Source organism: Ursus arctos, unplaced genomic scaffold, assembly GCF_023065955.2.
Source record: "Ursus arctos isolate Adak ecotype North America unplaced genomic scaffold, UrsArc2.0 scaffold_2, whole genome shotgun sequence".
NCBI classification, from domain to species: domain Eukaryota; kingdom Metazoa; phylum Chordata; class Mammalia; order Carnivora; family Ursidae; genus Ursus; species Ursus arctos.
In genome coordinates this window covers 82,535,365-82,596,312 of record NW_026622874.1, presented here as the reverse complement: position 1 = coordinate 82,596,312, position 60,948 = coordinate 82,535,365, and the positions used below count along the sequence as shown (strand labels likewise).

At 45.2% G+C, this 60,948-nt stretch overlaps 1 protein-coding gene across 1 annotated transcript; it reads right to left on the bottom strand.

The window, feature by feature from the left end:
- Positions 1–1,850: 1,850 nt before the first annotated feature.
- On the bottom strand, positions 1,851–59,626 carry OTOA (otoancorin). Its single transcript, XM_026515597.4, has 28 exons — positions 59,536–59,626; positions 58,914–58,942; positions 58,791–58,821; positions 58,647–58,674; positions 56,990–57,077; positions 54,265–54,396; positions 51,352–51,587; positions 49,029–49,132; positions 45,175–45,275; positions 43,359–43,498; positions 41,318–41,441; positions 38,515–38,730; positions 36,309–36,476; positions 35,132–35,272; positions 33,158–33,216; positions 32,863–32,980; positions 29,797–29,870; positions 27,048–27,183; positions 25,858–26,048; positions 24,971–25,064; positions 21,702–21,831; positions 18,700–18,887; positions 16,458–16,613; positions 9,439–9,581; positions 9,082–9,218; positions 8,444–8,541; positions 5,134–5,329; positions 1,851–2,515 (listed from the first exon to the last, which is right to left on the bottom strand). Exons 1-28 carry the CDS (start codon positions 59,624–59,626, stop codon positions 2,445–2,447), a joined length of 3,420 nt encoding a protein of 1,139 aa, XP_026371382.2. The 3' UTR covers positions 1,851–2,444.
- Between the last annotated feature and the right edge of the window lie 1,322 nt (positions 59,627–60,948).

Sequence of the window (60,948 nt, the reverse complement as noted above, 5' to 3'; positions counted from 1 at the left end):
CTGGGTGGGGGGGTTGTAAAGATGGAGGCTGGGAATTCAAGGGCAGGGTTGACATTGAAAGGTGAACAGGAGCAGCACCTGGCAGCATGACCTGCTGCTTCCCTGCATGCAAAGGACTGCGCATCTCAACCTGAGACCCCAGGGGTCCTGCAGGGCATAAGCTGGATTTGTCTTCCTGCCTGAGGCAATCACCAATTATATGTGCTGTGAGGCAAGCTGGCCTCCCGCCAGAGAAGGAGGTGAAGGGATTTACAGAATCTCTCTCTGATCTAACTTATTGGAGAAGTTAAAAGATACTCATCCAGGAGGCAGCACAGTGCGAGGTAAAAAGTCAAGATCCAAATCTTTACTATCTGAGGGGCCTTAGACTAGAGTCCCTTAACCTCTCGGGCTCAGGCCCCTCACTTGGAAAATGGGAATCATAACTGCATCCACCTGGAAGAGTTGTGATGAGAACGAAGAGAGCTAATGATACAGGCAGAGCCCTTAGAGCAGTGCCTGATGCAAAGCGGGCCCTCTGGGAGCCACTGCTGTCATCTAGCATGGGACAAGGGTCCAGGAATTTAATCAAAACCAAATGATCAGAAGGGAAGGGGAGATGGGGCGCCTGGGTGGCTCAATCAGTTAAGCAGCCGATTCTTGATTTTGGTTTAGGTCATGATCTCACAATCCTGGGATGAAGCCCCATGTCGGGCTCCATGCTCAGCAGGGAGTCTGCTTGAGGACTCTCTCTCTCTCCCTCTGACCATCTCCCTGCTCCCATGCACACTCGTGGTCTCTTCCCCCCCGCAAAAAATAAATAAATAAATCTTAAAAAAAAAAAAAAAAGGAAGAAGAAGAAGGGAAGGTGAGGCACAAAAGCTCCATGTCATTGGCAGCGTCAAGTCTGACTCAAAGGGAAGTTGTCTTTATTGATGTTCCCCAGGAAAAGCCAAGGCCAAAGGAAAAAGTGGGAATACTGAGCTGGATCCAAGGCTGCTTGGACCCGATCGGAACCTGCACAGACCCATTCTCACGCGACCCCCGTCTCTGATCAGCCAGTCTGGCCCAGCTAAACTGGGGGGCTGGTGCTGCCGGTAACAAGATCAATGATCTGTGATTGAGAAGCCACGTGAGCTACCACTTCCCTGCCGGGATGAACGACGAACCAAATCAGACCCCACAAAGCACCTGTGGGGCCACACCTTCCATATGCCAGTCTTTCAATGTTCTAGAATAACTGCATGTGACATCTGAAAATACACCAGTCTCTACAACACCTACCCATGCTGCTTTTTAAAATCCACCCACCTCTTATGGAACGCCAGAGATGTTTGGGAACTTGGGCAGCCTTTTCATCTTATCTAGATGAGACGTCTACTGTGGACACGTGACCAGGAAGAGAATGCAGGGCATGCTGGTGGCAGAACACAAGTGCCCAGGACACCTAACTGGCTACCTAAGGGAAGTCATGAGAAATAACTCCGATTTTTGTTTTTGAGATGGTGTAACGCCTGGCAGGGGGCAAAGGACACTGCCATCCCCCTTTCCTGAGCCGAAGGCCAACAGCATCCTGCAGATTTCCAGAAGGAACTCCATCCCTCCCAGCCTCCAAAAGGATTGGGCCAGTGGGCTGACTTTGCTCTGCTGGGCAGTAATCACATGGGTGACTGACTTACACTGTGTATTTTCTTCTATTTCAACCCATCTCCAAAGCCCAGAGCAACTTAAAACCAGGAGAGGCACCACTTTTGTCAAAAAAGGAATTTTTTGAAAGCTTAACTGGTAAGTCCACGGCCATTCATTCAGCTGACTCCCAAGGAAACGGAAGGAATCTGGAAAATGTATTTAAAAATTGATTTAACGTTGAGCCGTGTTAAATGTTTTAATTTCCAAGCAATGCAAGGCCCACCAAAACATCAATTAGTCCCAGCAATCAGGCAGGAATATTGGCTTCTGTTGAGGGATTCATTTATTTCAGCCCTGCTAAATATCTAAGAAGGAGAAATCCAATGCAGCCTACAGCTCCGAGGGAGGCACATTAAGCCAGAGAAGAAGCCAGATCAGGCCCTGGCTAAAGTGGTGCCTTTGACAGTGCCCGCCACTCCCTGGCATCTCTCTCTGGAGGGAGGGCAGTAACTTAATAGGTAAGGTCCTCTATGCTATTGACAGAAAACACCCTTCCCTCCCCACAGTTTCTCTGTCTCCAAGCTGGAAAGCAAGAGTGGCTGACAGGGGGCAGAGAATGGCTCCCTGCTGAGGACACAGGCCAGCTTAAGAACTTTCTAAGATAGTTTTTAACAATTACCCTTCCTTTCAGTGCCTTTTAAATTGCAAAGCCCTGGGGTCTCCCTGCCCCAGTGGAGGCTGTGGGTTGGGGTAGGGCTCTCACAGTCTGAAGTGCCTCTGTTTCCATTCAGCGGGGCCAGCTGCTCAGGCACTGAAGGGCCATGTGCACGTGCTGCTCACCACACGGTCTTGGGCAGGAGAAGCAGTAGAGGACAGGCAAGCCAAGGACCCCAGGTGACAGGGACTCCTAGAAGGAGACAGGAGTGCACACAAGGTCTCAGCAGCCCGAGGAGGGTAGACACAGCATGCCGCCAGCTCCCTGGGTCTCCCTCTGCACCACTCGATCTCCCAGAATGCTGCTTGCTCTTCTCAGACACAGGAATAATGACTCCAAAGCAGGGGGCGTTCAGGTGGGAGGGGGGGACGGACGCTGAGGAGTACAAATTAAATGACATTGTGTGAATCAGCTTGTAGCAGAGCTGCCTTAATCCTAAGAGTCACCTGAGGAGATTGTTAAAAATGCAAATTCCTCAGGGGGTTCAGGTCACAATCTCAGGGTCCTAGCATTGAGACCACTTTGGGTTCCCTACTCAGTGGGAGCCGCTTCTCCCTTTCCCTCTGCCCCAGCCCCCACTCGCGCTCTCTCTCACTTACACACACAATCTCTTTCTCTCTCTCAAATAAATAAATAAAATCTTAGGGAAAAAATGCAGATTCCAGGATCCTCCCCTGGAGACTGTGATTGAGCAAGCCCAGGATGAGGCCCAGGGATCTGTATTTTAAGGATTCCTCCCAGGTGATCCTGATAATGAAGCTTAGGAAACAAGAGATTAAGGGCCTCACCCCAGGAAGGGCCTGTGGAGTGAAGGGAAGGAGAAGGGCATCTAGGGTCCTGCGGGGACACCACTTTCCGACCCTACTGGTTCAAGGGAAATTTGGTCCTGCTTCTCTACAGGGGATTTGGCAATATCCATCAAAATTACAAATGCATGCACCCTCCGACCCAGCAATCCCACTTTGAAGATTTTATCTTGCAGACAGACTCAAACAGATGCAAATGATAAGAGGTTATTCCCTGAAGCCTTGTTCATAATAGTTAAAAAAAGAAAAAGAAAAAAACGGAAATATCCATCTGTAGACAGCTGGTTAAATACAGTTACAGTGTAGCCAGAAAATCAACAATTGTACGGCTCCTATGTACAGATACAGAACTGTCGCCAAGATATATTGTTAGGTGAGATATGCAAGGGGCAGAACAAAGGGTATAACAACCTTTTTTAAAAGTGCAGAGATAATCTATGGATGTGTATAGACCATCTCCAGACGAATACACAAGAAGCTGCTAACATTACTTGCCTCTGGGGAAGGAAACTAGGTGACGAGGGGACAGGGGACAGAGGGAGACACCTCACTGCATTCCTTTTCAGCCCTTACACATTTTGAATCCTGTGCATTATCTCTTGTGTATGTTATATAATACACACAAAACACAATATTTAAAGATAATTTTTAAATGGGGGCGCCTGGGTGGCTCAGTTGGTTAGGTGTATAACTCTTGATTTCAGTTAGGTCGTGATCTCAGGGTCCTGGGATCGAGCCCTGCATTAGGCTCCACACTCAGTGGGGAGTCTGCTTGGGATTCTCTCTCCCTCTTCCTCTGCCCCTCTCCCCTCTCCCACTCAAATAAATAAATAAATAAATAAATAAACAAATAAACAAATCTTCAAAGAAAAAATAACAATAGTAGTAAATCAAAGGTCACAGCTCCTGCTTGCAAGTGCCACCTCTGGCCACCTGTGGCTGCAGAATTTGGGAACCCCCAGTTCTCTATCCACAAGGGAAGGCTGGGGCAGACAGAGGGAGAGATTCACATCAGAAAAAGATAGAATGGAGGTTTTGAGCACCAAGTTCTTTTTGCTCACTGAGTATTTGCTCGTGCTGCTCTCTCTACCTGGGACGCTCAGCCCCATGGGGCTGAGTCCATATTCTCCCCCAGCCTGGGCTGCAATTTAGACATTACTGTCTTTGGTAAGTTTCTATGGCCACCCCCCAATCCCCCCAAGCCTAGGTCAGCTGTCTCGCCCGTGTGTTCCCTGTCACAGCACCGGTCATACTACCTCATGGTCACCAGGCTATGTATACCTTCCCTCACCCCCATGCTCGACTGAGAGCTCAGTGAGCACCAAGGACACATCTGGCTTGGTCACTGCCATCTCCCCAGAGCCCAACAGCATGCTTTGTCCAAAGACGGTGCTCACTAAAGATAGAAGGGGTCACAAAGAACTGACAGAGGGGGAAGGAAGAGAGGAATAAGAAAGGCAAGGAAAGCCACACATCCCCAACCCCCTTATTCTAGATCAGCCCTAGTTACCACCACCTCCCTCTGCCTCCTTCCTTCCCCAGTTTTCCCAGATGTGAAATCATCTTGTTCATTTACAAGACAGCCTTACCTGACTTGCTCATCTCTGTATTCCCAGCTCCTGCTTGACGCATAGTAGGTGCCCAATATATACTGGTTGAATTTATTAATTAATACTGGTCAATGAAAGGAGGTAGGATGCAATGGAACCACTGAAATGCATTCAGTCCTGAGGGATTCTGATTCAACGAGTTCTGGGTGGGGTCCATGAAACAGGCTGTTTTACAAGTTCCCCCAGGTGATTAGAAAGCACAACCAGAGTGAGCGTCATTTACACATGCTTGGTAGGGACTTTGGATTTTTCTTTGAATGCAGAGTCTCTGAAGATTGTGAGAGACCCCACTTTGAATCTTAGGAACCTCCCCGCCCCAGGCCGGGCAGGGGGGTACTAAGGGACAGGGAAGGGGGCTAGGGTGGGGGCCCGGGCAGAGGGTTGTCCCGCTCACCAGGAGGAGAACTGGAAGAAGGGGTCCGGGTGGGACTGGCGCTCGGGGGCGTGTCCAGCCACGAGCGAGTGTTGTCGCCATCTAGTGCCCGCTGGAGGCTCTGCAGTTGCAACGTGCTGAGCTGCCGGCGCTGGGCTGGGGTCACCACCGCGGCGTTCTCGGGGCCCAAGGAGGCGATCTGCTCCGCGGACAGCTCCTGCAGCGGAGAAAGGAGACATAACAAAAGGGGGGGGGCAGCGCCCTCAGAGGGGCCCCTCCGCGGCCTTGCCAAACCTCGGTCATCCGCCCAGGCCTTGCCAAACCTCGGTCATCCGCCCAGGGCCCGCACAACTTTGCCATACCCGTGTGTGCTCCTCTTGAGATTTTCCCTTAAAATCACATCGCTCTTTTCACTACTAGAATACATTTATTTTTTAAAAGGAAAATTTTAGGTGGAAATTTCCAAAAATGGAAGATCAGAGTAACCTGCCATCAGTAATCATTAACAATAAGCCAAGAGAAATGAACATTATTGAATTCTAGCTGGCCAATTTGTTGGCCAACAATGTCTGAACCCAAGGCCTCTTAAGAAATAATCATGAAGAGAAGGAGACTTTAAGTGTTATAGAGGTGGCATTTTAGCTCCAAACTGAGACTTCCTCCTTGAAGTAATCAGCATTAAAGGAGAGTTGAAAAGAAAGTCGTGATTTTTCTCACCGTGTGATTTAATGTTGTTTAATTCAGTGCGAGATGCTTCCCCCCACCCCCCACCCAAGGAAGTCTCAAGTCCCCCAGGGACATCTCAAGTCCCCCACCTGAGAAACACTGGCATAGAGGAGAAAACACAAGCCTAGAGGCCAAAGATCTGAATCTGCATCCCTATACTAGCTGTGTGATCTTGAGCAAATTTCACAGCCTCTCTGGGCTTTTGGACTAGATGCAGAGAACTCCTCTCCTGTGTGGATTCTGATCCTCTGGAGTGACTGCCTGCACACCTTGGTGGGGGGGGGGGGTAAGGGGGGTGATCCTGCGAGGGCTCAGTGGAGGAAAGGTGTGATAATCTATTAGTGACGTCTGCCACAGCCATTGGAAGTGGGAACTTCTGCCAAGTACACTATGTCTTTGAGGACCCTGAAACAAGAGGTCTACTGAAGTTGCTTCTAGCTCAGAGGACTTGTGGCTAGTTACAGTAGGTCTGGAACGAGATGGGATGGCAGGATTCTGAATTTGTAGAGAGGTGTCTAAAGTCATGCTGCTTATTTTCTAAGGACCCCCAAGATTCTGGGAAAGGGTTATGCCCCCTCATCCACTCCTCTTTCCTTTTTTATCCTCTCCTTATTCTCTGTCTAGGGAGATGTTTCTCTGGAATTGTGTCATTCCCTTGCTTAGAACCCTTTCCTGCCCCCCACTTCCAAGACACGGTTCCAGCTCCTGAAGGTGGCAATGGGGCCCTCATGCTTTGGGCCAAGCCCACCTGTCCAGCTGCTTCCCCCCAGTCACTCTTCACTGCAGGAGAATGAGCACCCATATCTGTAGGCCTCAGGAGGCATCACCTTTCCATCCACTTCCTTCTGCCTGGAACGTTATCTCCGACCTAGCTAACCCGTCATGCAAGGTTGGCATCACCTCTTCCCTCACACACACACACACACACACACACGCATACACACCACAGGTACTCTTCTGGCTTACGCCTTCCATCTACCATTAACACAGAGTCTGTATTCTACAAATTACCTATTTTTCCAATATGGCGAACTTGCAACCCACAGGCCAGGTTGAATCTCTAGGCCTACTGGACTGTGCTTTAAAAAAATAAATTCGAAGTGATTGCCAACATTTAATTATCAGCAGGTTTCACATGAAAATGGAGACCTCTGGAATCTTAAATAAAATAATTTTAAAAAATTAGAAGGAAGATCCAGCAATATTGGGCCCACATTGTCACACTTCCTTGACGTGCCACAGATGAGAAGCAGCTTCCTCATTTAGACAGGGCTAAGCTTACACAGTTCACCTCGGACTCTACCCGGGCCACAGGCCACAGCACTGTCTTACATTACTCCTAAAGCCCTGAAGGCGCTAGGTTATACTCCTTCACCAGTGTGACCCCAGGTGCACCTAGGAGTTTCAGAAAAAGACAAATCCCTGAACAAGGAAACAACTACAAAGTGCCCTCCAAACAAGACCAAGGGAAAGTGCTCAGCAACATGCCAGCATCCAGAGCCAAGCTGCCTATGCCCTGCAGAAAACCCCAGAGGGGAGGCTCCGTAGCCTTCAGGACTACTATTTATTTCCGGCCAAACAGCTATTTCACCTGCTCTGTGCTGGAAACTGTCCTGTGTTGTGAAGTCGTTCAAGGTCGGCTATCTGTCTTGAAATGAACCAGTGATGGGGCATCACGGGAGTTTGCCCAACCTCGTTTGTGTGTCTTCCACAGTTGTGGTGGCTAGAATTTATTTCCACGTTACCCAGCAAGCAAGAAACACCAGGGCCACTCCTCATCAGAGCAGACTGTCCCCACCAAACACTCCCCTAAGCTTGTTTGGGGACACAGAGCAAGGACCCCGCACAGACTACCCTGTTTCCCTAACCTCAGTTGATCCAACGCCACCTCCTCAATTCCTTCTATAGCAGTTTCTCACCTGTCCTGTTGAGGTTTTCTCAATACTTTTCTTTAAATCAACTAAAATATTTTTACTTCGATTTATTTAAAAAGGAAATGTTATACAGGTCCATAATCCCTCACCGGCAATTCTGAAGTCCAAAAAAAAAAATCTCAAAACTGAAAGTTTTTCCCAAAGTTTAAGACAAACTTATTTGCCTGCAAAACCTGTATTGACGTAAGGCCATTTATAGTCTCTATTTATTCCAATTAGTGTGGCATCACTGACTTCTTCGCAGAAATATTCATGTGTAAGGTGCTTCCCCAGACACTGCTGGGGGTGTTAAATTACATACTGGAGATTCACAGATTGATCTTTTTAAAATCTGGAAAATTCTGAATTCTGAAATGTATCTGTCCCCAAGGGTTTTAGACAAAGAAATATGAGCCTGTCATACCATCATAAATAGAAAATCAATACCACTTGCTATGAAGAGAGGACAATCATAAAAATAAATACAAATTAAAACATAAAATTTTAAGGAAAAAATGTGTTTAAACCTAAAATTATCTTGTGACCCATTCACTGTTGGCAAAAGCTCTTCTCTGGCCCTATCAGCAGAAATCTGGTCGCAAGCCCCTAGAATCCAAGGCCTGCCATCTGTTCCCCAATGTGATTTGAAATGGGGTCAAGCTCCTATTCTCCTTGAAGAACTGAGTACCTACTTTGAATATCTCATCAGGAAGGCATTTGATTGCTGATGGCTGGAAATATGGCATCAAATCCTTGTCCAGCATTTGGAGCTCTTCCTTAGTTAATCCAGCTGGGGAGAAAAAGGAATCACGAGGGTTTAGTTCAAGCCATCGGAACTCCACTGGTTTATTAATGGTGCTGCATAATGTACAGATCTGTGTGTTCTAGGCAAGCGTCATTCCTTACAAAAAGCCTTGAAAATCACACTGGAGAATCAAGTTCCTTAATCAACTCTGATAAAAAAAAAAAAGTGGGTCACATTAGCCCTGATTGGTCTCCTACAACGAAAAGTAGGCCCAGAAGGAGCTTCACTTTATGTAATTTCAGATTGTGTATAAAACTATTTAGAAGTCAATTAAATCACATCCTAAACCACTTTAGTGTGCACAGAACCATCAAGAGAGCTTGTTGAAAGAGCAGATTTGTAGACCCCTCCTCTGCAACCTCAAGTCATGAATCTAGGTTCTACTGGAACTTTAGAGATGTTCACTACATACAGCCAAGGATTCTTTTATTGTTATTATTATTATTTTATTACTATTTTTTTTTGCTTTTGTCCCCAGATGTCAGGTTGGAAAGGGAGAGAAGGCATGTTCGAGGTGCCTCTTACCTGCAATAGTCCCGAGCTCCTGTAGGACAGAGCCGGACCACTCGGTGGGATCACCAAATACAACTTCTGCCTTCCTCTTAAACTCGGCCAAGACATGGGTGCTGCAGAGCAGGGTCCCGATTCTGGCCACCACCACCCTGGTTAAGAGGGAAGGATATAGTGTGAGCCTGGGAGACTCCAGACACGACGGGTGTGCAGAAGGTAGGTAGGCCCAGCTTCCAGAAAGGATCCAGCTGATTCCACTCCTTATTTTAACCCAGAAAAGTGGCAAAGCATCAGAAAGCAGAAAACATCTCACTGAATGAATGAACTGGTTGATCAATCATTTGCCATTTTGAACACTACTGGTTTGGTTACCTGAATTCTGAGATCCTTATGAGGGAGATTTCGGTGACATTCATAGCACACAGGGTTACACCAAGTCCTACTAAGTGGAAGCTCTTCAGATCTCGGATAGTGTAGCCTGAATCCTCCAGGAACCCTTGCAGAATGGATTTAGCCTAGAAAAATAAGGAAGAATAAAAGATGAATTATCCAGGGATGATGAGAACCCCAAGGCCTGAGGGGATAACTGAGTTATAGCTGTAACCTCCTGACCAATCCCCCACTGTACTCCCCTGGACGTAACCCCCCCCCCCATCCAAACCATCCTAGCCATTGCCTCCGGGTTCATGTCCCTAAGGTGCTGCTTCTAGTGAGTACGTCCCCTCATCCGGAGAGGTGTGTTTTGGCAATGAAACTCTTGTACCCTTCACCAGCACTAAAGGAACTTTACCCTGTGTCTGTGTTTGCTAGCTTATTTTCTTCAGTCACTCATGAAATGAGTGCTCATTTAAGTTCTCCTGCATCAGGATCCAAACTTTTCCAGCATGTTTCCAGAACTTTTTTTTTTTTTTTTAAGATTTATTTATTTGACAGAGAGAGAGAGTGAGAGAGCACGAGTTGGTGGGGCGGGGGTGGGGTGTGAGGGGTGGGGTGCCCTCGGTGATTACAAGAAAGACAGCCTTCTTTCTCTGGAAGGAGAACATTCTTCACTTTGAACTGAACCTTGAAAGGATAAAGGGGGAGACAGCAGAGGGAGCAAGAGAAGAAGGCTCCCCTGCTGAGTAGGGAGCCTGATGCGGGACTCGATCCCAGGACCCTGGGATCATGACCTGAGCCCAAGTCAGACACTTAACCGACTGAGCCACCCAGGCGCTCTGAGTTTCCAGAACTTTCTGACAAAACCTTTTAATAGTCTGCTTTTTTGCCTTAGCTCAAATCAGTCCCTCCATCTGAAATGTGCTTCCTGCCTTCCCAACTGTTAAAATCCAACCATCTTTTTATCTGGAGGGTTCAAGTCAAATGTTACCTTCTTCCTGAAGTCTTCCCTGACGATCTCAGCCATGGTGAATTTTTCTTTCTCTAAAGCCCTACGTTAATAGGTTTGTCCCTCTCTCTTCAATTCCAGAGAGAAGTGTAACAAATGCTTTGGTATTGAAAACCACAAAGGGATCTCTTCAGTGAGCTTTGATTTAAGGGGACTGCTGTGTAGGGTCGCTGAAATTCTTGCACAGTAGCCATTCATTGTTCATGACTTTCCCTGGAGAGCTACCCCTCCCACACTCTTACTTCACATTGTTCAGGTGGAGCTGACTTCTGAGTTCCAGTGGTGATGCTATGACCCAGTCCTGACTGGTAAAGTCATCTCTTAGCCTGGCTGCCATGATTTGTTATAGACTGGGCCTGTGATCCAGTCAAAACCAACCAGGACTTTGACTGGAATAACTAGGGATATCCTAATTGAAATAGCAGAATAAGACAGCCTTCTTTCTCTGGAAGGAGAACATTCTTCACTTTGAACTGAACCTTGAAAGGATAAACACCTGGATTTGCTAGAATTCACCACATGCAAAGAGCCTGCCTCTGACTGAAGCCAACACAAAGGAAAACAGGGTCAAAAATGGTGAGAGACAGATTCCTGACCATAGTGTTGAAGACTCTGGATCCAGCCATACCTGAACTCTACACTTGAACTTTTCGGTTATGGGAGCCAATAAATTTCTTTGCGTGGTCAAACCACTTTGAGTTGGTTTTTCTGCCACTTGTAATGAAACGACCCTGATTCATTTGATCTACCTATGTTGGACCTGAGGAAGGATTCAAGTCATTCCTTTGGAGATGAGCTGTATAATAAAGTCTGGATGCTTGGTGCTCATAGGGGCAGGTGCAAAAGGTAACAAGAGGACAAGAGTTCACAAGGCAAAGATGGGAAGGAGACATCCAAGAACAAACATCTGAATGGAGGGAGGGTCACAGGGATCCAGTGAGCCTTCCCATATCCTTTTACCATCAGTTCATCCCATCACACAGTCAGAATCATTACAGTGTTAAGAGAAAGTGTTAGCAAAGATTGGGAAATGTGGCGTTGGGTTTCCACTTTTCATGTCTCTTGCCTCCCCATCCCCCAAGTCTGTTTAAATGCTACCTTTCCAGAGAAGACTGCCCGATTCCCCAACCTCAAATAGCCTCCCTCCTTGACTATTTCCATGAACACTTTGCCCATTTTCTGTTATCAATTATCACAATTTTAAAACATTTTTCACTGTGCTCACCTTTTTTGTCTTGTACCACCAAGTAGAATCCCCAGAGACACAAAACATATCCAGCTAGTTCACCATCGTAACCCTACCACTTGGCACGATGCCTGGCACATGGTTCAGTCCGATAAGGACGTTTTTAAATGAATGAATGAATATCTGAGTGAGTGATCTATAGAAGTTGTAGGCAATATGTACTCCTTTGAAATGGCATCAGATCGCTGCTTTCACAAGATGGACTGGCTTCAGGGAGATTTCCTGTTTCTGCAAATCAGACTGATCAGTGTCTTCATGAAATTGCCCTCGGTGATTACAAAACTCGCAGGTTCCCCAGGGGAGTTTCAATAGTATCACACTCAGACTTAAGTGTCTCTGAATGGGAATGTACATCCAAAATTATAATAGCTAATATTTCCTGAATGTTTGCATGGACCAGCACTTGACATACACCATCTCATCTAGCCTTTACAACTACCCTGTGAAGTATTTTTTTTAATATTTTATTTATTTACTTATCAGAGAGAGGGGGGGGGCAGAAGCAGGGGGAGCAGCAGGCTCCCCACTGAGTAGGGAGCCCAATGCAGGACTCGACTCCAGGACCCTGGGATCATGATCTGAGCCCAAGGCAGACACTTAACCAACTGAGTCACCTAGGCATCCCAGCCCTGAGAAGTAATAATATTATTCTCATTCTCACGGATGAGGAAGCTGAGGCCCAGAGAGGTAAAGTAACTAAGCCACGGCTACACAGCTGGCAAATAACAGTGCTAGGATTAAAACCCAGGCATTCCGACTCCAGAGCCTGTACCCTTAGACAGTGAAGATGTTTGGGTATGAAGAGAAGAAAGAGAGAGATTTGAGGTCACTTTTGAACTTTTCCTATTAAGTCTTCACGATCAGGTTTTATTAGTTGACTCATAACAATTTGTGCTCCCCAACTATCAGGTGTGCACATTTTAAAATGAAAGTGCAAAAATACAATTCAAATAAAATTACTTTGAAGATGCGGTATTAAATTGTCCCTGCCACTGGAACCTGGAAAATGCAAGCTCAGCCTGCAAGGTGATAAGCCAAAATATATTTACTTGAATGACTGGACCAGTGTATCTGTAATGATTCCAAGACAATTAATACTAACACTTCTAGGCAATATTAGCCCTCTGAAAAATGAATAGCTGTAAGACTTCAATCTCTCCATTCATCCCTCTGGCTTCTCTAATAGTTTTTTCTCCCCCTTATATTGGCTTTTAAACTGAACTCTGTTAATGTAGTTCCACCAGGTCTGACTATTAATCTAGAAACATGCATTTAAGGGTTTGATTGGGAGTGAAAGTTGAAGAACTGACTGCAAATGATATATGCAAATGTTAGGTTTTCATATCCTCTTCAAACATATTGATAAATCTCACTGGCATCCATGCGAATTAAAATCGGTGCAAAGGGAAAGAGATACTCTAGTTTCTAAGTTGGATATATTTTTCTGTTTTCTCCCAGACTATAAGTAGAAGGATTTTAATATCCGTGACGTGGCACTTCTCAAACAGTCAAAATCAGTCATTATAGAATGTCGCATGGAAGGAACCTCAGATTGCTGGGTTTAGACTGTCTTGCAAATGAGGCGAGATGCCCGAGAGAGGAAGTGTGGTGGTGGTGATGATGATGATGATGGCGTCAGCGACCACAACAATGAAAACAATTGATTTTGACTGAATACTATGGGCCAGGCATTGTTCAAAATGTTTCACATGTACTGACTTACATAATCCTCATAGCCAGGATCTCCATGCTGCCCAGCTCCAGGGGTGGGGGTGGGGGTGGTGCAATTCACATTGCGTCCTGTTTGAATGGTGCCACTCAGACTTAGGGGACATGGCAATCCTGACTCCAAAAAGCTCATGCGACTAGGGGACACGCATTGGTTTTGCCTGCCCAGCACCCATCCTCCCTTTGTTTGAGAACACCATGCTTTCCCTTGGGTGGACCGCCCTGTATTTGTTTCCTCTTGTTGCCATAACAAACGACTGCAGATTCGGTGGCTTAACACAACACATATTCCCTTACAATTTTGAAAGGTCCTAAATCCTAAAATGGATCAGCCAGGTGAGTTCCTTCCGGAGGCTCTAGAGAGAATTTATTTCCTTCCTTCTTCTAGCTTCCAGAGCCTGCCTGTAGTCACATCCTCCATCTTCAGACAGCAGCCTAGTGCTTTCAAATCTCTCTCTGTGTCCTTCTGCTCCCATTGTCACACGGCCTCCTGTCTCCTTCTCATAAGGACCCTTGTGATTACACTGGGCTCATCAGGAGAATCATCCTATCTCAAGATCCTTAAATTAATCCGATCTGTAAAATCCCTTTTGCCACATAAGGGAACATCTTCAAAGATCATAGGGATTGGCGCGCAGATGTCTTTGGGGGCCTTATGCAGCCTCCCACACTCCCATTCCCCGCTGTCAGTTCATAGGGCCATGATGAGATGGACTCCACTCCCCGACGCATGCCTGGCCAACCACCATATTCTACTCCCGATCACAGTGACTGCTTGGGGTGGGCCATTGCATGATTGGAGTCAATGCTGGGACTTTTTCAAATATTAATGCAAGAGGGGCACTTTTTTATGGGGATGCTAATTAGATAATATGTAAACCCAGTGTTGAAAATGACGACTGAGGGAGGGCTGCCGGAGCATGAGGATACCACAGAGCAGCTAAAACTCCCCTTTCTAGCAATACAGTGGGTTAACGTCCCTCCCAGTGGAAACAATTAAATTCTGGAGAGAACTTCTTCTTTAACGCATGATGGATTAACTGACACAGAAACCAACCTCCCAAGCAATGAGAACACTGAACAGAATTTATGAAACAACTGTATTCAGACACTGGACAACAGAGGATACAGGACTGTAATCCTGAAAGAGGGAACATAAATAAGGAAAGCCCGAAAATTGCCCTTGCTTATTGCCCAGAAGCAGTTTCCAGGCCAGGGAGCAGGAAAGGGAACCCAAAGAAGCCTGGTCATCCAGATGAGCTGGGAACACAGAGATTCAAGGTCAGAGAGGCCAGGGCACCTGTAATCTGTTGGGGGTAAGTACTGGAGAGTAAGAAACTTCAGAGAGAGAGAACACCAAAAGAGAAACTTGGCAGAAAAGAGAGAGATCTTCCCCTGTCTGGCTGAGTACTGACCTCTCTACACAGGCCAGGAGTGAAATCTACATAAATATCAGGAAGATGCATCAGAAAGTGATAGGATGAACAATTCTCAGAGCTCATGTGGAGTTGGAAAGAGATCACATTCCCACCAGCCAGAACAGAGGAGTCTTGAAATACACAGAGCACAGTCTCCAGAATAATCATGTCTGAATAACAGATAAATTAACTACAGAATTAAGGTCACTCTGGACTCACCCTAATAATGCTCAAAAGGAAGGCTTGGGACACCTGGGTGGCTCAGTTGGTTAAGTATCTGCCTTTGGCTCAGGTCGTGATCCCAGCGTCCTGGGACTGAGACCCCCTCAGGCTCCCTGCTCAGCGGGCAGTCAGCTCCTCCCCTCCCCCAGCTTGTGCTCTCTCTCTCTCTCAAATAAATAAATAAAATCTTTAAAAATTTTTTCAATTAATTAACTAATTAATTTTAAAAAAGGAACCTCAAAATCAACCTAATTTGAAAGTAATTTAAATGTATGCCAGTAGTGATCCGAAGGGGCACCTGCACCCCGATGTTTATAACAGCAACTATGGAAAGAGCCCAGACGTCCATCAACAGATGAATGGATAAAGAAGATGTGATATATATATATATATATATATCCCTACATACATATATGCATGCAATGGAATATAATGCAGCCATCCATCAAAAAATATCCATCAAAAAATGAAATCTTGCCATTTGCAAAGACATGGATGGAACTAGAGGGCATTATGCTAAGCGAAATAAGTCAGTCAAAGACAATTATCATATGATCTCCCTGATATGTGGAACCTAAGAAACAAAACAGAAGATCATAGGGGAAGGAAGGGAAAAATAAAACAAGATGAAACCAGAGAAGGAGACAAACCATAAGAGACTCTTAATCATAGGAAGCAGACCGAGGGTTGCTGGAGGCCGGGAGGCAAGGGGGAGGGATGGAGTAACTGGGCGATGGCATGTGATGTAATGAGCACTGGTTATTATATAAGACTGATGAATCACTGACCTCTACCTCTGAAGCCAATAATACATTATATGTTAATTAATCAAATTTATTTATTTATTTTTAAAGACTTTATTTATTTATTTGTCAGAAAGAGAGAGAGAGTGAGAGAGCACAAGCAGAGGGAGGGGCAGGCAGAAGGAGAAGCAGGCTCCCCGCTAAGCAGGCGCCTGATGCAGGACTCGATCCTAGGACCCTGGGATCATGACCTGAGCTGAAGGCAGACACTTAACCAACTGAGCCACCCAGGCGTCCCTAATTAATTGAATTTAAATTTAAAAATTGTTTAAAAAATAAATAAATGCCAGAACAAAGCCCAATAACCTTGGAAGGAGTACAACTAAATCAAACACTCAAAAATGCAGAATTCACAATGCCTGTTAGCTACTCAAAATCACCAGCCTTGCATATAAAATAAAAATACATAACCCATAACTAAGAGAAAAATTAGTCCATAGAAACAGACTCAGAAATAACTGATGACAGAATTAGCAGCCAAGATTTTAAAGCAGTTATTATAAATACTGTATGTTCAAGGACATAAAGGACAATATACACAAAATTAAGACAAAATGGAATACTTAAAAGATCAAGCAACATCTACCCACCTGTCCTGGGGTCCATTCTGTCTGCTGGCTTAGGGAAGCCACGGTGTCAATGGAGCTGAGATCCAGCTGTTCCAGCTCACTTTCATTAAGAGTCAGAGCAATGCGCCCCAGAGAGGCGATATGATATTCTTTCCAGTAAGAAGGCAGGTCCCAGACCTTCAAGTGAAAAAAAATCCAGATCAGACTGACCATTACTAACAGTATTTTAAACAAACATAGGGTAAATCTCTTTAATATGTAAAGTTCTTTTATAAATCAATAAGAAAAAGACAACTGCATTTGTTCTAATATATATATATATATACGTATAGATACACATATATACACATATACATATACATACACACATATATATGTGCATGCGTGTGTGTATATATAGGCATATATATATACACACACACACAACATGAACAGAACAACTTTATATCATGGGAATTTATTGGTCTGATTTCTCGGCCCTCATCTTGATTTGGCCACATAGAGAGAGGGTCCCTGGCCAGTGGACTAAGGTTTTGTCTAAGATGACAAGGACAACTCAGGGGATGTGGCGGAGGGTGCTACAATCTTCCTTATTGTAGTATGAGGTTTTGATTTTTTCTGGCTAAAGAGGCCATTTATCTTTGTAAATACAAAACATTTTTGCTTCCTCCAGTTTTCTATTAGTGGTGAAAGAACAGAAACAAAGTTTTACTGATTAAAAAAAAAAAGACATAAACAAGAAATTCACAAAAGGGGGCGCCTGGGTGGCTCAGTCGTTAAGCATCTGCCTTCGGCTCAGGGCATCATCCCAGGGTGCTGGGATCGAGCCCCGCATCGGGCTCCCTGCTCCGCTGGGAGCCTGCTTCTTCCTCTCCCACTCCCCCTGCTTGTGTTCCCTCTCTCTCTGGCTGTCTCTCTCTGTGTCAGATAAATAAATAAAAATCTTTAAAAAAAAATTCACAAAAGAAGAAACAGACATGGAAAAGAGTTCAGTCTTGGTCATAATTTTTTAAATTGTACATTAACAACAATCAAAGAATACCATGTTAGCCAATCCTATTGACAAGCAATAAAAAGAACTATCATTTGTGGTATTGAAAAGATATGGGGTAAAGGATACCCTCATTTATTTATGTTGAGAATATAAATTGGTTCATACTTTTTGGAAGAGAATTTGGTTATATGTAATAGCTTTTAAGATGTTTATATGCTTTGACCCCAAAATTCCACCTCTGGGAATTTAGCCTAAGTAAAAAATGAGACAAATGCCCCCCAAAATATGTACAAATATGTACCTTGAGGCATTAAAAAAATATAAGCAACCTAAAAGTCTACCAATTTGCTAAATAAATAAGGACCAGAAAAAAAGGACCAACCACAAAATGAAATATTATATAACTATTTAAAATGTTGATATAAATCTATAATTCTGATATGGAAAATATGCATTTATACTGTTGGGTGTCGACAGCAAGTTATTGAAGAGTGGGTGAGCATGATACTATTTTTTTCCAAATATATGTGTGAGTATACATGAAATATATGCATGAAATATAAAAATACATTTTATACACATACACAGAAGTCTGGAGAGCTTCAGGTGAATATACCAAAACCAGTGCTTTACAATGCTTAACAGTGCTTATCTCTGGGTAGATTATGACAGATTTTCTTGTTTATTATTTTCCAACTTTTCCACAATAAACTTGGGTCATTTATATAAAAAAGAGTTATAAATGTAATTTTAAGGAACTTCATGTCCTAAGCCCACAAGGATAACCAGATATTCTACAACTATCCAAACGGCTGAAATAAGCCACTCAAAGGGAACTTTATAAAGATGGGAAAAGACTCGTAGTCCCCTTTTTACTCCTTCCTGCTATGTTTTCAGACAAATTTGCAATGGATTCTGAGAAACCCTGCTGTAGGCAGCAACTGAGGTTCTCCAAGTGGAGAGAGAAAAGGCACAATTCCTGGAAACCGTCTCAGTCAGAGGAACCAGAGAACATCCACAGAACTTTTTACTGAGTGTCCATGAGATGCCAAGACACATCTCCGTTCTCTGCCACAGCCCTGAGAGGGAGGCACTAGAAATTTCTCAGATGTGGAGAGCATACCTATGGCATGGAGTTGATACAGAGAAATTGCAATGGGACAACACACGTGAGAACTCCCTGAGCTGGGCTCTACATGCAGCAGTGCTGGGACCGTCGTGCTGGGCTTTCTTCTCTGTTGAATGCTCCCTCCCTGAGGTGGGCTTTACCTGTACTGCCTTCTCCTTTAGGGTCATCAGCTGAGGTGGGCTGAAACCCCTGACGGCCCCCAGAAGCTCCACATGCCTGGTAAACGTGTGTTCCTCCATGCAGAGCAGGTCCTCAGGGGCCCAGCAGGCATTGGCTTCTGCCAACTTGAAGATGTCACCAGAAGAAGGAGCCATGACTCCATGGCAACCTCAAGAATGGGGAGGAACAGAGGAAAGAGAGCTTCAGGGAATGTTAGTTTTTACTGGAATGAGTAACCTCCTTGTCCAGATGGATTTATTCATGAGAGGCAGCGTGGCATAGACATTGAGAGCAGGGACGCGGGGAGCAGCTTGAATCCCACTTCTGCCACTTCTTGCTAATTACCTGGTAACAAAATCATGGAAATGCCAATTTTTTGCACGGCCACATGCACACAGTAGGAACTCTGCAACATTATATTGGGGTTCCAAATTGCCTGGAGGGGAGGGGGAGCTGGTGGTGAACAGTTCTGGCTTCAGATTGAAATCCAAAGCTATTTAGCCCTTCTCTGACTCAGTTCCCTCATCAATAAAATGAGGATAAAATTATCTCATCAAATTTTTGGAAGGATTAAATGTATTATTATATAAGAAACACTTAGAACAATGTCAGGTATACAGTAAGCACTCAATACTAGCAAGCTATTTTTATTAGTTATGTTACCAGCAGCTGCCACCTCATGCATTTGTCTGCAACCCAGAGGTAAGGCTTCCAGAATTACGAGGAAGGAGCACTTCTATCTAACTGTGGTAAGGGTGGGATGCCTGGGTGGCTCAGTCGGTTAAGTGTCTGTCTGCCTTTGGCTTGGGAGTCAGGCTCCCTGCTCAGTGGGGAGTCTGCCTCTCCCTCTGCCTCTCCACCCCACTTGTGTGCACTCCCCCCATATCTCTCAAACAAAATCTTTAAGAGTGGGAAGGGAGAATGATGTGCCATTGTGGAGGCTATGGCCTTCCCACTTTCTGGGAAAGAGGAGAAATGGGCATTTTCCTTCCCAACAAGAGAAGCCCATCCATTTCAGTCTTTGACTAAGTTGAACTTCACCTGGCCAAACCAGTTAACATCATCAACACATAAATGAGGCTCCTTGTCTGAAGAGCAATCCTGGCTTTCCTGTCAAGGCAGCTGTCCACCCCTGAGGACACAGACTCACCACCTGAGCCCGGGCATCCCCAAGCCCTGTGGCCACTCCCTTCTCACAGCCTCTCGGTGGCAACTCACTGGACTGCAGTCAAGAGGTGAAAGCAGACTAGATCGAAGTCGCCGCGTGTGGTCCTCAAGCATCTATACCACAAAAGACACATCCTTCTTAGACTCCCCCACTTTCCAGTGAAAACAGCATCCAGTGACAGTAGAGAATTAGAGAGGAACAAAGTAGTTATACCATGCAGCAGGGACTTGGTCTTATCCCTGCTGTGGTCCCTGCCTGGCACATGGTAGGAGTTTAGCAAGTATTTGTTGAATGAGTCAACACAGCCACACAAATTAACTAAAACAAAACCAACTAGTAATTCTGCTGATCCATTCATTACTATAAGCATAGCAGTAACAAAACCCAGAACCACTAAAGAAAACTCGGACGATGCAGCTGTAACAGAGTGTCCTCCCCAGAGTGTGGCGAGTCTTACTGTTGCATACCCGCACGCACAGACCAGGAGGGCTGCCGTGTGCCAGTGGTGATCGCCACCAGCTCTGGGTACAAATCCAAGAGCCATTGCTCACTCCGCAACTTTGGCCAAGTCTCTTAATCTCTCTCCAAACCTCAGCTTTTCTTGTCAAGAAAATGGGAGCAAGCACAGGACAGAGACGCGTGGAGAGAGGACCACCCCAGATAAACATAAATCGGATTGTGACACTTCCTTGCTTGGTGCCTCCATGAGACCCCCAACCCAAAGACAAAGACAAAGTCCTTAGGGCTTCCTTTATAAGGCCCTACATGGCCTTGTCTCCTGTGCACTCCAGCCACACTGGCCCCTCAGGTCCCATCCCTTTCCATTCCTGTTACACTGCCATTTGCCTGGAAGACTCCAACACCGCATGTCCATGAAGTCCGTGCCCACACTCCCTGGGGCTTTCCTGAAACGTCCCCTTCTCAGTGCAACCTACCTCCACGGTTCTCTTTGCAAATTCTAATCCCCCACCCCCCACTCCCAGACCCCTTCCTTAACTTGCTTTGTTTTCCTTCTTGGCACTTACCATCACACAAAATACTACGTCTTTTACTTACTGTGTGTGTGATTTATTGTCAGGCACCGGCCCCCACGCGCCAGCCCCTTGAAAGTAAGCCCTAAGAGGATAGGGATTTTTGTCTGTTTTGTCCACATAGTCGGTGCTCAATAATTATTTTTTGCAGGAATGAAAGCAAGCACTGACTGCCAGCTATTATTATAATAATTATTATTGGGTCTGATTAACCTTGTCCCCTCCTGCTTGGCACAAGTCTGTGCTCGGTGGGTGCACAAAAATCATAAAAATAGCTAACACTTACGGAGCATTTCCTACATTGTCTGGCACTGTTGTGAACAGCCTTACAGGTTTCTATCCACTAACCCTCCTAACAGCCTAAGGAGATAGGGACTTTCATTCTCGCATCTTACAGAGGATGAACACTGAAGCACAGAGAGGTTAAAGGGCTTACCCGAAGTCCCACAGCCAGTAAGCAATAGACCCAGGGTTCACACCGGGCCAGCCTGGCCCCAGCTCTGCAATATATAGCCACTCAGCCATTTACACCCTTAAGTCAATCCTTTTGAAATGTTTGTTGCACATGTTCACCATTTAACTGACTGGCCTGGGTAAAGAGCACAAGACGTGATTCCAAATCACTTTACTACAGGGGTCATTCTTTGGCCTGTGACTTTTTGCCGTTCTGCTGCTTTGCAGACATTGCATCCAACCCCCTGACCAAAGGAAGCCTCTGGATGCCAGGGACTCAGGCCAAACACCACTGCCATGGCTGTGGCTCAGACACCCTGGAAACACTCACCGGGGCTGGAGGCAGAGCTGGGGCTCTTCTCACTCATGTTCTGGACAGATTCAAAGACAGCCCACAGGAATTCTTGGGGGGGGAAGGTCCCGGCTAGCCTGGCAGCTGTCTGCTGAAGGATATCAGGAAACTGTGTGCAGGAAAGAAGAGGAAGGAGGAGGAACAAATAATAGTTAAAGCACACTGAACACAGATTTAAACTGTGATACCACTTAACTCCCTCAGGGGCTGTGTTTCTTTTATAGAAGCTTCTTATATAAATTTATCACCCAGCTCAACTAATTTGGTCTCTACAAAGAATCATACAAAATAATACTTAACCCCATTAGCAATCCAATAAACGTTCAATAGCACAAGCCTATGCTGTTTTTCACCCATTCGATTGCCAAAAATAAAGTGATAATACCTAAAAAAAAAGATGAAGTGATAACACTTAATGCTGAGCAAAATGCAGTAAAGAGGCACACTTATTCTTCTGTGGAGCTGTTAAGCGGTACAGAATTACCGGAGCAACCTGATAAGATCTATAAAAAATGTAGGTGAGCCTACCCAGTTTGGGTCTGGTATTATTCTTAAATTTTTCCTAAACTTTACATTTATCAGAACAAGGAGAAAGAGAGGGGGCGCCTGGGTGGCTCGGTGGGTTGAGCATCCACAACTCTCGATTTCGATTCAGGTTGTGATCTTGTGGTTGTGGAATCAGGCTCTGTGCTCAGCAGGGAGTCTGCTTGTGATTCTCTCTCTCTCTCTCTCCTGCTCCCTCTGCCCCTAGCCCCCTCATGTTCTTTCTCTCTCTCTCAAATAATTAAATAAATCTTTTTTAAAAGGAAAAAAGGATTCTCTCTAATTCTGAGTGGAGACTAGCAACAAGGGAGCTTCCAATGCCATTTCCCATCAAGAAACAGTGCGATTTGTCAAGACCCAGGATATTATTGGTAGGCCCAACCACGAGTCCAGGGCATTTATCAAACTCGCTCACACAGCTATGCATCACTGGGTCCCACTCCGTCCAAAGAGAAAGCGCCTCAGGTTATAATAGGTCCTCTTTCTATTCTAACCTTCAGAATTAAAGTCCCACTCTAACCCAGTAGTTCTCCATCCTGGCTGTAGGTGACAAGCACCTGGGAAATCGCCAGACACCCAGGCCCCACCCCGGAGATTCTAAGGCCATTGGCCTGGGGTGGGGCCATGCAGGTGTCCTTTTAGAATCTCTCCAGTGATGGTCACGTGCCACTGAGGTCACACGCAACTCACAAGAGACACACTTAACTTCTAAAAAGCAAAATGCACAGCAGAGTGAACGGTACTTTCCATTCTGTATTTTTTAAGGGAAGAACATATATAAGCAGGAGGAGGATTTTTCTGAAATGGTGCCCAAGAATCTGGGAAGAGTGATTGCCTCTGGGGAGATAGGGTAGGGACCTAGAAGTGGGGGGTGGGGGGGAACAGGCTGTCATCCTATAGCTTCTGGTATAGTTGAAATTTCTTAACCAGGAGCATGTATTACTTGTCTTATTAAATATTTCAGTCATCGAAAAAAAAAAAAGGAGAGAGAATAATACAACACAACACCCATGTACCCACAACCTAACTTAGGAAATAAAACATCACAAATATAATTGATAGGTCCTTCCCCTCCCTCTTTGGTCTCCTTCCTTCCCCAGAAGTAACCAGCACCCTGAATTCGCCATTAACCATTCTCACGCACTTCTAAGCTTGACTTACATCTGCACCGTTTCTGCATGTGCTTAAAATTAATGTAACTATTTTCATGGTGAAAAAAAAAAACCCACCGCCATTAAAGCATTTTTGTAGTGAAAAAAAACCATTAAAGTATTTTCACAGTGAAAAAAATTTAACTAGTATTTATTTATTTAGGATCCTCCTGTACATATTCTTTCGCAACTCACCTTTTTTAACCCTGCACTGTGTTTCTGAGATTTAACCGTACTGAGATAAAACTTTTTCCATTTAAAAACTGATCTTTGGAAGATTAGATAAGTATATCATATATATGCACCTGCTACTTATGACTATACGGACACCCCAGGAGATGATTTTACCATGACTGGACACTGGAATGCGTGCTGTGTGTGAACCTGGGTGACAGGCTGTGTGTTCAGGTTCTTCTGAGCACGTATGACAACGTATGTCTTGCACGCGCACGTACAGGGATGAGTGTGTGGACGTGCCTTGCAGTCCACCTGAGTCGTGCCCAGCAAACATTTACTCCCTCCCCACCCTCCACTTCTTTTTTTTTTTTTTTTAAGATTTTATTTATTTATTTGACAGAGAGAGAGAGACAGCCAGCAAAAGAGGGAACACAAGCGGGGGGAGTGGGAGAGGAAGAAGCAGGCTCATAACAGAGGAGCCTGATGTGGGGCTCGATCCCATAACGCCGGGATCACGCCCTGAGCCGAAGGCAGACACTTAACCGCTGTGCCACCCAGGCGCCCCGCCCCCACCCTCCACTTCTGCATGAAGGAGACGACTTCCTGCCCCACTGAGGTTGAGCTTGGTCATTGACTTGCTTTGGCCAATGGAGAATGACAGTGTGCCGTTTCCCAGCGTGGGCCTTAAAGAAAATTGCACTTTGGTGCTCTGTCTTCTGGAGTTTCAGACCTTCATGGTGAGAAGAAGGTAGCCGGAGCCTCAGAAGCAGACCCTGGAAGCAGAGCGGTCCTGGTGACCCACAGACCAATCCGCAAGAAATTAATGCTTATTGTTGCATGCCAATGAGATCATGTCGCTTTATTATACAGCAAAAAGATGACAAATTTGTGCTTGTTTGGCACAGCTCTTGGGCCTATGCCATCTAACTTTTGGAGAGTTGCTCCAAGCAAAGTGTGTGCCCAACAGCAATGCTCCATAAGGATATGGTTTTGGATTAAATGTGTTTGCACATGTGATGCACACGCTGGACAGATGTGTGCATGTATATATGGCAGTGCTGGGTGTTAGCCCTCAAACAGGCATGCATGTGGGAAGTACACAGATAGCAGGGCGGTAACTGACCTACACCTCCCAGTCTGGGCACGTCTGCCCAAAGGGCCATGTGAAAAGCCCAGAGTTGGTTTCACTGCTGCCTCACTCTCTTTTCCCAAAACTTGGGCATCCTGGAGCAGAGCTGGAAACATCTGAGCCCTTTGAGGCAGGGAGGAAGGTTCCAGAAAGCAAACAGGCAGTAAACCCAACGGGATATATAACTGACCACACTTTCTCTTCCCTTCAAACCCCTTCAGCCTTCCAAAGATGGAACACAGAGGTACCTTTGTGGCAACAGAGCTTAATTCGTCTCCTGAAAAAAGTACTAGAAAGGGTCCCAAGTCCTTCATAGTTTCAGCCGTCCAGTTCTGGGGGAGTCTAGAAAGAGACGATAAGCAGTCAACTGAAACACTATGCTGTTGTCCCTGTGTTCCAGCATCCTTTCCTTGCAGGAACAGACCAACTTCATGCCTGGACAAGTCCCATTTCCCCGACCAAGAGAACAAGCACGTGATGCAAGCTATCACATACAGGACACCAAGTTGCCCTTGGGAATTTTGTTGGAACTACTAGAGAAGCCCTCTTTCTCCTGGTATCTCTAGCAATAAAGAGAATATTGGAAGTTGTTCCCATTACCAAGTGGAGAGAATAGAGGCCACACCAAGGAACAAAGAGCTGAGGGATGGGTGGAGCAGATTCCTGACAACATCAGTCCTCTGGACCCAGTCATGTCTGAAGCATACTCCTGGAGTTTTCCACTACATTCTGTTTTGAACTCAATAAATTCCCACTTCTTTTTTAGCTTGAATTGTTGAATTTCTGTCACTTACATCACAGCCTGTCCTTCCTCCCCCTCCTCTTCCATTACGGGCCCCACACTACAAATGTAGAAATTAAAGCACAAAAAGATTAAGTAGCTTTTCCCAGGTCACATAGACAATAGAAGATATACACAAAATTTTAGCCCAAGGAGTTGGCCTTCCAAGTCTATGTCCTATGTGCCTGGGACACAGTAATTACTCCAGAAACGTTTGCTGTTTAACCGCTGACTGATGCCTAGGTCCTACTCAAATACCTGCCCCAACTTCAGAAGACTCTACAGGAGAAAGAACAGTTCTCTGTCCCCCTGCCCCCTGACCCCCGCCCAGGGCCAAGCCCAGCACCTCCTCACCCATGCTGTTCCAGGAGCCTGAGCCTCACCGCAGCCTTCTGCTCTGGGCTGAGGTCTGGGCAGGCTCTGAGCCCATGCAGGGCTGTGGCCCAGGCCCGGGCGGAGACCCCGCGGTGGAGGACGGCTGCTGGCAAGTGGCAGAGCAGTTTCCCCACGATGTCTACCGCGTACTCATCAGCAATGGAGTTGTTCTGAAACCAACAAGTGGAGCTGATGGGAAGATCCAGCAGGGCTCAAGGTCATGACCCCTCAACAACACATCCTGATCCCCAACCTCATAAAGGTTCCAGGACCTGAATCACCCACCCTACCACGGACTAGAAGAGACATCATGGGGTCTGATTTTACACCAGGGAGGCAAGCCTCGGAAGTCTAGTAGGCTCCACCAGGGAGCTGGTGTGGGCAGAAGACTTGGCACGTGGTAAACGCTCGATAAATGAGGACTGACGTCATCGTTGGTACCATTGCTCTGAGGATACCCCAGAGTTCAATAACCATGCTAATAATACCAGAGCAAGAATAAAAACAGCACCTCAAAATCTGTACAGGACTTGAAAGCCTCTAAAGCTCTTTCCCCAAATGACGAAAGTAGGTAACAATCTGAGTGTTTAATACATGCCAGGCAGTGTTCTAAGAGTTTACAGGTCTTAATCTTCATCTACAAAGTAATTGTTAGAGTAAGTACTAATATCACCCACTTTTTCAAGATAAAGAAACTGCCAGCTGTGGCAAGGCTAGGATTCACACTCAGATAGTGTGCCCTTTGGGCCTTGGCATTGAACAATATATTGCCCATTTCATGCCCTCGACAACTCTGTGCAGGAAGTGCTCTTACACCTATTTTAGGGATGAGAAGATTGAGGCTCATGGAGGGAAATGACTTGCCGGAAGCCACATAACGAATCACTGCCAGAGGCCGGCCTAGATCCCAAACTCTGTACTGTGATCTTTCTAGTCCCCCAGAGCAGCCTCCCATCATTCAAGCCCCAGGATGGCAGTCCTCAGAACCAATGGCCAAGACTGTCCCACTCAGGATCCCAGGGTCAGCTTTGAGACCCACAAGTCAGACTTCTGGCCATCACCACAAGCTCAAGGTCCCAGCCAGATTTCCTGAGGGCGCCCCAGCATGGCCACAGACACCCAAAGAGGAGGGCACATCAGGGAAAGTGTCATCCAGCGAGTTTCCTTACCAGGCACTGCTGTACCTTCCTAAGGACTGAATTCTTTTTGTGGGAATCTAAAACCAAGGAGTCCAACTGACTCTTCCCCAAGCTGATCAAAAACGGCACACACTGGGAAGCCGGGACAGAAGCCAGATAGCGAGCCCTGGAAAGAGACGGGAGAATGAGAGGAGGAAAACAATGGTTGCTCTGCATTTGCCCCTGAAATCAGCCTCCACATGCACAAGAGCTTATCCCAGGGCTGTTCTTTAAATGTTTGTTTTCCCCAGTGATGTCGTGGCTCCTCTTGGGAGGGAGCACCCAGCATGCCCCTCTTCTGCGGGCGGGAAAACAGACTTCCCATCATGCCGCTCTTCTGGGGGGGGGGGCAGACTTCCCATCATGCCCCTCTTCTACGGGCAGGAAGCCGACTTCCATCATGACTCTCTTCCACTCCCCAGTAGCACTGATCAGAGAATGGGGTCTCCATAAACATATGTTGACTGATCGACTGGTTGAGGGGAGATGAAGACAAAGAAAGAAAAAGTAGAAGTAAGAGATAAGAGAGAGAATAAAATAGAAAGTGAGAAAGACAGACAAGGAGAGAGCAAGAAAAAATAAGAGAAATGACACCTGATTCTGGCATCACCAGGCCAGAGCCCCCCCCCCCCAACCATGTATTCTTAACAGAGGCAATATGGCCCCCTAGGGGGAAAAACTGGTTCAGGTAGAGAGAGGGAACAAAAAAAGAAAAAAATCTTAGTTATTACATGATTTGTGACCCATTAAAGCTCAACACTATTCAACAAAATCTTACTCCTGGAATTCTCTCATCAGGAGAAATTAAATCGTTCCCTTTAGGGAGGCAATAATGACACAAAGGTTGAGAAAGACTGCTTTAGACCCACATGGCCTACACATCATGACCTCTAGACTGTACCAAAACCAAATTCTACATGTTCTTCCTCCTCTATGCCATCCCCGGTGTCTTTTTCCCTCTATCCCCAAATGTGTCATTGCTACCAGCTTCATATTAACTCAAATCTGTTCTTGCCTCTCCATTCACAGTACTGCTATCTTATTTATCTCTTCATTCATTCAGCAAATATCTGCTGCATGCCAGTCATGGTACTGGGCACCAGCTACAACCATGAACATGGCATGAGGGGCAGGTCCCTGCTCTCAGGATGCTTCATTCTAGTAGGGGAAAGACAACAGAAACTGGTGAATAAAACAGGCCATTTCAGCCAGTGATAAATAAAGGAAGAAAACAAAATGACTCTGCAATGGAGAATGATGGTGAGGACAGCTGGGGAGCCTGTTCTAAGACACAGGTATTTAAGCTGAGACGTGGATAAGTGGAAGGAGACAGCCATGCCATGGTCCAGGCTCTAGAAATAAGCTTTCATGTCTCCCTCCTTTTGGCCAGGCCCCCTGCATTCTGAACGCTATGTGGACAGAGGTAAAGATCTCTCTGAAATATAGATCTGAGGATCTGTGCCCAGAATACAGGTGAAACACTTCATTGTGTCACACAACCCTTCCCTGATTTGACTGTGCCTTACCTCTCTGGCATTCTGTCTCCCAGCTACTCTGCAGATACACACCCTTCGCTTCCCTTGCCTACTGCTCAACCAAACATCCCTTGTGCCCCTGGAGTGTCCGTCTCAAACTCTGAAATCCCAGCTCTTTCTCTGAGCTTTAGTTTAGTCTCCTCCAACTCTCAAGTCTGAAGGAGTCAGGCCCCGTCTGTGCCCTGTACCTGTCCCCTTTCCCATGGTAACAGCACAGGGCTTTTTTGGAGAATCACCCTCTTCACTTGAAATCCTTGTGGTTTGGGGTGGACCCCACTTCACTCCCAGCTCCAGGGACACAATACCAAACTAAGCCAGAGTTATCCATCCCCCACAAACCCAGTCAAACCCACAACTTAATGAGGATGAGAAGAAAAAGTCTTTTAACCAGGAAGATATGAACTTGCATCTGCCAGAGACCACCACAAAGAAAGAAGCTGCCTGACATAGAAGCCTACAAAAGAGAGCAGGGCCAAAAAGACATAGATGGCTGACCACTGAGCCCCTGGATCCAGCCACACCTGAAGTCCATCCCTGGACTTTCTAGTTACCTGAACCAAAATTGCCTTTTCTTGCCTAAGCCAGTTTTGAGTTAAGACTTTATCACTTTCAACCAAATACCAACGTGACATTATAATTGGTTTCATGCTTGTATTCCCCTCCCAGAGACTATAAGCTCTTATAAGGGGAAAATAAATTATCTTTGAGAACTAGGACATAGTAAGCATTCAGTGAATATTTTCTGAATAAATGAAGACAAGTAACAGCAAGAGAAGGAAGAGCGAAATAAAGAGAAAAAGAGTATCCGGACTGTGTTTGAAAAGCAGGGCTCCCCCTCCCAGGCCTGAAAGCCCACATATACCAGGAGAAATCCCCACGATTCACATCAGCTTTGATCACCCTGGAGCCTGGGCACAGCTGAGAGGCCAGCCCAGATGGGACCTGCCTCACCGGCACTCACTCAGGCTTGGATTGCTTTGGTTTTGGTTTTTAAATAATAGGAGGAAAAAAAAAAAAAGCAAGAGATTCTGTCTGAAATATCGATGTGGGGCTCAGAATTTAAATCCTGGTTCACAAGGGCTTAAATCTGGAAGGCACTCTCCACTCTGTCTCTGGTTCCTCACAAAAACCCGCGGGTGAGATGACTTGGATAATTCCCATCAGTCTCACTGTTGGGCCAGAGAGGGGAGCCAATGTTCACTTACGGGAGCGCAGCCAAGAGGAAAGATGGCATAGAGGATCTGGAGACCTCCCAGTATTTCCACGCCAAACAATTAACCTGAAAGATTAAAGCAGTTCTAGGAGTTTAGTCCAATAATCATAAGAGCAAACAGAGACTGTGCTTTCTCTGGGCGAGGCACTGCCCTAAGTGCTCTGTATATGTTTACTTATTATTTAATGGAACACCGTGCAATGTAGGTACCACTGTGCCCAGTTTAGGGCTGAGGACACTGAGGCGATCAGAGGGTGAACACAAAAATTTAAGTCTGAGAATGTTCACCTTGTTTTGTGTATAACTACAAGAAAGTGAGATGTGAAATTAATTAAACAAGGAGGCCGTTAGACTGAAGCGGCCCTAATGACACGGCACCCTATGCAAGCAAAATTGAAGTCTATAAACGCCTCAAGGTTATGAAATCAAAACACTGATAACAACCAATCACCCAGAGCCAACCAGGCTTTAAGCTATAGCCAAATGATTTCCTTCTCCGCATCTGCACCTTCTCTTATACGTCTTTTCCCCTCACCAGAGCCCTCCGAACCACTTCCTGTTCAGTGCTGCCTGATCCCAATTTTTGCTCAGAAATACTCTTAAAATTTTTAATATGCCTATGTTTACCTTTTAATAGAGATAGAACTTCACTGTCCCTTGGTTTGGGATTGGTTAGATAAATCATGGTATATCCATACAGCTGAAAGCTATGCATTATTTTTTTTTAAAGATTTTATTTATTTATTTGACAGAGATAGAGACAGCCAGTGAGAGAGGGAACATAAGCAGGGGGAGTGGGAGAGGAAGAAGCAGGCTCATAGCGGAGGAGCCCGATGTGGGGCTCGATCCCAGAACGCCGGGATCACGCCCTGAGCCGAAGGCAGACGCTTAACGACTGCGCCACCCAGGCGCCCCGCATTATTTTGTTTCAATAAGGTAGATTTATATCTACTAACATGGAATGATGGCCATGTCCTATTTTATATATATATACACGCCTCTGTTAAAGTTAAACAGAACAATGCATATAGTATGAACTCATTTGTGTTTTTTTAAATTACAAGTAAATATGTTTTACATACACACAAAAAAAAACTTTCAAAGTCGATAGCAAACTTTTCCTGGTGGTTTACCTTAAGAGAGACTCTCAGGGTGCCTGGGTTGCTCAGTCGGGAAAGCATCTGACTTTGGCTCAGGGAATCATCTCAGGGTCCCAGATCGAGCCCCGCTCAGTGGGGAGTCTGCCTGTCCCTCTGCTCCGCCCCACCGCTAGAGCACTCCCTCTTTCCTCTCTCTTTCTCTCTCTCAAATAAATAAATAAAATCTAAAAAAAAAAAAAAAGAAAGAAAAAGAAAAGAGGGACTCTCAATCTCAGCATCTTTGAGATTCTGGGTTGGACAACCCTTTGTTGTGGGGCTGTTCTCTGCATTGTAGGAAGTGAGAAGCATCGCTGGCCTCTACTCACTAGCTGCGTCTCCCCCAGGCGCGACAACCAAAAGTGTCTCCAGAGATGGCCAAATAATCCTCCGAGAATCACTGCTCCAGGGGAAATTTGGGGAAATTTTACTCTCTCTATATTGTTTTATTCTTTAATAATAATTAATGTGTTTTCCACAAAAGTGTAAACAACAAAGGCAAATTTTCTAATTCACTGGTATTTGAAGGTCCTGAGAATTGAAGGACTCTAGGTAAGGAGCTTTGCTGGAACAATTCTTCTTCCTTGAACATGGAGGTCCTCCTCAAAGAGGAAACTGACCCACCCATTGGATCCGTTTGATGAGTATAAAGAAGACCACCACGCCAAATTATTACCAAAATAATTTGCTTTCCTCCCTGCCTGGGCAAGACTTTTAATACAGCTCAATAGTTCTCACGAGGGAACCGTTAGAAATGTCAATTATCAGGCTTTACCCCAGAAATTGCAAGTGAGGCTCTGCAATGTGTGTTGCTTTTTTTCATCTGTGTTTTTTTTTAACAGCTTAATTGAGGTATATTGATATGCAAAGACCTGCACGGATAATGCGTACACTTTGATGAGTTTGGACATATGCAAACACCCGTGATACCATCACACAATCAAGGTAATAGACACAGCCAACACCTCCCAGAGTTTCCTTTGTTCCTTTTTGTTTTTGTGGTAACATCTACTTAACATGCGAGGGACCCTCTTAACAAATTCTGAAGTACACAATACCACATTGTTCGTGATAGGCTCTGTGTGGCATAGCAGATTTCTAGAATTTACTCGTCTAGCAAAACTGAACCTTAATACCCATCAAACCACTGCAGTGTTCCAGGCAGTGCTGATACTCGAATTTGAGAACCACTGACTGAATGCAAGGGAATGACGGGGCTTTGTGAGAATTTTGCCTCTTCCTCGAACGACCTCAAAGGATTATACGCCAGGATTTACTCTTACTTCCTGGCTCTCGGGGAGAAAATTCATTATTTGAAAACTTTTCATTCGTATCTACAAACACCAGACCAAAGTCGGGCAGATGCCTCGTGTATCTGCCTGCTCACCCTCTCAGGACTCTGTACCACCAAAAGTTTAGACTCCCAAGTCCAAACGCTGTTCCCAAGGCCTGATTTTCCTTACTTAGATCCAGTGAAAAGTCAGTTTCTGCCTCTGGTCTCCCCAAGGGGATAAAGAGTCTCCCTGACCATTTGGAAAATGAAGTATTAGATGAAGAAGAAAATACTCTTATTAAAGTACTGTTCCCATTCCAGACTACCTCTGGAAAGGACAGGAAGGAGGGAATGACCTTCAGTCTCAGAACATAATTACGGACCTGCCAAACGGTGTACCCTACAACTGGATTTTAAGGTTCAGATCTGAGTTTAGAATAACCAATCTGGTGAAGCTCTGACTGACTGGGGTATCTGGAGCTTTTAAAAAAAGAAACTGGAGAAAACCTGGCTCAACATTTGGCCCCACATCATCATCACTTGCATGGGAATAATTCCAGCACAGATATCTTAAGCCACCACAGCCAATTCAGGCCCACGATTGGGGCAGGGAGAGAGAATCAGAAGTTCGAACGTGCTGTAATGGTACCTGATACGGTGACAGCAGGGAGAGGTTGTTCTCAAAATGGTGGAAATGGGCCAGAAAGGAGTCCGCACTCATGGCATCTATGTGGGAGCACGTCACACCTTTGACCAGCTGCCCTGTGCTGGAAAACAGAACAAGGGACCCAGGAGAAGAAGGGGGTGGGGTGGGAGAGGAAAGAAGGGGCAAGAAAAGGCAGGTCTGATGGGGCACAGGCTATAGACTGGACTGTCCAACTCTCCTTCCTGGAAATTAGGCTCCAAAGGGCTTGTCAGTCCCCAGGCTGAGTATACTTGCCTACCTCAGGAGCTCCTCTGGCCTTCTGGTCGACTTTGACAGAAGCTCATACAGGAACAAGGCCTGAGGGAAGAGAATGGTTTGCTGACATGGATGGAGCACTCACTTATTTACTCACCATGATGAGCACGGTATGGGGTCAGGTTATGTTATTTACCCAGGCCTACACAATCGCTAGGTGGTAGAGCTCGGATCTGAACCCGTGTCAGAGTGATTGCAGAACGCATGCTCACACACCTGGAGGATCCCCTATGCTCTAGAACACGAATGAGAAGCAAAGTTGTTGGGCCGCAGGGCTAGAGGGTTTTTTCCTATGCTTTGTGAAGCTGCTGACCAGTTGAGGACCCTCCATAGCCCCTATGTCCATGCCCACCTGCTAGCTCCCAGGAAGCAAAAGCAGAAGAGATAGATGAATAGACCAGGACGGGCTAGAAAGTACCATCAATAAAGTTACTCCTGCTTGCAGCACACGCTCCCCTCCAACCCTCCCAGATGGGCACTCTAGAAGAACAATACCTAGTAGACAGGGGAGCCATTTGTTTTAAGGAATGTAATTTTACAGAACACCTAACTTGCATATGCGATCAAGTATGACATTCATCTATTTTATAGACTCTGAAACTTTGAACGTAATTCCCCAAACAGAATAAATTATGAGCCAGCATTAGGCAGAGGCATCTGTGACGTGGCAGCCAGGCCCAGGAGAAAGGAACAGCTAGGTAGGTAAGTTCTGGAAGCTCTATGTGCGGCCCCAGACATTTCCTGAGGCACAGGATCAAGTTCTGGGACCTAGTCTTCCCCATCGCTAAGATTCTCTCTCTCTCTCTCCCTTTGCCCCCCGCATCCCATCCCTGCAGGTGCGCATTCTCTCTTTCTTTAAAATAAATAAATAAATAATTTAAAAAAGAAATTATCCCCATTTCACAGAGAAAACTGAGGCTGAGCGAGACGTAGCTCCCCCAAAGTTAATAAATAGCAGCACCCAAATTCATGCTCAGGTCTTGTCCAACTTAACACTACACTGTTCTGCCCCCTGAGTGTAATCACACAGAAATAAATTTCTTTTACCAAATTAACCTTAAAACAGGACTTTCCCACAAAGCAGAGAGTCAGAAATCCAGGAGTGATCTGGGCATCGTGGTTGTGACATTGTGATTTACAGTAAGAAACCTACGTTTGGTTTTATCCTCGTTTCTGGCACCAGCTCCTAAAACGCTGGGAATTTCCTACGTGAGGAGAGCAAATCAAGGCCTCTCATGTTAATGAATGATTTTTGGAAAGCACCTGAGGGTGGAGGGATGTTGCTGGAAGAACCAAACCTGTGACTGGAGGGTTGGAACTTTCAGTCCCACTCCCGACCTCCAGGGAGGGGAGAGGGGCTGGATGCTGAATCAGTCACCAATGGCCAATGATTTCATCAAGCATGCTTACATGATGAAGCCTCCATAAAAACCCAAAAGCACCTGGTTCAGAGATTTTCCAGTTGGTGAACGGGTGTAGGTGCTGGGAGAGTGGTGCATCTGGAGAGGCCACAGAAGCTCTGCACCCATTCCCCACACCTTGCCCCATGCATCTCTTGCCTCTGGCTGTTCCTGGGTTATATCCTTTTATAACAAACTGATGATCTAGTAAGGGAAATGTTTTCTTTGAGTTCTGTGAGCCGCTCGACCAAGTTAGTCTAACCAAAGTGGGGGCAGTGCAGTCACTGGAACCCTCGATCTACAGTTGTTAGGTCAAAAGCACAGGGGACAACGAGGACTTGTGACTGGCTTCTGAAGTTGAGGGGCGTGGAGTGTAGGATTGTAAGCCTGAACTCTTACCTGTGGGATCTTATGCCATCACCAGGTAGACGGTGTCAGAATTGAGTTGAATTGTATGACAACCAACTGATGTCAGAGAATTCTTTGTTGGTGTGGGGAACCCACTCCCCCCAACATACACACCTCCAAACTGGCGTCAGAATCCTTAGTGGTCATACCTGACTCCTCCGAAGCTCCTTTTCTTTTAGGCCTGCAGTGTTAAATCCAGGTTCCCTTCGTAAATCGAAGAGAGACACCTCCTTAAAGAAAGCCCCTCGTATTTCCACAATGCCTGAGGCAGGATCTCCTGCTTCGATCATCTGCCAAGAATGAGGATAAACATAATTACCACCTTGTAGAAGGTCCACTGAACTTTGGGTATGAGTCAGGCACTGTGTCAGTGCTTTCAGAGGCTGTAAAATCCACCATATCTGCTCAGCAGCCCTATAAGGTGGGGGACTATCCTTACTCCCTATTTTGCAGGTAAGAAAACTGAGGCTTAATAAGTAACTGGTTGAAAGTTGATAAGATTCAAGCACAAGTCCATCTCTTCCCAGAATCCACACTATTTTAACCAGACGTGCTATTGCTATATGCAAGGTGTTGGTATTTTAAACCAAACTCCTTGGGTTTGGTATTTTAAACCAAACTCCTTGGGTTTGGTTTCTTAACAGATTTTGCAACTGGATGCAGTAGGTCTGAGAAAATAGGATGCCAAGTGAGAAAGAGGAACATAGGTGTGACTTCAGATCATGGAAGGAGCTTTCAGAAGCACTCGGTGAACTTCAGGATTCATTTTGAGATCTGAAAAACAAACTTTCAAAACATTATCATATCAAGAAACCTAATTTAAGAAAAGTCTTCCAGAGTCAACTGGCTAAGGAAAGTACCGGGGTCTGGGAAGAAATATAGCGTGATCCTTGGGGCGCCTGGGTGGTGCAGTCGGTTAACTGTCCGACTCTTGGTTTCGGCTCAGGTCCTGATCTCAGGGTCATGTTATCAAGCCCCCCATCAGGCTCAGTGGGGAGTCTGCTTGAGATTCTCTCTCCCTTTCCCTCTGCCCTTCCCACTCATGATCTCTCTGTCTCTAAAATAAATAAATAAATCTGGAAGGAAGGAAGGAAGGAAGGAAGGAAGGAAGGAAGGAAGGAAGGAAGGAGAATGTAGCATCACCCTCTTTCTAGAAAAGAAGGAGGGTGACCATCAGGGGAAGGTTCAAAACACACCCTCATCAAAGGCTGGGCTAACCCCAGCCCTGAGTCAAGTCAATGGCCCAAAATCATAGCACATTCACAAAACCCCAAAACCTCATGCTCTGTGAGCCACATGGCTGAGGACCCAATGTCTTCATCTCACCTTCCTGAGGACACCTTGCTTCTGGGCAGGCGACAAGTCGGACACATGCAAGGACACAGTACTCCTCAGGACCTGCAAGAGGTCCCTGCGATCCATGCTGTAGAAGGCCTGGGTGCCAACCCCAGCCAGCAGCACACCCATCTGGCTGATGTTGTAGAAAGATGGCACCTGGGGAGACCAGCACGAGGAGGATGAGGTTCTGCTCTGGTTTCTCACCTGGCAGACACTTAGCCTACTGAATGCCGGGTATCTGGATGGGTGCCAGGGGCACGACAGGGAGCAAGATACATGCTGCCCTCCCAGACCTACCTTCCTTCCTTCCATCAGGAAAGAGAGTCAATATCCAAACACAACACATGAGACAAGTGTCTGCCCAGGGCATAGTATGCTGTCAGAGGCCACAGTACAAATATCAAAAAATAATGACCCATGCACCACAGCTGGCCAGGCAATGGGCTTTTGTGTGTGTGTGTTCAACTTGGACTAGCTGACATCTAAAAATTGGGGAAATTTCCATTAAAATCCGGGTTTTAAAAAAATCTGAACACCAAGTAATACAAGTAATACTTGGCCCACATTGGCAACAGTTGGCAAGAACTGACCAGCAGCTGCCCCTTGAGGTAGGTCGTGGGGCTTTCAGTTTACCCAGCCCCACTCCCTCATATAGGGCCCCCAGGCAGCCCACTTTTCTCATTTTGTCACCTGACATAGCAAAGCCCCATGTTCATCTATCTCCATGTAGAAGCTTTGAGTTGAAATAAATGTTTCGGGATATGGGTCTGATATTTTATGACAAATATGATTGTAGCTGTCTGCCCCATCAGAAACTCCACTTGTTTTGTCGCCTTCCTTTAGAGTAAAGATGCTAGATGGTTTTCCATATAATCAGGGACATTCATTCCTTAGCTCTACAAAAAGCCGGTTGAGTGGTTTGCCTGCTATGCTCTGTAGAATGGAAAGTCTCTACCATCTAAAGGAAGGCAAGACCTTTCAAGCTCTTGGCCTCTTCATAACAATCACCTCACCTCTCTGCAGGAAAAGTTGGACACTAGGAAAGAGATAAGACACTGTCCAGGGCTGGAAGGAACAAGACAGTCTCCCTCAGCTCCCTGAAACCAAATGCACATTGAACTGTGCAAATAAACTCATAGGGCCCCAGTCAAAACAGAGGAGGGCTGCAAAACCTTCAAGCTAAGTTGCCACAAGGGTAAAAGGGACAAGAATGAGTCAGAAAGTAAGAATGGCCTTGAGTCAGAAAGTAAGAATGGAAGGACCACGGTCATGGTGCCATGCTGGAGACAGTTAGCATGGGAGTTAAGCAAGCAGACTCAGAAGCCAGACATCCTGGGTTCAATACCAGCTGTGTCCCTTTTATGGGACCCTGGCAATTCCCTTACACACTCTGTGCCTCTCATGAATGACATGGAAAGTGAAGGTTATAACACACTACTGACTTCAAACGGTTGTTGAGAACATTGAATAATTAACTCACTTAGACCTGAACCTGGCACACAGGAAGTACTTAATGAGTATTTGTTATTATTGTCATTTTGGAGTTGGTCCCCAGTTCAGTCCTCATGAACTAGTCTGCATCCTAGGACACAGCTATGAGACAGAAAGAGCAGGACACCAAAATGTTTAGGGGTTCAGGGCTCTGGAGCCCCTTCTAGTGAGCCCAGGGCAGAGAGATGATTTCCCCAGGAAAAAAGACTCATTTCCCACCCAGGAGCATCTGGACATGGACTAAGGCTCCTGCCCCCTCCAAACAGGACCTTCTACAAGGACAACTCCCTCCCTCAGCCCAAGATGAATAAAATAGCATTATCTCTCATCTCAGGATGAGGGATGTATTCGCAGCCTCAACAACAAAGCAAGGAAATCCCGGGATGGGTCCAAGCTTTGCAAACAACACAATAGCTACCACTCATCGAGCTCATACTCTAGGTCACATGTTCCAACCTCTTTCTGTGTCCTGACCCACAGAATCCTGGCAGTCATCCTACACGACAGTGGCTCTCATTATCCCCATCCTACAAATAGGGAAACTGAGGCAAAAAGGTAAGCCCATTGTCCAGTGTATCGCACCTAGTAAACGGCAGAGCAGTCCTCTTTGGCACTATCTTCGTACTGACTGGTGGTCCTTGCTGTGTGTCACTGGCCCTTGAGTCTCAGAGCATTAAAAAAAGAGTTCAAAGCTCCAACTGACCTTCTCATGGGCCAAGTACTTGGCAGACAGGATGATGACCTGGCCCTTGGCCCAGCCTGAGACCTGGTTGAGGGTAGAGATGGCACCATGCACAGCCTCGGGGGAGAGGGATTCGAGCTGACTGTGGGTCAAGCCCACAACTGCATCCGACAAAGAGCCCAGAGTCTCATTGAGGGTCTGGTTCTCCATGGCGATGTCCAGGAGGTTGGCTTTGAGCTAGAAGGGGAGCAAGCCGGCATAAGGGTGGATAACAAGCAGGACAGTGGCTCCCCCTGCCTACGCTCTGGGGTAGTCACAACACCCTCCCTGACCCTGCCAATGAGTCACACAATGAGAGCACCACCGCCTCTGCCCTTGACCTTAATATGCCACAAATTCACTTTGTACTTCATTTAAATATTAATTTGATATTAAATCAATTTGGAAACATGGCAGAAGGAAATTTTGCTCACTTTGTCCATAATTCTACTACACTCTCATAACATCTATTGTCCTTTTGTGATCTTGAACTCCGCATCCATATACATGGCTGTTTTTCTTTCATGAAATAGCCAGGGTGTTCTTCGTGATAACATATAATCCATGTAAAAATAATTTTCAACAGTAACAAGAAAGTAAAAGTCTCCTGAAACTCCTACCTCATAAAAATAACTATGATTGGGGGTACCTGGGTGGCTCGGTCGGTTAAGCAGTCAACTCTTGATTTTTGGCTCAGGTCATGATCTCAGTCCTGGGATCGAGCCCTGTGTTGGGCTCCCTGGTCAACAGGGAGAATGCTTCTCCTTCTGCATCTACCTCTCCTCCCACCCCTCACTCATGTTCATTCTCTATCTCTCTCCCAAATAAACAAATAAAACCTTTGAAAAAATAAGTAAACTACAGCAGGTAGCTTTCATATGGTTGTAATATGAACAGAAACACAATTTTCTATATTTTTTACTTAGGTCTTACACAGATTTTCACGTTTCTGGGATCACCTTAACAATGATTTTATTATGCTGTGCCTATCGAGTTATAGTTAAGTGTGTTTCCTAACCACTCCCAGTAAAAAAGGTGATAAAGTCACCTATTATAATATCACCTCTGTACCAAAACATGAGAACGGTTCATGTTGTAATACCTGAAGTTGTAGGAACAGTATATTCCTATCAGAAGTGTGCACCAAGTGTACCAGGCAATACTGAAATGGCCACTGGGGGGCAGCAGAGTGAAGTGAAAGAAAGCTGTCACAGCCTCTAGGTTCTCCAAATTCTGCAGCTCTCTTTCCCAGGGGCTCAGCTTGAGAGACAGAGGCATGCGCCTGAGCAGTGCTTCTCAAAGCACTGTGGTCCTTGACCAGCCACAAGACCCGGAACCTTGTTAGAAATGCAGATTCTCAGGCCCTGCCCCGGTTCTCCTGAACCAGAAACCCTGAGCATGAGGGCCAGCAACCAGTATTTTAACAAACCCTCAAGGTGACTCTGATGCACTCTCTGGTCTGAGAAGTACTGAGCTAGGTGATCCCAAAGGGTACTCTCATCTCTTAATTGTGTGGGACTTTCTTCTTGGTCAGGGCGGCCACCACTATGCCTGTGGTTTTAAAATACATTCATTTTCTGATGTTTGGTTTGAGTTGGCTTGGGAGGGATGCTTTTCCTTGAAAAGAAAAACATGCACTGGTCAAGATCATGATGACTATTCCAATATCAAATGGGGTCAGGGATTTTACAGTTATGTGTGAACAACTACTGTGTAATTATTGATGGCATTATCAAAATTTTCCTTTTTTAAAAATTTTAAGTAGGCTCCACACCCAACCTGGGCCTCGAACTCACAGCCCTGAGATCAAGAGTTGCAGGCTCTACTGTTTGAGCCATTCAGGTGCTCCAAATTTTAATACTGTTCTCACATCATTTTTCAGTTTAAAAAAAAAATGAAAAGGCCCAAAAATATAAGAGAAGCCAGGCAGAATTGACACTTTAAGGGAAGAAAGAAAGAGAGCTGGAGGCAGAGGGGAATTGAAAAAGTCTGTCTGTGCCAGTTTGCCCAGAATTTTGCTCTAGGAACTCAGTAAATATACTCTAGCCCAGTGCCCTCAACCCTGGCTGCACTGGAATCACATGAGGAGCCTTTAGAACATACCATTCCCAGGCCACACCCCTGACCAATACCCCGAGAATCTCCGGGGATGGAGCCGGTGGGGTACTACAAATGCAGAGCCAGGTTTGAGAACCCTGCGTCATCTCCTTCTGTTCCAAGCATGGTCGCTGGACCAGCTGCTTCAGCATTGCTTGGAAGCTTGTTGGAAGTGCAGTCTTCAGGGGTGCCTGGGTGGCTCAGATGGCTAAGTGTTTGCCTTCAGCTCAGGTCCTGATCCCAGGGTCGTGGGCTGAAGCTCCATGTCAGGCTCCCTGCTCAGTGGGGAGTCTGCTTCTCCCCCTCCCTCTGCCACGCCCCCTGCTTGTGCTCTCGCTCTCTCTCTTAAATAAATAAATAAAATCTTTACTAAAAAAAAGAAGTACAGTCTCCACTCAGGTCTGCACTCAGATCCACAGAATCCGATTCCACATTGAAGATCCCAAGCAATCCTTATGCACAGTTAAGTTCAAGGGGCCAACTCTGCATTTTGATCTATCCCAGGTTTTCCCTTACACAGCTTTATGGCGTTTCTTCCCATTTTAAGCTCATCCCAGGGTTTGGCATCCCATCTGCTGTGGCTGGACCTAGATCCTGATGAAGCCTACGTGTTTTCTCTCAAAGGTCAGGCAAGACTTTGCTCCCTATTTCTCCGGCCGTTTCCCCAGGGCCCTGCACCCCATCGCACCTTCTGAACACCGGCCTGGAAGCCCCTCAGATGGCTGCACTTGATCATCTGGTGAAGGAGGACTTGGGCCACTGCAGCGTCCAGCAAATCCAGGTCATCATAGAAACAGACCAGCAGCCCCAGCCTGTGTGGGAAGATAAGGGTGCTTGCAGGGGGCTCAGAGCTGGGGGCCACAACCACAGCCCCATCCCACACAGAACCAAGAGTCATGGTCAGAGCAGCTACTGCATGCCAGGGATTGTGCTGAGCCCTGTACCCGATCACCCCATCATAGCAACCCTACGAGGTATATGCTCTTATTAGCCCCATTTCACAGAAGGGCAAACACACTCAGAGCAGCCATGTTAGTTGCCCAAGACAAGTAGTGGAGCCAGGACTTAAACCTAGACCCATCCAACTATACCATCTCTCTCCCCAGGGCCATCAGGGACACAAGGAAAGTGTGATGCTGAGTCAGCCACAGGGAACTCCCCATTTTCCACATGGAGATAAAGGGTTGGCCCACACTGAGGGATTCTCTGAGGCAGATTATTTCCAGGATGGTTTACAACCTACATCCCCAGATGATGATGACCTCAAAAGGAAAGAAAAAGACAGGAAGCAAGACAGTGTAAGGGCAGAGGTGGGATTTGAACCCTGGTCTAGCTGGGAGTACTCTACTTAGTAGTTAAGAGCACAAATTAGGCCAACAAGAGTTTGAAGCCCACCTGCATGGGATGTTTGATCCAATAAGTTACTTAACTTCTCTGCAAGGCTGCTGCACACACAGTTGAGCCATCCACACTGTGTACTACTGTACAGGGTGACCCTGTCTCTCTGGGCCCTTAATAAAAGGGAGGTTGGCTTTGTTCATCATAGCGCATCACAATAAATATGATGAACGGCGGAATCAGGAGGACTGTGGGAGTTCAGTGAGCCTCACCAACTGACGAGCATACTACCTGGTGGATATCAGGCACTCCTTCATTAATAGATGCTCCTAGAGTTAGTGTGAAATCTATTCAACTCGGCATGGCAGGACCACCTGGCTGACCACGCTCTGCCTTGATCAACCCTCTCAGAAAGACACTGACATGCTCAGACATGTCCACAAGAGAGCAATCAGGTTAGCAGAAGGATTTGAAAATGTGTCAGATGAGAAAAGACTCAGGGGACATGAAGACGGAATATTAATAACCATGTTAAGAATAACTAATATTTCTTGAGCACTTATTATGTGTCAGGTGTTCATAATCCTTACAAGGACCTGATTGAGGTAGGCAAATTATTACCTCCCATTTTACAGATGGGGAAACGGAGGCACAGAGAGGTGAACTGATACAGCCAAAACCACACAACCTGTAAGTGGCAAAGCCGGGAAAGAAGGTGTAATAGTTTCATATAAGAACTTTCTCTACAAGTGACTCTTCGATGAAATTTAAGATAACACGTGACACGTGCCCCAGAGAGACGGAGAGATGGTGAGACAGTGCTCACCACCCCTCCCTCCCGCTCACATCCAAACCCTTTCTGGGATCACCAAGTACTCAGCTCCCGGCCCTCCCCTGCTGGAAATCACTCCTGGAGGATCATGTTACAAACACTAAATTCTAGAGCTGACCTCATCTGTGGATTCCCCCACCTGAGAATCTGGATAACAAGAGGTTCGCAAATATGGGCACCCAAAAGCTCTTTCCAATCCTCCACCCACCCTAATGGAAATTATACAGTGACCTTGGAATGGACAGAGAACTGAGTGTTTAAGCTATTCTAATTCCAGGCTCGGAGCTGGAATCTTCCCACTTGATAAGGTTGCATAAAATGCGTGGCACAGGGAGAGGCCCAGAAAGAATCTGTTCCACCTCACCCCCACTTCATAACCGCTTCAAAGAGTGTTTCTTTGGGGAAATGCCTCCCCTCACGTGCACGGAGACATGGGGCTATTTAAAGAGATGGACCAGCCACCTGCCTTCCCTCCCAGGATCCCTGCTGCTCAGACAAAGCTGGTGCTTCAATCACTTTTGGGAAACCACTCGGAGGACCCGGAGCTCCTGCGCCTTGCCTGTGGATGGTGGATGTATTCCTCATATCAAAGCTGGAGGAGCTGATCTTCTCCAGAAACGCCTGGGCCAGTTCAGGCGTGATGTCATAAACCGTGTCCAGCTGCTTGGTGGCATTGTCATAGCTGATAAACAGCCCAATCTGGTGGACAAGGACAGGAAGAACAGTGAGGAGGGCTGACGTGGCCCCGAGCACCCACCCTGGTGGTCTGCGCTGTGCCCCATCTCAGAGACTCAGAGATGCCCAGTTCCCATCGTCACTGATTCCTCGATGGTCTGTCACAACTGTTTTGGTTTCCTCTTCAACCCAACTACTATTTAGGAAAGTGTTGTATTTTAGTATCTGAACCACTGAACTCTTTAAAAGCTAATGTTTGCACATTTCTTTGTGGATTTGTTATATGAAGGTCAGAGAATGTGGTCCCCAAATGTTGCACTTTGGGGCATCAGGGTTTTTTTTAAGTAGATGAATGAGTTTACACATGGGCCTTGGGTGATGAAAAAGAGTGTGTGCTCCCTTGGTAAGATACAAATATAGAAAAAGATAGAGATATATAAATTCAACTTTATTAAATATACCATTCAGATTCTTTCTATCCTTGTTCATTTTCTGCCTGGGTGTCCAAGGGTGTTAAGCTGAAGTCTCCTATCTTCCTATGCACTGTTATTCTGCTCATGAAGTTGTCTCTCCCTTGTGGATTCTACTCTTTGTCCATACAAAATTCCCCCTTAGAGTTGGTACTCTGGCTTCACCTCCCTTCACTACACTTTTAGAAGATGAAGGAAAGTTGCTAATGACCTCTTGATCTTAGAAATTCCTCCTCAGGGGTACAGCTTCCTAACAATTTAATCTCCATCTAACTTCCAGAAGTTCGCTCAATAGTGGGAGGGTAAAATTGAGGTTTAATCCATTTTATAACTGAGGATTATAACATTGAAAGATGTTTGAAATAGTCTCAGCCTCCAAGGTAAAAAGAAGAACCTAGATATGTCAACCATACTTCAATTAAAAATTTTTAAATTTTTTTCTTAAAAAGAAGCAGCTGATTCTGCCTCCAGTTTCATAATAAGCAGACACTGTTGGATCAACTGGCCCTTGAGCAAGTCAGTCATTTGATACAAACACTTCTCTCACTGACCAGGAGAAAGTCAAGGCACACATGATAAAAACTGGAGGCAAGCCCCAGAGTCTTTATGAATGCCTCCCTGTTGGGGAGGCTGCATTCCAGAATCATGATGCCCAAGGGACTTGAGTGTCACTGGGTCAACATCAGGAGGACAGAGACAGGCTGACCAGTGAGTGCAAGTAACCTCAGAACTTGTACATTTTTCAACTGTAAACTCTACCATTAAAATCCAGTCATTGTTCGTGCTGAAATAGCTATCAATAGAAGTAGCTATAAATAGAAGTCGCTAGTAATCTGTGATTCGTTTGATTTGGGTTTATGCTTCCAAGGACTGGAAACTCTGTAGCTATTGTCCTTGGCCTTTCTTGAATACAAAAATACCCTAAAGTGATTTTTGGTTCACAGCCAACATTTTCTTTACATCATGTTGCTTCACATCAGAGCTATCTTGGTTGTCTACAATTCTTGTTCTTTTCTTGGCTCATCTACTCTAAATACAATCTGATGACCAACCATTTGAGGCCTCATCCCAAGAGTTTTCTTCAGAGACTCGAGATATATTGGCCGAGGTGGGTATCCAATTTTCCAGGGCACCTTGACTGGCTGGCTGAACATGAGAGGTTTAGAATACACCTTTCCCCAGATGGCTTAGTGACGGGGATGTGGAAATTCACATTTCCCACTCACTTACTTCTACAGGACTAATTTTCACAATTTCTTCAAGTGACAGGTGAACCATATATCTGCCCAAAATCCATAAGTTTTCTGCACTGACCCATGAAACAGAGTTATCTGCAAAAAATAAATAAATGGAGAAATACGTAAATACATACATACATACATACATACATACATACATACATACTTCTGCCTGGTATGTGATAGTCAAAACCATCTTTGATGTCAGGACCTCCTTCTGATGTTCATTCATTCATTCAACAACCATTCATGGACAGCCTCCTACCTACGAGATGGTACGTTACACACAGGCAATCACAGATGCCAGCCACCTGAGGCTTTGTTCCTCAGCAACATGGTCCCTGGACCAGCAGCACCAGGACCACCTGGGAACTTATTAAAAATGTAGAATATTTGGGGGCACCTGTGTGGTGTGGTCAGTTAGCGGCCAACTCTTGATTTTGGCTCAAGTCATGATTTTGGGGTCATGGGATCAAGCCCTGCGTCGAGCTCTGCGCTCAGTGTGGAGTCTGCTATGTCTCCCCCCACCCCCGCTTCTCCCCACCCTGCTCACGCTCTCTCTCTCTCTAAAATAAATAAATAAATAAATAAATAAATAAATAAAATCTTAAAAAAAAAGATTCCTTTAACAAAAGCAGACTATTTCTTAATAGTTTAGATCACAAAATACAGTTTTACTTTTAGTTCACTTAGTTACTAAATAATCTGGCAACTTGGAATATATGACTCTCTTTTATTACTACCAGTAGCAATCATTATCAGCCTTATTGATTAGCACTAGGTTACTGTATTTGAGCCAAACCAACTACTCATCCTTCCTCATATGCACCCCAAATGTTCTCCAAATCTTCGCTCCCGTGCATCCTCCTCATCAGCTAGAATGCCTTTGCCCTAATTCTTCTGCTCCGAACTCCTGTCTTCAAACTTGAGCTCAAACATTTCCTCTTCCCTCTAAAGCCTTGTCTTGTCTCCTCAGCCATCAGTAATTTCTCCCTCCTCTGAATTCCCAGAAGACTCTCTCACTCTGTTCTGGCATTTGAATTACTCGTCAGTGGGAAGTCCGTGGGACTTCAAGAACAATCATGTCCAGGCTCCATTTGGACTTCATGTTTCACTAAGCTAGAATCGGCCCCCATTGCCTCCAATCCTTCAGTAAAAGGCTTTTACACACAACGACATTGTGTTGGTGGCATTTTGGGGAAAGTGAAGAAGCAAGGGAGCATTTACAGGGTACAGTGACTCCATCACCAAGAGCTGTTGCAAAAAGCCAGGGGCAATGACTTCATGCCCAGATGAGATGGTGAAGTCAGCTGCTGTATATGGGCTGGGTCACAAGAGCAACAGAATGCTTCCCCACCCCAGGAGTCAGAGCTATTGGGGTGAGCACAGGTAAACGCCCTAGGATCCCCTAGATGAGACGAAGACTCTGGACATTCGACTTTGTTATTAGAAGGGCTGGTCCCAGAAGGCTAGAGAACTGGGTGGGTGTGGGTGTGGGAGGGAACCACTAAATTCATCAAGAACCAAGTTGAGTTGTTAATTTTAAATTAATTTTAAAGCATAAACTATATTTCTGCAGACCAAAGATCCCAAAGATCGGGATCTTTTTAACACCCAAAGTATTCCCAGTTACCTCGAGGAACTTCATGAAAAATAAAAAGCTTAAAGTCCAAGTAGAATTCGTTTTAATTCACTTTAGTATAATAATGAAACATAGCATATAGGAATTTTAGAATGAAAATCTGTCTCTAATCAAATTCTGACAATAAGGACTTAGGGAAGTCTAGAAGCTGAGTGGCTCTCTCAGGGTTACACAGTGTGAGATTCAGATTTCTGGAGGCCGTAAATACGCATCAGGCAGAGGGAATTCTGCTATGCACTAAAGACATTGATTATTCTGTTGCTGAATGCTCCTTATACACGTATCTCAGAGCTTAATTCCAGGAAGAGGATTGATTGGCCCTCAGTACACTCCAATCTCACAGGCTTCCTTTATGTTTCCCCAAAACACTGAGCTCGTTCCCACCCCAGGGCCTCTGCGTTTGCTGTTCCTTTGCCTGCAACACCCTTCCCCCAGAGCCTCCCAGGACCCATTCCATTTCTCATTTCGGTCTCAATTCAAACGTCAGGTCCTCTCTGATTCCTTAGTCCAGAGGTTGGCAAACTACAGCCCACCGGCCAAATCCAGCCAACCACCTGCTTTCGTAGATGGAGCAAACTTGGTTTTTACACTTTTAAATAGCTGGAAGTAAAATCAAAAAAAGACAATTTTGTGGCATGTGACAATTATGAAATACCAATTTCAGGGCCCATAAACAAGGCTCTGCTGGGACACAGCCACGCCTGCTCATATGTTGTCAATATCCGTTTTAGCACAGAACATCAAAGTTTGTGGTTTTTTTAAAAGATTTTATTTATTTGACAGAGAGAGAGAGACAGCCAGTGAGAGAGGGAACACAGGCAAGGAGAGTTGGAGAGGAAGAAGCAGGCTCCCAGCGGAGGAGCCTGATGTGGGGCTCAAGCCCAGGACCCCGGGATCACGCCCTGAGCCGAAGGCAGATGCCCAACGACTGAGCCACCCAGGCGCCCCAGAACATCAGAGTTGATTCACTGAGCCAGACTAGAGACCCACGAGCCTAAGATATTTACTCTGACCCTTTATAGAAAACGATGGCCAAGCCCTGTTCTGATTGAAAGCACTAAGCCTTTCCATGGCATTTATCCATTTTATTTTATTCATAGCACTTACTGGTACCTGAGCCTTCTCTCTCGATCTCTCTGTTTCTCCTTCATTTGCTGGTTTAAAACTTTTCTCCACCTACCCTCCCCCAATAAAACAAGAGCTCTATGAGAGCAGTGACTTTGTCTTATTTTCTCTGTATCTCCAGGGGCTGACACATGGTAGGATTTGGTAAGTGTTTAAAAAGTTTATTCTGTTTACACGACTTACATTAAAAACTCAATGAACTGAAGCCATCTAGGACATCGTCTGCATACTCATCTATACAGTCATTCTTTTTTTTTCAATTGCAGTAAACATAACATAAAGTTTACTAACTTAACCGTTTGTAAGTGGATGATTCCGTGGTATTAAGTATATTCACTTCGCCATGCAACCACCAACACCGTCCTCCTCCAGAACATTTTCATCTCACAAAACCAAAACTGTCCCCAAGAAACAACAACTCCCCAGTTCCTCCTCCCCCCAGGCCCTGGCAACCACCATTCCTACTTTCCAGCTCCATGGATTTCACCCCTCTAATACACAACTGTAAAATAAAGGAGTCTTGACCTACTTCCGCCTTGGCTGCCAGGAAACTTCACGCTAAATTTCTGTGCTTTATTGCCTAGATTTCCTTTTAAAAATTTATTGCGTCCCACTTTAATCCAGATTTATGATGCAGATTTTTGAACTTGAAACCTTACTGTAAAGGTTCTCTTCGACTCCAAGACACTGTCATTATTTACACTTCACTTATGAACGAGGACAGCCCATTGATTGCAAGAAGCAGAGGAATCCTTATTTTGGAGACTTGAATGTGTGGGAAGTGTATGGATGGAATAGGGTATGTGGTTTTTGGTGGCTTTTTTTTAAGATTTTATTTATTTGGGGCACCTGGGTGGCTCAGTTGCTTAAGTGTACCTCTCCCTCTGCCACTTCCCCCCTCCCCCGCTCATGCTCGTTCTCACTCTCTCTCTCTCACATCAAACCCTCTCAGAAGGTGGGAAGGACGGGTGAAAACCAGAAATGACAATAAAGTAAAATCCCTATCTTCAGAGAGGAAGCACCACCTTTAAGGATGGACTTCCCCTGAAAAGTGATCCCACCTCAAAGCCCAGGCTCACCAGTAGCTTTGGAGGACGTCTGCAAAATCCCAGTCATCCAGGAGTAGAGCGCTCTTTGGGAATGAGCCGAGGTTTGGTCGTAGAGATCTTTGAACACCGCAGATCTAAATGAGGAACACGGGCGTCAATTAAGGGACAAACAGGTGGAGGACTTGAGACAGGGTCAAAACAGCCAATGGACCCAAAGCTGTCTTGTGTTAAAAAGCCTTCCCACTCCCTTGCTACGTGCAGCTATTGTCCCACTTCTCCTTTGTCCTTAGTAGCTAAATACTTTCCAAAGAGGGCTCTCCACTTCCTCACCTCTTGGTCACTTCTTTTTTTGTTTTTTGGGGTTTTTTTTATCTTTTAAGATTTTATTTATTTGCGAGAGAGCATGAGTGGGGGTGAGAGGCAGAGGGAGAAGGAGAAGCAGGCTCCCCACTGAGCAGGGAGCCTGATGCAGGGCTCGATACCAGGACCCTGAGATCATGACCTGAGCCCAAGGCAAAGGCTTAACCAACTGAGCCACCCAGGCGCCCCTCTTCTTCTTTTTTTTTTTTTCTAAAGATTTTATTTATTTATTCGACAGAGATAGAGACAGCCAGCGAGAGAGGGAACACAAGCAGGGGGAGTGGGAGAGGAAGAAGCAGGCTCATAGCGGAGGAGCCTGATGTGGGGCTCGATCCCATAACGCCGGGATCACGCCCTGAGCCAAAGGCAGACGCTTAACGACTGCGCCACCCAGGCGCCCCCCCTTCTTTTTTTGTAACAGCTTTATGGAGATATAATTCCCACACCATACAATTCACCCACTGAAAATGTACAGTTCTCTGCTCCCAGAGTTGTACGACCATCACCATATTCAACTTTAGAACGTTTTAGCACCTCAAAAAGAAACACCATACCCTTTAGCTACCACCCTCCAACTCCTAGTCACCCCAACCCCTAAAACTACTAATTTACTTTGTCTTCATAGATTTGCCTCTTCCAGACATTTCAGATACATGGAAGGATGCAATAGGTCATCTTTGTGACTGGCTTCTTTCACTTGGCATCATGTTTCCTACGTTCACGCATGTTGGATCACGCATCAGCACTTCATTCGTGGCCTTTTCACAGCCAAACACTATCCCATGGCCCGTACCCACCGCATTTTATCTATTAAACAAGGTCCAATTGATGGACCTTTGGGTTGTTTCCACCTTTGGTCTATTATGAATAATGCTGCTATAAACATTCATGTGCCAGTTTTTGTGCAGATAGACATTTTCATTTCTCTTGAGTGGAACTCAGGAGTGGAACTGCTGAGTTAGATGGTAATTCTGCACTCGGCCTTTCGAGGAACTGCCAGACTGTTGTCCAAAGAGGCTGCATGATTTCACATTCTCACCAACAGTATACGAGGCTGCTGATTTCTCAATATCCTCACCAACACTGGTAGTATCTGACATTCTGGGTTTTGGGTTTTTTTTTAATTTTTGTTTAAATTCCAGTTAACTAATGTACAGTGTAAAATTAGCTTCAAGTGTACAATCTAGTGATTCAACACCTCCATACAACACCTGATGCTCATCACAAGTGCATGCCTTAATCCCCATCACCTATTTAACCCATCCCCCCCACCTCTCCTCTGATAACTATCAGGTTGTTCTCTGCAGTTAAGAGTCTATTTCTTAGTTTGTCTCTTCTCTCTTTTTTCCCTTTGCTCATTTGTTTTGTTTAAATTCCACATATGAGTAAAATCATATGGTATTTGTCTTTCTCTGCCTGACTTATTTCACTTAGCATAATACTCTCTTGTTCCATCCATGTCATTGCAAGTGGCAAGATTTCGTTCTTTTTTATGGCTGAGTAATATTCCATTATATATATATTAGGTATATATATATATATATACATAGATACATAGATACATAGATATATCACATATATATAATGATCACATCTTCTTTATCCACTCATCAATCGATGGGCATTTTGGTGGTTTCCATAATTTGGCTATTGTAGATACTGCTGCTATAAACATTGGGGTGCATGTATCCCTTCAAATTAGTATTTTTGTATTCTTTGGGTAAATACATAGCAGTGCAATGAGTCACTACAAAGAAAAAAACCAAGTACAGAATAGTACCAGTGGGGTACAGATAATGGCGAAATTATGAGGATTGTTCCAGAATGGCTAACATTTGGGAGGCACCATTTTAATCAAACCATCTCTAAACTCCACAGTTGTTAAGCTCTGCTCCAGACCTCACATGTTAACCTGCACCCCTTGCTTCCCCCCCTCTGCCATATATTACCTCCGAGGTGGGGAGAGGGGTTCATGGGCTGAGGAAGCACTCACAGGTTCTTGAAAGCGTCCTCACGCAGGTCCCAGGGGAGCTTCTCTGCGATTTCTGGCTGCAGAAGGCTGCCTGAGGAGCCCCTCAGCACCCTGCCCAGGATCTCTACACACTCCAGGGCATTCAGCACCTGGAAACACCTCTCCAGTGTGATGAGAAACAGGCTGCGGTTCACGCCAGGGCTCTGCAAGGCTTGTTTCCGGATCTCTCCCAAGTCAATAACAATGTCTTCCAGCTCCTAAAGTAAAGAAAGAAGCTAGGGTTGTCTTGTGAGAGGCCTCTAGATTTGGAAGCCCTGGGAGGAACCACACTTAGCAGTGGGGAAATTCAGGGCCACTGTTTAACACCACACTGCTCTGTCAAACCTTCTAGAACTTTCCATCTCTTACAGAACAAAGCCGAGGCCTTCACCTGCCTCACCCACACTAGGCAACTTCCCACTCTCCAGGTGTACACCATGACTCATACCTCAGGTGCATGCCTGAGCTGGAATTCCCTCCCCACCTCCTTCCTCTGGTGAAATCCAGCTCATCCCTTATGGGTAAGCTCAACTGTCATCACCTTCTTGGTGAAGTCTTCTCAAATGCCCTCCTACTTTAGTCAAATCAAATCTCCCTCCACTAAGCACTCCCAAGAGCACCTTGAGCCAAATGCTATGATGCATTAGAGATGCTTATGGCCTGTCTTTCTTCCGTGCCAATGGTTCTCAACCCTGGCTGCACATCAGAATCACTGGAGAGGTGATCCCAGCACCACCATACAGAGTCTGATTTAACTGGTCTTTGGTGGAGCCCAGGCAGCTGACTATAGTGTGCAGCAGGGGTTGAGCCAGAAAAGTCCTTGACACCAAAGCCATGTGCCTAGTGGAATGCTTGGTACCCAGAAAACAGTGAGAAAGCCTGTTTGGATGGATGGATGGATGGATGGATGGATGGATGAAAGAATGGATGAATGAATGAATGGCTCTTTTGAACCACAGAACCCAGGAATGCTGACAGGGCTTAGTCACAATTTGACTGGCACCTGTCTTTCACCCAGCACACACTGCAAACATAATAACCACCATTGACTGAGCAATGACCACACACTCCACAAATGTTATATGCTATTATTATCTCAAGATCGTAGGTGATGAAAACAAAAGATAGAATAAGCAACCTGCCCAAACTTACACAGAGCTAAGATCTGAAACATGTGTATCTGCATCCAAGCCCACACTTGTAACCATGACCCACTGCTTCCCAACTTCAGCCATTTACTCTCAGGGGCTAAACAGCGTAGTGGTTAAGAATGCAGCTCAGGTGTTCTGCACCAGAGGTCTCTGGATAGAATTTAGGGCACCTGTGAACATTGGAGGAGACTGCACCTTCATTTTACTGCCTTAGAACTCACTTCCAGCATTTCCTTCAGGAATGAATGTAGACGATAAGCCACCAAAGCACTAGTAGGACCTTGGATCTGTCATCAGTAGAAATCAGACACTTTCATAACGCATTACGGTTGTCACAGATACCTTGAAATCTCCTTTATAATCAATACCTCCTCGAAATTACAGAAGCTATTTAACTCAGAGCTAAATCTTGTTATTGGATGTGTTAAGCACATCAATGACTATACTCCAAATGTGTTTGTTTTATATATTTTGATAAATGTCTTTCAATAGAATTGGCTTCCTTTATAATCCCTTGTGTTTTATTTTATAGATTTTTCACAAGTTATTCTGAGAGGGGGCCCTCACTAGATGGGCTTCACTAGATGCCAGAAGGACCCACAGCTGGAGCCAGGAGCCCAGGTTCCAACCTCAGATCTGCCACTTTGGAGCTGTGTGATGCAAGGTTATTCATTCAACCTCTCCAATCCCATTTCTTTATCTGACTATTGAAATGGTAAGATTATTATTGTCCTTATCTCAGAAGGTCCTTGAAGGGATTTAATCGGTCCATGCATGGTAAACCCCTAGAAAAGTGTTGGCAAACTATGCTTCACAGGCCAAATGTGGCTCGCGGCCTGTTTTTGTGAATAAAGTTTTATTGGAACACATCCATGCCCATTCATTTACCAGTGCCACCTAGGGTTCCTTTCCTGCTACAATAGCAGAGTTGAGTAGTTGTGACAGAGAATACGTGGTGTGCAAAGAATAAAATATTTAGTATCGGGTCCTTTACAGAAATGGCTTGCTGACCATTCCCTTAGAATAACACCTGACACATAGTTAACCCTCAATAAGCATTAATCAATATCAATTTCATAGACCAGCATCTTCATTTTTGTCATATCTTTGCACTGCCTTTACTATTATTTACCTCATACTTTTTTTTAAACCAACTTTTACATCTCTACCAAACTCGCAGGTTGGATGTACCTATTCTATTTTAATTACAGACACTAAAGTAAGTCTGTGACTATTAAAATGTTTACGTGGTTCAACTCCTTCTAGGAAACACTGTTCCCCACATTAAAGTGTCTCTAAACCTCACCTTTCTGGGTCTCAAGGATTTTCTGGGTCTCATAGACCTTGCTCTGTGACACTCTTTGATCACCAACTTTGTTTTGTGGAAATTTGTCTATTTCTGTTTTTTTTTCTACCCCCTAGACTGTAAATTCCTTAAGGGCAGGGGTAGTTTTTCATCTTTGAACCCAGTGTCCACTGATGCATAGTAATCATTCATGGATGTTTACCAAGCCAAACTACTAGAAGCTCCTCGGTACCCTCATTTCTTAGTTCCCATAAGAATATATACTATAAGGCTCTTCATTTGAACTTTGGAAAAAGTAAGTGAGAAAACCAAAGTCTGCAAGCTCCTGGGGGGTTTGTGAAGGGAGAAGGAGGGAGGAAGACATAAGCTGAATTCAACTCAACAAATATCAACTGGCCCAGGATTTCCCCTACTCCCAGGGTGCCCAGAACGCCTCACCAAGAGGTCCTTCTTGTCTTCTAAGAGGCATTTCATGGCGGTGTGGAACTGCTGAGCGTCTGTTTCCCTCAGGTCCTCCAGCAGCTTCTGGGGCTGGTACAGACGCTGCTCCAAGTGGTTTTCCATGGCTGCCTGAATATGGGATGTTGAGAAGAGTCAGTGAGGACAGGACAGGAGCATGTGGTCAGCACCACGGCCAGCATCCAGCCAGGCCACCTATTTCCCTGCAGAGCCCACCAGCTGACAGCTAGCGGGCATGTTTGGTTTGGCTGACTCCAAAATTTTTCATTAGATGCCAACATTTCAAAGTCAGGGGATTCCCCACAAAATCCAGACTTCCAACTTCTCTTGGAAAACACAAAGATTTGGCAACGCTAGGCATATCCCCTTCCTGGTGGTAATAGCAGGCAAAGGGGCAGCTGTTCCCTGTAATTACGCTCCTATTCACCACCCACCCAGCCAGCCGATTTCCCCATGGCCTGCCGGGCCCTAGAGGCGAATGGGGTTTTAAGTCCAGAGCAGTTGGCCTCTATCTAAGAAGTTTACACCCCCAGACTGGCACTGCTCAAACCCTCGCCCACGCCCCAAGCTACCAGCCGTAGAAGCAAAATTCAGGCAGCATGAATAAACTCCCTCTTGGCATCCCCTCCAAAGTGAGGAGGAGAGAACAGCAGTCTCTCCTAAAAGAGATTACCTCTGCTGTCTGAGGAATTATTTTCTAAATCTCCATTAAAGATGCTCTAGAAAGGCAGCATGTTGTGATGTCATGGGCAAAAGGTGGGCTCTAGAACCAGACAACCACGGGAACATCCCCACTTTGCCACTGACTAGCTGTGTGGCCTGGGACAAGTCACTTACTAGGATTGGCAGATAAAACACAGGACACCCAGTTAAATTTGAATTGCAGTTAAGCAGTAAATAATTTTTCAGCATAAGTATATCCCAAATATTGCATGGGACATATACTAAAAAAATTATTCATTGTTCATCTGCAAATCAAATTTAACTGGGAGCACTGTACTTTTTTTTAAGCAACCTCTACACCCAACGTAGAACTCAAACCCACAACCCCAAGATCCAGAGACACATGCCGCCCCGACTGATCCAGCCAGGTGCCCCGGGAATACGGTATTTTTATTTGCTAAATGGGCAACACTACTTTGGGGCCTCAGTTTTCTCAGCCGAAAAATAGACACCGTAGAGACTTAGCATGTAGGGTTGTTATGACGATGAAATGAGTGTGTGTAAAGTGTTTTCAATAGTGCCTAGCACACAGTAAGTGATAGATAAGCACCACCCATTATTCCCTATCTTGAATGAGTTGAATAATGATTTACTCAGTGATTCTCCCTCTAGAACGAAAGGCCCAGGTGGGTAGTAATGTGACTGCCTTATTCTCCTCTGAGTCACCAGTGTCTAGAACAGTGCCTGGCAGAGATTAGAGGCTAGATAAGTAGATACCGACTGAATAAATTTATACACAGGAAGAGAGAGAAGATATCTATTCATCAGGTTAAAATATACACATCTCATGAGAAAACTTACTGCTGGAGAGAAAGGGAGCAGGCATTACTTGCCTTTAGGTGACCACAGACTGATGAACAGAAGAAAGCAAGCAGATGCCATGAGGCCAACAGCCATCTCCAGCTAGTGTGTGTCCTGGTAAAAGGCTAGCAACCAGCTCTCTGAATGTAGCTCTCATGTGAATTTTGGCTGATATTTTCATTTTCATTTTAAAGTAAATAAAAACTGAAACAATAAAGATGCCAGGACTTCATTCATTCATATGTCAGAACTTCATTCGTCAATGACATGACTTCTTTGCTGAATCAAATACTTTTTGAATACCAAAAGAATATTTCCTCAATTTTCTGTGCTATTTGAAGTATAATGGTAAAGATACGACATATCACCCTGCCCTGATGATCATGCTGATGAGCACGTGCTGTCCAGTTTGCCACAGTCCCCACCATGCCCTATTGCTCCACAAATATCCATGGCTGTGCTACTGTTTTTCTTACAGTAGAGTTAAAAGGGAGGAAAAATATTTCTTGGACCCATGATCAAGAGACTAATCATTATACCCAAAGACCCGGTCTCCTGTAATTCCATTTAGCAACAGAATTCCACACGTTTTAGTGGGCTAGGTGGCTTCTCAGAAAGGCCTCTCTTCTTATTCCTGTGCAGTGACAGGGGACTGTGGACTGTGAGCCAATGAAATGGGAGCAGGAAGAAGGGTGCAACTTGCAGGTCACGTCCTTAAAGAGAAGATGCTCACCCTTCACTTCCTCTTTCCCACCACCCCCTCTCCTGGGTTGGAGAATTGATGTGCTGTTTCAATCACATGGGCAACAACTCCCTAGAGGATGACAAAGCAACCAGATAGAAGGAACCTGGGCTCCTGGGTAGTCTTTTGAAATAGAGCTTCCTCTACTCTCTAGATCTCCCATCTCCTACATTGTTTGTGCTGCCGGAATTTGGGGTCTCTTTGTTACAGCAGCTCAGCCTACACCCTAATACACCAAGTCTCCCTCAAAGTTAGAAAGGAGGAAAAACAGAAAAGAGCTTGCATCATGTTTCAAAACAACTGGACAGAACACGTTTCTTTGTGGAAACGAAAGCTAGCTCTACCTAGTCTGCTTCCCCATCCTACCTGGCCCCTTAGTTTACAAGCCCTGAGTGCTGAGAGGGAAATGTATGGTAGGAATGAGTCTCAGGTACACACCTGTAGGCTGGGGATGGTGAAGGCAACATTCCGTGAATTCAGATAGGCCAGGACTCTGTGGGACAGGTCTGCCGTCCACCCATGGGAGCTTCAGTTGAAGACAGAAGAAGGTCACGATGACAGGTTCCCCTATGATGAGTAGTTCCCCTACTTGCCAAGTGGCCCAGAAGACCAGAGTTCAGACAGGATGTGGGGAATGGGCCGGGGATGCTAAGAACGTTGTGTTTGGAGGAGGTAGGAGATTTGTTAACCTGGCACAGGGGTGGGACAGTTTCCAAATCTAAGAATCTTCCTGGATCCCATTCTCTCAAAGACAATTATCAGTTTCTGAGCTGTGTGCAATATTCTAATTCCCATAAAAATCCACTTGGATTAACTACAATCCAGACTGACTGACTTGGAAAGATGTCATTACGATATTAAATTTAAAAAGCAGATACTGTGTATACCATGAGAGGCTGGAATAGCATAGTAAGAGTGTGAGCGCAAAACCCAGATTCGAATCCTGACTCCGCCACTTAATTGTGTGGCCTTAGGCAATTTACTGATTTTTCCTGTGCCTCAGTTTCCCTTTCTGTGTAATATAGCTAAAAATTGTGTAAATTCTATTTGTTCACACACATAAAGTGCTTAAAACCATACCCAACCACATAGAAAATGTACAATTTCATTCAGAACAGCCAAAAATTGGAAATGACTCAAATGTCCAACAAGTAAAAGGTTAAATGAATATGGTACATCTATTCAGTAAAATGTCACCCATCAATAAAAAAGGAATGAGTTAGACTTTAGCTTCCAGCTATGATGGAGTAATCGGCAGCAGATAAATTCTCCTGCCTTAAACAATTGGAAGGCCTTTTATAATCCCATTTTTGTTACTAAACAAATAGATGAATGAATACATGAACACAAAGATAGATGATAGATAGATAGATAGATAGATAGATAATAGCCAGAAAGAACATATCCAAAACTATCAAATGGAGTTAAAGTTACATTAGGAAGAAGAATGTTTATGGGGACTCTTTCACTTTAACATAATTGGATGCCCTTGTCATGGGCCCCCAAGCTCCCATTTCTTCTCCCTCATATTATTCATATTAGAATTATCTGTTTATATTTGTCTTTCCTCAACACCCTCTAGTGCCCAGCCCCACATCCCCAGTATCTAACACCAGCCGGTATGCAGTATATAACATGACAGGGCAATGGGCCCTGGAGCCCCACTACTGGATACACATCTCAGCCCCACCACACTTCCCAGCTGCATGACCTTGATTCACCCTCCCTGTGCCTCAGTTTCACTATTCTGTCTAATGGGATAACAACAGGTCCTTCCCTGGGGGAGCTTGTGAGGATTGGGCATGTTCCTATGTACAAAGAGCTAAGAATGGGACTGCTACATAGTAAGCATTCAATAAGTGTTAGCACTTGTGCCAGAGCAGAGAGGAATACAAGTTTGTGAAACAAATGTATTGACTTTAAAACACCTGTGCAATGGTTGATATTTTTTGTAATATGGACGTGTTATATATGTATGTATGTATGTATACATGTATGTATGTATGTATCACTTTTTACAATTAAGAGACTTCCATTTAGGAATTTTTATTAAACATCTACTCCATCCCTTCCCCTCCCCTCGAGGGTGGGTTACCTTTGAAACTGTATGAGATCCAGTAATGCTACACAGGAATAAAATGAAAAGACAACTTTAAAAGAATCATTCCAGAGAGATCACAGGCACATTCTGTTTGAAATTTTTAGAAGCAGCAAAGTGGGGACAGAGTGGGGACATTACCATTCAGATAGCTTCCATCTATTATCTCTTCCTAAAAGGCAAAGAAATAACATCAAGTAAAACATTCTAAAGTTGGCAGTTCCAGTAGAGGAGATTTTGATTAAAAGAAAATGGGATACTCACCGCCATTTTTTGCAACAATGGATGCAAATCTGTAAGAAAGTCATGGAAGGTATAACTAGAATTGAACTGTGTGAGTTTTAGAAATATACATATGGGTTAGGAAAAGAGTCTCCCCTAAAAAAAAAAGTCACTCATGAAGGAAAATTTTTAGTGAATTTTAATTACACCTGTGCCCATGTGGGCCCGGTATGAGAAAACCCTGGTTTGAAACACCCTTTTAGAATAATCCTGAAAATCCTACAGAAATGTGTGCACGCACACACATACCCACACAAATGCATATATCCCAAACTCCTAAATCGAGCCATCCCATCATGTACCTAAATTGAGCCATCCTGGGGCGCCTGGGTGGCATAGCGGTTAAGCGCCTGCCTTCGGCTCAGGGCGTGATCCCGGCGTTCTGGGATCGAGCCCCACATCAGGCTCCTGCGCTATGAGCCTGCTTCTTCCTCCCCACTCCCCCTGCTTGTGTTCCCTCTCTCGCTGGCTGTCTCTATCTCTGTCAAATAAATAAATAAAATCTTTAAAAAAAATAAATAAAAAAAAATAAATTGAGCCATCCCGCTACATTCCCTAAGATGTGTGGAAACAATGGCAGATTTATTCCTCCCTCAGGACTTACCCTGCCTGGAATCTGGAACTCTATGACTTGCCACTCCATGCCTCAGAAAAAGGAACAGGAAAAGAAGGTACATCCTAGGTTCCTGGGACATCCTCCTGTAGTTAATTCAAGCACAGAAGTGATTCAGGTTTGTATTTTTAAAATACATTTAAGAACATTCAGAAGACTTGGGGCACTTGGGTGGCTCAGTCAGTTAAGCGCCCGACTCCTGATTTCAGCTCAGGTCATGATCTCAGGGTGCTGGAGGGGAGCCCCACGTCCGGCTCCATGCTCAACGAGGAGTCTGCTTGGAGATTTCTCTCCCTCCCCCTCCACCTCTCCCCCTGCCCTCTCTCTCTCTTTCTCTCTCTAATATAAATAAATAAATCTTTTTTTAAAAAGGAGAGAACATTCAGAAGACAAAAGGGAAAAACAAATAGGCCCAGAACCCTTTCGGCTCTTTTTAAAAATACATTTTAAATTCCACGTACTTTGCTCCATCTAAACCCCTGTGTTAGTCAAAGACACAATCATCTCTCTCCTTGATGACAACAGTGGCCTGTTTATATTCGTACACTCCCTCCCATTCCCTTCAATCCAGCAAAGAGGAGTCATTAGAAGCATGGGCTCTGTTATATCTGACAAGGGGTTTATATCTAGACTATAAAAAGAACTCTTATAATTCAGTAAGTAGAAAATAAGCCAGGGGCAAGAAAAGACACAAACTTAAGTTTCATTTTAAATCAAAGAAATGGCCAGTAAACTCATAAAAAATCATCTACATCATCAGTTATCAAGAAGATGCAAATTAAATGCACACTTAGATACCACTACATAGGGGCGTCTGGCTGGCTCATTCGGGAGAGCATGCGACTCCCGATCTCGAGGTCGTAAGTTTGAGCCACACACTGGGTATAAATATTGCTTAAAATTGAAATCTTAAAAAAAAAAAAAAAGATACTACTACAGATACTAGAATGGCTAAAAGTTCAAAAGACTGACACCAAGTGTTGACGATGATACGGAGCAACGAGATTCTCACACGCTGCTGATACAACCTCTTCGGAAAATTGTTTGGCAGTGCCTTATACAGTAGACCATGCAATACTCTAGGATCCACGAATTCCACCCCTGGGTATGTATCCAAGAGAAATTAAAACTTACATCCACACAAACACTTGTCCAGTTTCATTCATAAGAGCCAAAAACTGGAAACAACTCAATTGTCCAAGTACAGGTGAAAGGTTCAATAAAGGGGCGCCTGGGTGGCACAGCGGTTAAGCGTCTGCCTTTGGCTCAGGGCGTGATCCTGGCGTTATGGGATCGAGCCCCACATCAGGCTCTTCCGCTATGAGCCTGCTTCTTCCTCTCCCACTCCCCCTGCTTGTGTTCCCTCTCTTGCTGGCTGTCTCTATCTCTGTCAAATAAATAAAT

Excerpts from the sequence above, each read along its gene's own strand:
- OTOA (XM_026515597.4), bottom strand. The coding sequence starts at position 59,626 with ATGTCCCAGGAACCTAGGATGTACCTTCTTTTCCTGTTCCTTTTTCTG. Across the intron at positions 32,981-33,157 it reads AGGCCAGAGGAGCTCCTGAG|CACAGGGCAGCTGGTCAAAG; the intron begins GTAGGCAAGTAT and ends TCTGTTTTCCAG. Across the intron at positions 25,065-25,857 it reads AGGCTCCTGGAACAGCATGG|ACTCCCCCAGAACTGGACGG; the intron begins GTGAGGAGGTGC and ends GTCTCTTTCTAG.